General features: G+C 40.5%; 1 protein-coding gene across 8 annotated transcripts; it reads left to right on the forward strand.

Moving 5' to 3' along the window:
- Nucleotides 1-3,950: 3,950 nt before the first annotated feature.
- On the forward strand, nt 3,951-40,371 carry BTBD3 (BTB domain containing 3). Of its 8 annotated transcripts, XM_025399079.1 has the most exons (6): nt 28,612-28,643; nt 29,881-29,886; nt 32,092-32,359; nt 32,849-32,939; nt 33,479-33,597; nt 36,398-40,371. In XM_025399079.1, exons 3-6 carry the CDS (start codon nt 32,217-32,219, stop codon nt 37,428-37,430), a joined length of 1,386 nt encoding a protein of 461 aa, XP_025254864.1. In that variant the 5' UTR covers nt 28,612-28,643; nt 29,881-29,886; nt 32,092-32,216; the 3' UTR covers nt 37,431-40,371. The 8 variants fall into 8 exon arrangements, with proteins under 8 accessions (XP_025254863.1, XP_025254866.1, XP_025254861.1 ...); XM_025399078.1 differs by lacking the exons at nt 28,612-28,643; nt 29,881-29,886 and adding an exon at nt 3,951-4,182; XM_025399076.1 differs by lacking the exons at nt 28,612-28,643; nt 29,881-29,886 and adding an exon at nt 4,056-4,182 and having other exon boundaries at nt 31,536-32,359.
- The last annotated feature ends 31,718 nt before the right edge of the window (nt 40,372-72,089 follow it).

Below are 72,089 nucleotides of genomic sequence, written 5' to 3' on the forward strand. Positions count from 1 at the left end.
CCCAGTCCCGTGAACACCACCTGATTGCTACTTTATTTACTGTCCCTAGTGTAAGAAACTCTACTCCTGCTTTTAGAGTTAAGCAACCTTGATGTTATCACACAAATTAGAGATTGTGACACACATAGCATTCTTTCTTGTTTTGGAGAGCTGCCTTTCATTGTCTTGCTGGAATATGTATACCTTTTCCCTATAGTAGATAAACCTTGGGTCTGGGGAGTAACAGGTGCAGAGATCTACTTGTTTTGTGGCTACCCAAGGCCATGCTTCTGTCTCTAAGTCCCCTAATAAATTCATCAACACCAACAAACTAAATTTGTCTGCCTTCTCTTTGGCTTCTTGGCTCCTTTAGCATTTGGGGGTCACTTTGCTTATATGACTCTTTCATGGAACATCAGATGAGAATTATCATCCATGGCTTGAGACCATTTCTTTCAATTTCTAAAACATTTTATTTTGTAGTACAGGGCTTCCTTTAGTTCCAGATACATTTATTTTCCAAGTCACTGTGACAAAACTTGTAAAATTAATATAGTCACAAATTCTCATAATAAAATACCTTTCTCATTATTTAAAATATACTAAAATGTGTATTTTCCCCAAATCATTTGTTTTTGTCACTCCTGGAGTTTGTTTGTACTTATGCATGGTGGAGTATTTCGTTGTCAGCCAAAAGGAAAAAGGAGTCACCTTGTGACAACGCTGGTCATGGGACAAACATGATCGTCATCTTTGTCCCCCTGGTTAATGGTTTCCAACTCAATCATTCATCACCCTTTCATAAATCTAAGCCCCACCTTTTGTTATTTTCATGTTAGTTTTTATGTATTTTGCTCATAAATCTTCATTAAGTCAGAAAAATTACCTGCATTTTTTGTTTTTCACTCTAAAGTTAAATCTGCCTTAAATGAAACAGCCAAGACAAATAATGAGGAAGAAAAGGATAAACTGTTACATTTGAATGGATTGTGCTTCTCCTGCTTCACCCTCTGAATGTGAACTCAGAAGTAAAAGAGTCAGTGGAATGAGAATGTTGACTTGATATTTACCAACTTTGCTCAAAACATATTTACAAGATGCTCATGCATTTCATTGGCTTTCACCATAAGAAAATATGCAAAGCTGGGAACCACTGTGGAGACATGATTAGGAAAGTGAGCCCTCAGCATTAAACTACCTGAGCAAGGTACAATTGGCCCAACCATTTATGTTCCCCTGAAGGCACTTGTCACATTCTGCCTTAAATTATAGTTACAGTTATGCATTTTTCTATGCTATTTGATAAATTCTCTGAGGGCAGGATGCTGCCTAGTACATAGAAACTGGTAATATTTGTAGAATAAATGGAATATTTTAAGCACTTTTGCATGCTCCCCAGAACAATCAGCTCATCCAGAAGCCTATTCACCAAACACATTGATTGAGTGCTCTAGCATGCACCTACTCTGTGACATTGGGAATTATTTCAAAAGTAAGCTCCTTCCAGGTTTCTCCTTCCCAGTAGCAAGCAGAGTGAATTCAACTGGAACTCAAATTGGAGTAAACTGTTTAGATATGACTTCATATTGCTGCTTTGCATGTTTGGTGTTGGAGAGTACAGCTAGAGTCTATCTTTAGTTAATGGTTCTTAAGGAATTTATGCAAGTAATTGTAATATTTATCACATTTTTAGTGTATCAGAGCTAGGGACACCAAAATTTTCTTTTACCTCTTAAATCTGTTTTTTACATATTTATTACCCAGTGAACTGAGAAAAGGCTTTCAAAGTGCTAATATCTATCCTATCTCTTTGTTTTTTCCCTTCAGTGTTCATTCACAAGTAATAGTAGCTGTCATTTACTCAGGTTCTGCTATGAACTGGGTGCTTCACGCACTTGTGTTTAATTTTTGCAGCCTCACAAATTAAAGATTATAATGCTTGTTTTTCAGATGAGAATTAATTTACATAATTTTCACAACCTTTCAAGGTGTATTAGCCAGAGTTCTCCAGAGAAACAGAGGCAACAGGATGGATATGTATCTGTGTATCTATTTTAAATATATGTCAATTTAAAAAATTCACCAAATTGAGTTTCAAAAATCTGATTGGCTTTTATTAGCAATTCATGAACTGGGCAGCATCCAGTCTACAAACTAGAAAGAAACTGATGAGCTAAACAGAGTGGGTGAGTTTTATCAGCAGAAAAAAGAAGAGGAAAGCAGAAAAAAAGAGCAAATAGATGGTTGGTCATTTCAAGGTTACTTTTCTTCTACAGATGTAAGCAACATCTTGTTGGTCTAATTGGATTTCACTGTTATCTCTCTTCTGATTTCTCACAAGGTCAGATCTTGCAAAGAACGCAAGTTTTGGTTTGGTTATGTGACACTAGTATGAGTGACTCCATTTTGGACCTGCTGTCTGTTTTTTTGTTTCGTTTTGTTTTGTTTATGCAGTTTAAGAGTGAGAAAAAGAGAAAGAGAAAGGTATTGGCTTGTATGATTGTGGCTTATTTTAAGGTATTGGCTTACATGATTGTGGAGGCTTGGCAACCCCAAAATCTGCAGAGTAGGTAGGCGGGCTGCAGGCTCAGGCAAAAGGTGCAAGTCAATGGCTGTTTGCTGCCAGTCTTCCTTCTTGCTTAGGGGAAGTCAGCATGTTTCTACTAAGGTCTTCAGCTGATTGGATGAAAATCATACACATTATTAAGAGTAATCAGCTTTACTCAAAGTCTACTGATTTCATTGTAAATCTCATCTAAAAAATACCTTTACTGAAACATCTAGACTGTTTGTCCAAATATCTGGATACCATGACCTAGCCAAGTTGACACATAAAACTTACCATTATACAAGGTAAATATCATGATCTCGTGTTACAGATGAACACAGGAAGGCTCACAGATAATAACTAATTTGGACAATATAGTTTATTATGAGGTATTTGGACTTTATCAAAGGGGTTTTTGTTTTCCAAAGCCTAGGTGTCTTTCACTATATATGTTGTCTCTCAAATTAATGATTTTCCAACTGAGCAGAAATATGTTCTCCCAGGGCCAAACTCATGCTAAAAGAAGCATCTACTGGTCCTAACAGTATTGTATAGGTCTAATTTATCCACTGATACACATTTTGCCAAGGATGATGATCTAATCTAATGAAGTAGGCGCCTGTCATGATAAACATCTCAGCAGTGACATAAGTAAGGGCATCATTCTGTCCTTCACAGTCTCTGGAAACTTTTCGACCCTTTCCATGCCTGATACCAACCCTTGAACTTAGGACTCTACTACTTCTTACCTAGAACATACACTACAGCATTTCATATCTCTAGCCTTCACTTTATATTCCTAAATTTTGCATTTAATCAAGCCACCACCAGGCTCCCCTTCTCCCCTTCTTCTGTGCCTCTCAATTATCCACGGAATAAGGGTGAAGTCGTGCTAAGCATTAAAGATTATTTCCAGATGAGCTGAAACTACCTTTCCGGCCGCCGTTTTCATCTTTCACTAAGAACAATACACTCAGATTAAACTTGTCCCCGACAGGGTGCATGGATTCATATGCTGTTTAAGTTTTCATGATTAACCCAACCAGCAGCTACTCTCCTTCCCCAGATCACTGAAGAGTGTAGTCGTTAGGTATTACGAGACCTCTATTTATGCACCCTCCTTCTCTGTTAGAGAGAGGGCTGGCATCAGCGCCTGAAAAGGAGCCCCAAAGCCAAATGTATTCGGCCCCCTATTACCGGAGGATGCGCTGTATCCCGCACATCCGCTCTGCCAATGCAAGTGTTCAATAAATGCTTAATATATTCATTGATGAATGCCCCAGAGAGAAAAAATGCAGTTTGTGGCACAAGGACGAAGTCGCCTCTCAGAGATGGGGGAGTGCTGGCTCTCCTCCACCCACCCCGCCTCCTCCAGGCCAGGGTTCCCGCCCACCCCTCACTCCTACTTTAGAAAAGGGCAGACATTGCGCATGCCCCGTATCCAGGGCCGCCTCCGGGAGCACCGCCCATGTTGCCCCGCTCCCTCCCGGTGCTCGGGCACGCGCGCTCGCTCCCGCAGAGCGTGCCCTGCGTGCGGGTGCCCGCCAAGCCCGCTGGGCGCTAGATCTCCGAGTGCCCCGGCCGGGGCCTGAGGAGCGGGCACAGGGCAAGGCGGCGGACGGCTGCGTCGCCCGAGGCGAGGAGGAGCGCGGGCGGTGAGTGAGGGCGCCGCGGGCGAGCGGGCCGGCGCCTCCGCGCGTGCGCAGCGCGGGACCGCCCGGGCAGGGGCGCGCGCCCGGCGGCCGGCCGGAGGGGCCAAGCGAAGCGAGGAGAAGCTGGGCAGGGGGGCGCAGGTTGGCCTCGGACCCAGGGGTCCGGTGGATCCCATATCCGCCCCCCGGGCTCCAGAGTCGCTCGGCGCGCGGGTTGGCTTCCCGAGGGGTTCCCAGTGGGGTGCGTCGGGCCCGTGCGGTGGTCCTGGTGCCCGGGGCGGAGGGGCAGGGCCGCCTCAGCCGAGGGATCCCGGGAGGGGCGCACGAGCCCTCCTGGCAATGCGGACGCCCGCGGGGTGCGCGACCCCGGAGGTGGCGGAGGTCCAAGCAGGGGGCGCGGTCGGGAAGCCTTGGCGCCTTGCAGGTGGCGGGGGCCGCGCCCCTCTCCCGGGGAGGCGCGCGGTGGGAAGCGGAGCAAACTTCCCCTAAGTAACTTTCCTGAGGCGCTGCCGGCGGGGCGCGGTGAGCAGGGTCCGGGGGGGACTCCGGGGACCGACGCTCCGGGTTTGCGCGGCCTCAGGCGCCGCGGCAACCCAGCGAGTGGCGGCGGGCGATGGCGGGGGCGGCTTCCTCCTGAGGCTGGAACTCGTCCTCCGAGTTCTGAGTGGCATTCGTGGCCCGTTTGCTCTTAAAATAGACGTATAAGTTTGGTGTTCGGGAAGAAGGATGTTTGCTCTCTTGGGAAGAGAAGGCTTCTACCTCCTGGCGTTTTCAAAGAAAGTATTGTTCCGGCCTGCTGGGGATCCCTATTTATCAAGCAGCCCATTGTCCTGTGTGTGCCTGCTGAAAGCGAGCTAATTCTATTATTAGGCCTCAAAAGACCAAGGGAGATCACGGTGCTTTTTCTTTTTTAAACATTCCCCGCCACCTCGCCAAATCCTGTAATACGGCTTCCCCAAACTTGGCTGCACAGAGGAGTCGCTGGAGAGTTTTAAAACTCTTCATGCCTAATCGCACACCATACCAATTAACACAGTGTGTTTTTTAAAGATCCCCAGGTGATCGCGCAGCCGAGTTTGGAAATACTGGTTTAATGTAAGAAAGTCAAGAGTTTAGTTTCACATAGTAAGTAGCATGCGGTTTGTAATTGGTGAGATGAAACTCAAATTCATTTTCCTAGACAGGAACTCACAAAGGGGGGTTTGTTTCCCACCAGGGAGGGCGGGAAGTGTCTCTAATGGTTTAAACTTTATGAACTATAATGTGACTCTAGCACTCAAAACAATTGTTCTAAGTGCTGTTTTGAATTTCTGTTGGGGTTACTAAGCCCGCTTTCACTGACCCCATGCCCAGCCAAAGGCTTTCCCCTTCTTTTAATCCTACCTCAGTCCTCCACTCAACCCTCCGCCAGATCCCCTGTTTTAACTTTAACCTCGGGGAGGATCTTCTTCCCCCGTAGGTTACTGGCTTTACAGGGTTACTGCGGGTTCCCATAGCAACGAGTCCTCCAGGGGAAGTGGGCGGGTCCTCTTACCCTTGGGTTTCTGAATAGGACTCTTCCTTTTCAGAAGATTTTTGAATCACCCTTTTTCATTTCTTGGCCTCAGCGCAGGTAAGGGTGAGCTTATACAGTTCCAAGATTTTCTTTCTAAGATACTTACAGATTAGTTATTAATGCCGTTTTATGGGATGATAACTACTAGCAGCTATGTTCTTTCTTGATTTTTCATTCTTTTCCAATCCTTGCATTGATAACTTGTTTAACGGACTTCCAAAATGAAGTGGAAACAATGTTTTCTTTTCTTCTTTTTTTTTTTTTAGCACGTTTTCTTGGAGGTGCATATGCCTAAGAATTGTATGCACTATTTCTCTAAAGTCCTAAGTTACACCTTATATTTAAAAATTAAAAAAGTGAAATATAACTCCACATCTGTGCGCAAAACTTTTGATAATCTGTGGCAAAAATGCTATTACTAGCTTTTAAAGTGTTTTGTTCCTAGAAAGTACTCTGCCTGATAATCTGTGGCAAAAATGTTATTATTAGCTTTTAAATTGTTTTGTTCCTAGAAAGTACTCTGCCAACATTCTTTACAAAATATTAAAACTGCTTGTAATATTATACTTTAACAAAGGAAAGGCACAATTAGGCTACACATTCTCCTACTTACCTGCTGAAACACATGCATCCAAAGATCAATTTGAAAAAATGTTCATTTTTTTTTAACGCTCAAAATAGGTCTTCTATAGACATCTAATTCTCTTTTGCCTTGCAAGGAACTGTTAAAACTCTTCTGAATAAAATAGTACAGAAATGGGTCATTTACACATTTGTTTTTAATTGTTTTTTTAAAAAATCTTTTAAACTTTGCTCTGTAAGTTACCAGAATTTAGTTAATTCCAAAATGCCTTTAGGATTCCAATGATTTTTGAGTTTGTGTTGGGAGTTGAAATGGTTTTCTCTTACTAAAATCTATTTTATGTGCTGTTTAAATTTCTATTAACTGGGCTATCAAGCAAATTCTGTAAGGTGAATTTTTCCCGTTTACTATGAGAAAGGAATAATGGTGGAAACCCCTCTCGTGTGATGGACCTTGTAGTTCCAGCAGTGATGCTGGGCTGCTAAAATAGTGATCTCTCACCTAATCTTCCCTTCTTTCATCACACATTTAAAAATTACGTTTAAGCCTTTTCAATTTAGTATCTCTTTCAACATAGTTGTCCAGTCTCAAATTCCTTGAAGGTGTGCATTAATATACATTTATCGACATGTCCTTTGTTTATTCAAATTAAGCAAATACAGTTGAGAATTTCTGTTGTTGCTTTGTTTCCTTTAAAAAATTAAATAAAAAAGTATTTCTTGTTGGGAGACATTTTGGGAATCACTGAAAAAAATAAAGTAAAAATCACCATCACACCATCCAGAAACAAACAACTGGTAATTAGATGATGTGCTTCCATTTTACCCTTTTTGTTTGTCTGCACAGACAGACTTTTAAACAAAATTGGCTTTTAATTTTATCTGTAGTTTTAAATATTCCTCTCTTATTTAGTATGAAGTAAATATTAGAGATGTTTCCTTTTTGCATAAACTCTTTGAAAATAAGGTTTTAATGATGAGTACATGCAAGTTTATTGAACTAGTTTTCTGTTGTTTTACATATTATTTTTATTTGTAGTGGCTGAGAATACAGTATTAAACCCTCTGGTTGCAAGTCCTACCATGGCCACTTCCTAAGTAACCTTAATTACCTCTTTAATCGCATTTCCTTGGAATAAGGGTCATGGTACCTGCACCATAGAGTTTTGGTGAGATGGAATGAACTAAGTAGAGGAAGGCCAGCAGGGTTGACCAAAGGATGTAGGCTCAGTAAGTAAGAGTGGACACACAGGTGGAGCTGAGAAAAATGCCCTTGTCTGAAAGTTTAAGTATTTCAGACTTACTCAGGTTACATTTATAGCAGTAGAAATCCTGGGGCAGAGGTGAACTCTGTTATGACTCTTGTGGCTTGTTGCCAAATTGCTTATGCTGTAACATTCCCTTACAGAGTATATGGTCTACCTGTAGTGTGTCAACACTCCAGTGTTCATCATCTTTCCTGATTTTTCTATAAAAATATGATATTTTAATTTTTTTTGGTAACTATTGAAATTGATAATCTTTTTTTTTTTTTCTTTTGTTTTTCTTTTGGGAGCTCTCTCTTCTGGTATTTTGCCTACTTTACTTTTAAGTGGTGATTTTTAAAAAATGACATACCTGCTTTATATAAAAAAGATTGCACCTTTATCGTATTTTTAGTGTTTTTTTTTTTTCTTCAAAGGCCATTATTTAATTCACTTTTTGGCATTTTTCAAACAATAAAATACTTTTATTTCTATATAAACAGGTCTCTACTTTGTCATTTATGATTTTTTTCCTTGTATTTGTTCATGCTTGGAAAGCCCAGAAAGACCCTGCAAACGGCCCCAGTGAAAAATTCAGGAGAAGCAATAAGCAGTCAAAAGTGGCTGCCACTGGGGAGGAAGACTAAGGCGATGAGGAAGACCACTCATTTTACAATAGGGCTTTTAGACTTTAAAACTAATTAAATTTAATAATCTTTATCTGAAAGGTGAGATAAATGAAGCAACATTTTGGAAATATAGTAGATCTTTTTACATTTAATTCTATAATTGTATGTGGATATGAAGCACTGCCATACCACTGCCTCCTCCTGCTTTTCCCTAGTTAGTGAGTTATACCAGCACTGTTTGTTAATTAGTTCCTCCTTTCTTCTTTGCTTTGTGGTCTTTATTGTTTTTTAAGATCTTGACTAACTGGGGTCTGTTTCGGTTTTAGGTCTGCTCATTTGTGTGTTGATCTCTAGTCTTAATGCCACATCTTTTTAATCATAGATTTAGAATACTTAGAAATATCTGGCAGAGCAAGTCACACTGTCCTTTTAACATTACAATTATATGCACCTGTCCTTTCAGATAAGGATTATTGTATTTAATACATGCACGGCTTTAAAAGTCTAAGAGGCTTATTGTAAAGTAAATGGTCTTTCATCTGCCTCTTCTTCCCCATCCCTTACTCTCCCTCCCCAGTGACAGCCAATTTGGACTGTTCACTGTTTCTCCTGAGTTTTTCACTGGGGCCGTTTGTAGGGTCTTATTGGGCTGATCAGAGAGTGGTCTTCCAGTAAAGTTTTGCACTGAGGAAAGAGTGTAGGTTCCACTGTTCATGGAGGAGTCTGGCTGGGGTTTCACCATTCTCTGTGTAGTCACTTTGGAAAAGGTTCACCATGCAGACTTACCTATTTACCTACTCTTCCAAGAACAAATCTCTAGTCTTGCTGGGTTCTGGGGTTGTCTGCCAGTGGTCTACAGTGAGGAGGTGGGGAAGGCATCTTGGAATTTTAGAGCTTCTCATACAGCTTTTACTAATCTTATTTTAACCTGTCGCCCTTTTACCCTCAGTCTTTTGAGTAGACTGGAGTGAGTTCTTCCCGGCTTTTCTCACTGTTAGTATAGCATTCCTTCTCTCAAGTTGGCTGAGACAGTTGCCACTTGTCCATCTACTTTCTACTTTCATGATTTCTAGTTTCTATTTCAGTTCTTTAAGTCCTTGGGTCTCTATGTCTTCTAGAAAGATCCCTTACTGTCACTTAAGTGGAGTTTAGGGGAAGGGTGTAATTGGATATGTGTGTTACATTTGCCATCTTAATCTGGAAGGCTTGGAAGATGAATCCTTAGAACTAAAAAAATACCGGATCATGTTGCATTTTGTTTGGTTGGCAAGGACTGCCATCTGTAATCAGTATTTCTTTTAAGGGTCATGAAAGATTATTCAGACCTTTTATCTCTCAGCAGAGTTGTTTTCTTCATCTGAGTCCTAATGTTTCCTGTTAGAGTTCTTAGGTATCTGTTTTTGTTACTTTGTGATGGGCTTTTCAGATTGGCTGTTGGTAGACTAAGATGGTGGTTGATTTTGGTGTATTTATTTTATAGCTGGCACTTATGCTAAAAGCTTTGCAGTTTATTTTTGTATGTTCCCAAGTTATATAATCAGTAGCAGATAATGACACTTTTATCTACTTTTAATAGTTAAAACTTTTATTTTGGTTCGGTGGCAGTTTGCATTAGATTTAGCTTTCTGTAACGTTATAACAAGTTTCTGGAACATTATGGAATAGTAATGGTGGTAATATACAAACTTGTTGTTGTTCTTTATTTTAGTAGGAGAAAGAATAGTAGAATATTGGCTTTTTGGTTTATCATAGTTCTTCATCAGGACAAAGAAAATCTGTCCTTTCATTTCCAAGTTGCCTAGAGGTAATTTTATGTTTTTAAGACATGGGAATTGAATATTAGCAAGTGATCATTAGCATCTGCAGTTTATCAACTGGTATTTCTAAAAAGTCTACTGATTTGAGTCCCAAATATTAAATTGGATCAAAATTTTTCTTATGGATGGTTCTTTAGAAAAACAAGTTGAATGCCTGGGAAGAATGAAGTATAACATATTCAATGCATGAGCATATTGTCTTGGTTGTGGTGGTATAGGAGATAGTCACTAGGGAATTTTCACAAGCAAATATTCCAAGTTATATCTGACACTCAAGTCACATCTTTACCTGTTGGCAGTATTTGATGTAATTTGTTATTCCTTCTGTTTTAATATTCTCTCTTCATTTGTTTCTTGAGGACACCACACTGTGTTGCCTTTCCTTCTATACTGCTGTCCTTCTGGTTTCTTTTCAGTTGTTTTTAAATTTGTGCTGGTTTTGTCTTTTTACCTGCCTATGAATTTAGAATGTGCCAAGGCCCAGTTCTTGCCAGCTTGTTGGCACAAATAGTCACAGGGCTTTAATAAAATACTGTGCAGCTACTTAAAACTCCTAAATGAATATTTCCACCTCAGACACCTCCAACTACTTTTTTGACTTCTTAACATGAATATGTGAAAGGTACTTCAACCTAAATATGGCCAGAACAAAATTTCTGATCTTTCTCTGCAAACCTACTCCACCTGTAGCCTGCCCCATTTTATTAGGTTGGTGCAAAAGTAATTGTGTTTTTTTGCCGTTAATGGCAAATTACTTTTGCACCAACCTAATGGGTGTTAGCTCCATTTTTTTCAGGTTATTTAAGCAAAAACAAAACAAAACAAAACGTGGAATCCTCCTGACTCTTCTCTTTCTCTCCAACTCTATTTCCAGGTTGTCAGCAAATCCTGTTCTGTCTTCAAAATGTCTCCAGAATCAGTTTAACTACTTTTCCCATCCGTACTATCAGCGTCTTTATCCAAGTCCCCAGCATTTCTTTCCTGGATTATTGCTGTGGCCTCCTAACAGATCACTGGTCTCCTTTTCCTTCCCTGGCTTCTCTTTAATTTTCTATCAGCTTAACATTAGAGTGATCTTTTAAAAACACAAGTCACATTATGCTTAAAACCCTCCAGTGGCTTCCATGTCACTCAGGATAAAGTCCAGTTTTCTTATAATGATTCATAAAACCTTACATGATCTGGGCCGGGCATGGTGGTTCACGCCTGTAATCCCAGCACTTTGGTAGGTCGGAGTGGGCAGATTGCTTGAGGTCAGGAGTTCAAGACTAGCCCAGCCAACATGGTGAAACCCCATGTCTACTAAAAATACAAAAATTAGCCGGACGTGATGGCATACACCTGTAATTCCAGCTACTCGGGAGGCTGAGGCAGGAGAATCTCTCGAACCTGGGACGTGGAGGTTGCAGTGAGCCGAGATCGTGCCATTGCACTCCAGCCTGGGGGACAGAGTGAGACTCTGTCTCAAAACAAATAAGGAAATAAAAATTAAAAATAACGCGCTACATGATCTGATTCTCACTAACTGACCTCTTCTCCCACTTGTCTCCCACTCAGCGCTTTCCATTCCAGCTGTCCTTACTTCCTTACTAATCCTTGAACGTGGCAGGTACATTTTCATTTTAGGTCTTTGCACTGGATTTTTTCCTCTGCCTATAATATTTTATCCTACCCCCCAGCTCCCAGATATATTCATGGTCAACTCCCTCATCTCTTTCAGGTCTTCACTAAAATAGCATTTTGTCTGTGCGATTACTCTAGTTATAATTGCAATCTGCATCCCGTATGTCTCTTGCAGTGCTCTGCATTTTATTTTTCTATCGCATCTATTACCTTCTAAGTTACTATGTATTTATTTACTTATTTATTTTGTGAATTGCCTCTCTTTCCTACCTCTGCTAGACTATAACTTCCTTGAGGGTGAGTATGTTTATTAATGTGTCCCAAGTGCCTAGCACATAGAAGATGCTCAGTAAATATTTTTTGAATAAATGAATATAGGCCGGGCGCGGTGGCTCAAGCCTGTAATCCCAGCACTTTGGGAGGCCGAGACGGGCGGATCACGAGGTCAGGAGATCGAGACCATCCTGGCTAACACGGTGAAACCCCATCTCTACTAAAAATACAAAAAAAAACTTAGCCGGGCGTGGCGGCGGGCGCGGCGGCGGGCGCCTGTAGTCCCAGCTACTCGGGAGGCTGAGGCAGGAGAATGGCGTGAACCCGGGAGGCGGAGCTTGCAGTGAGCTGAGATCCGGCCACTGCACTCCAGCCTGGGTGACAGAGCGAGACTCCGTCTCAAAAAAAAAAAAGAATATAGTCTATCTTCTCCATTTTTTTTCAGTGAATTTCCCATAAAGCAACATATGCATAGTGTTTTAGCATTTGTAGATCTAACGTTGACTTATCCCACCAGCAAGGGAGAAGTTCAAGAACATTTATAATTCATAATGGAGATAATAATACAGAGAGTGTTTATGAGAATTAAATAGGTTGCTCTCTGTGAAGTACTAAACTGTACTAATGGATAGGTCCAGGTCACTTAACTGACAAAAAAGCCTAACCAAGTGCCCCGATTCACATCTGAATTATGTGAATTGTATTCTAGAATCTTCTGTGTTTATATTTCAGTTTTTAATCAAGAGTAGGCATGGCATCACCTGGGAGGTTTTCAAAACATACCTGGTTCCCTGGTAAATATCAGTGATATACTGTTACTATATTTTGTTTTTTAACCAGTCTGCAGTATTTTGTCCCTTAGTGTGGGCAGTAACCATTTGCTCTCCCCTTTTTAATGCCTTCTTGCTGTTTGGGACATCTTTCATGACCCCTTCTAGCCTTTTTACCTATGAGGTTCTTGCTGAAATCACTTCTAAGGTGATTTTGAAATCCTCAGAGCCACCTAGATGCATATAATTTAACCTTTTACTAAATCCACAAAATCGAAGGATCTTAGTCCTTTACCTTCAGTTTTCCAGACAAGAGAATGTTGTAGTCATCCCTACAGCAATCCTTATATCAGTCATTTTATTATTTTTAAAATACTTGATTTTTATATTTTTCATATGAATTATATTAAATAATTATTATGCCCCCTGTAGTCCTCACACAAATCTGAGAAGTGGATGAGCAGTGTGTTTGATCTCTTGGACACTTCTCGTTATTTTCCATGGCTCCTGTGTGTCAGACCCTTGAAGTATTTGCATTCTTTTCTTTTCTTTTTTTTCTAATTATATTTTATTTTAACTTCCAGGATACATGTGCAGGACATGAAGGTTTGTTACATAGGTAAATGTGTGCTGTGGTGGTTTGCTGCACTTACCAAGCAGTCATTTTCAAGTTTTGCTTACTGTGTTTCTAGGCTCCTTTTGTGTCCTTCAAATCCAGGAATATCTCAAAACCAGACTCCCTTTCCTTCTCTTTCTTAATAGAGCAAGAAATATTTGTAGATTTTTACTGTGCAAGCAAGTGGTGTGATTTGCAAGAAAAGAAGATGATTATTTTAGAGATTGTTTATGCAACTGAAGAATACACAATGAACAAAAACCATGATGTATGTTGTCTTTAGAAATGGATAAGCCCAATAGCTGTTACCTATACACAAAAATGTGAAAATTTTCTTCAACTCTACTGTCAAAATAATTCAAGATATACCTAGCTCCTTGTGTATATTTGATCTCTCCTTAATTTTTCTATGATGCTAGATAAGTAAGAACATTCCCCATATTTAATTAGGTGTAAACATTTTAGCAGTGATTACCATGCACATTAGAAATAAAATTTCACAAGTTCCATTGCTTTTAATGCATCTATCCTACCTGATGAATTTGCCTTGCCTTTGTAACTCTGACTAGATCTACTTTTTGTTGTCGTGAAGACTCATTCTTTTGAAAATAGTACTGTCACAAATTCATTTTATACTGAACCCTAAGTATTCAGTACTGCTGGCCAAAGCTGAATGGAAAGCATTGAGCTATGTATCTTTCTGATGATAAATCACATTGCCCTCAGTGTAGGCCATTAATGGACAGCCCAGTTAGAAAACACATCTTGCTTAAAGTTCTACACCTGCTTTGGAGACTCTTGTAAGTATTTGTTGCCTTTGTGAGAGTTTTTGCCTTTTAATGCCAGCTAATTTCTTCTACTTACCTAGTTTTTTTGAAAGCAGCGGTCTTGCCTACCCATCACCAGCAAACATACCTACTCTATAGTAAGGGACTGATTTTGGCCCTCTGCTATTATTTTGTACTTTAGGTCTCTGTGGATAGAGAAGGACTTCTAATGTAGACTGTCACCTATTTTCAGACCTTTGTTCATGGAGAATGTAGCAAAAAGTCAAATATAATAAAGTCCATCTACTTTTTATTTATTTTTATTTATTTTTTTGAGACGGAGTGTCACTCTGTCACCCATGCTGGAGTGCGGTGGCGCCAACTCGGCTTACTGCAAGGTCCGCCTCCCGGGTTCACACCATTCTCCTGCGTCAGCCTCCCGAGTAGCTGGGACTACAGGCGCCTGCCACCATGCCCAGCTAATTTTGTTTTTGTATTTTTAGTAGAGACGGGGTTTCACCATGTTAGCCAAGATGGTCTCAGTCTCCTGACCTGGTGATCCGCCTGCCACAGCCTCGCAAAGTGCTGGGATTACAGGCTTGAGCCACCGCACTAGGCCAAAGTCCATCTACATTTAATGTGTTGTTGGAGAATGATCTGTATTCCTAGAAAACCCGGAAATTGGTAAAATTCTTAATTGAGGTTATATCAGGTGACTTTTCCCAAAATAAATCTTATTTTCAATGGAAAAAAATGGTGAGAAGCTACCCAGAAGTCCCTCCTTCTGTTCAGAATGCAGGTTCAGGCTACAGGGAGCTGTTGGTAGCATTCTCTTGCATAGCCCCTCCCCGCTCCACCACTTAGACACCAGTGTTGGTGGAGGTGCATTCCAGAGTGCTCTGGCTCTTCCTGTGGTTTTTTCACCGTCTTTTGTGGCCTTGGGAGACAGGATGAATAAGTGCTTGAAGCTGGAGCTCATCTATTGGAGGGTGGGCTGTTACTGAAAGTGGTCGGCAGTGGAGGGAGCATGCACATGTGCAGTCACTTGTGCAGTCACTTTTGATCCCTGTGCAGCCGCAGTCAGTCTCTCATGGCGAACTTCCTCACCCCTCCCCAAGATGATTTCAGCACCTATTTAATAAATGCTGTATAATTTCTTTATTTAAATTAGTAGATTGTGTAGTTAATTTAATACCATTCAACAAGTATTTCTGTGGGATCAGTGGGGATCAGCTCACGCGTACTTGAATTTTTTTTTTTTTTTTTTTTTTTTGAGTCAGAGTCTTGCTCTGTCCCCCAGCTGGAGTGCAGTGGTAGGATCTCAGCTCACTGCAAGCTCCGCCTCCCGAGTTTACTTAACGCCATTCTCCTGCCTCAGCCTCCCAAGTAGCTGGGACTACAGGCTTCCGCCACTACGCCCGGCTAATTTTTTGTGTTTTTAGTAGAGACGGATTTCACTGTGTTAGCCAGGATGGTCTCGATGTCCTAACCTCATGATCCGCCCACCTCGGCCTCCCAAAGTGCTGGGTTTACAAGCGTGAGCCACCGCGCCCGGCCGCGTACTTGAAATTTATTACTTTGTTAGCTATTTTCTCTTATCAGTGATCTCCCCAAAATGTCAGAATGAGTTCTGAACTCTTAGCTAGCGAATATCTCCTAGCAAATACTCAAAATCGTCACCAGGCAGTGACGGATTTGACTAGGTGGGTGTGGGTTAGGGATGTCAATATATAATGGTGTTTGGGTTGGCTTATAGGAAAATGAGATGCTCAAGATAAGGACAACCTATATTTATTTTGATTTTACGGTGTTTCTATAGTATTATATAGTTATTGAGTGTAAAGTAGTTGTGAGGATCAGAATCCTACTAAAATGTACAACCTCTTAAAATTTTTTTAAGAGTTAAGATGGGAAAGTGTTTGGAGACTAGCTCTAGTAAAAGACTTGAACAACTTGAGCATAAAGAGGCACTGATGCCCCCCCGACCACCACCTCCCACCCGCACAGTTGAAAATCCATGTGTAACTTTTGACTCACAAATGCTTAACTGCTAATAGCTTACTGTTGACCAGAAGTTTTATTGAGAACATAAACAGTCAACACATATTTTATATGTCATATATATTATATACTACATTCTTACAATAAACTAGGGAAAATGTTATGAAAATCATAAGGAAGTGAAAATACATTTATAGAACTGTACTGTATTCATCAATATTGTGAGTTTACATCATCTGTTTACAAGATGAGTCATCTCTCTGAAATGGTGAGTGACCACAGCTACAGACCTCAATCTACCATACATATCAAGCAATTCAACTTTTTTCTTGTAATGTATTTTCTATGCTTCTTGGAAGCACTTCCAGCATCACTAGTGGCACTTTGTATGGGTCTCGTGGTGTTATTCGTGGTTTACTGTATTGCACTAAACATGATGAGAAATACGCAAGAACCACCAGAGATCACATTTTACTGCCATAAACAATATATTGGGGAGTGAAAGTGCTCATGCTGAGATGATTAGCGTCATACGGCATTTTAGGCAGATACTGGCGACACTTGAGTTCACCACAGGAGTAACAGGAGATGGCTGTGAAATTATTACAGTAGAATAGTATGTACTACAGTTAATTTTATGCCTTTGTGATTTAATGCTGCCTTTTTACATTTGTTTACATTTCTCTGGACTGGGAATGGCACTATATACCGTCAGTATGTGTGTGCATAAATTTTGATAACTCTGATAGCTGTGTGTATGTTTTGTGGTAGTAAATGATAAAACAGATTAATAGCTACATGTTTTATCCATTAACAAAATACAAAACTTAAAAAAAAAGTTTTGATATATCTAGGCTGTGCAGTTCATCGGTTTTTTTTTTGAATTGTTACACAAATCTCCCAACTAATTTTCCAATATAGTTATTGAAAAAAATCTAAATATAAGTGGACCAGAGCAGTTTAAACCCATAGCATTCAAGGGTTCCCTGTATTTTTAAATGAAATGTTATTGCTGGTAGATTAAGTATTTCTTTTGGACTTTTACAAAGTCCTAACCTAAACTTTATTTGCAACAAATCATTTTCTTCTACTTAGTATGTAGGAATATTTTGATATTGTATAGTGTCAAATGCCATACACTGTAGATATAATATTAAAATGGCCCTGTAGGAAGAGGCAGTTTCTGCCTGATATGTCTCTCTTTAAATGAAAGAAAAAAGTTAACAAATTATCTTAAACATTGGCAGCCATACTTGCTTTAGGAGAACACCAAAGATCGCTACCCCCGATTCTCCTAAGGAAATACGATGTAGGAGAAAGCAAATTTTCGGAGAAAGATGTTTGTTTTCTTGCTGGTTTATGTGAAGTTTGTAGGTGTACTTGTCTACCTCAAAGCTCATTTACAATTTTTTTCTTAATGTCCTCAAAGAGGATGTCAATTAATACGATCTTGCACCCTGTATTCTGTGAGTTTTCTGAGGTTGGGGTATTAACGAGATGCCAACCAGTGCCATTGAACAGATGGAACAGTAGCTCTTTGACTGCTTTTAATTTTTTTTTTTTCCTCCGAGACAGAGTTTCGCTCTTATTGCCCAGGCTGGAGTGCAATGGCACGATCTCGGCTTACTGTAGCCTCCACCTCCTGGGTTCAAGTGATTCTCCTGCTTCAGCATCCTGAGTAGCTGGGATTACAGGCGCCAGCCACCACGCCCAGCTAATTTTCTGTATTTTTAGTAGAGACAGTGTTTCGTCATATTGGCCAGGCTGGTCTTGAACTCCTGACCTCGGGTGATCTGCCTGCCTTGGCCTCCCAAAATGCTGGGATTACAAGCGTGAGCCACCGCTCTTAATTTTTGTGGCAGAGATTGGTTCTTGTATCCTTCATTCTGTCTGTAATGTGCAAAAATATATTTTGGAGTGAATGGTTGAGAATTGTGCTCTGAGAATTAGTTACTGTTTTCTAGGAGAATAAAAGGGAAAAAGCAGGTATGTGTAAAAACTTGGCCCTGATCTTGTATATAGTTCATTAAGAATTTTTTTTTTTTGTTAATAGCTCTATGAGTCCGTTCTAACACTGCTGTAAAGCAGCTACCTGAGACTGTTTAATTTATAAAGAAAAGAGGTTTAATTGGCTCACGGTTCTGCAGGTTCTACAGGAAGCATGGCTGGAGAGGCCTCAGGAAACTTACAATCATGGCAGAAGGTAAAGGGGAAGCAAGCACATCTTCATGTGGTGGCCAGAGAGAACAAGCAAAGGGGCAAGTGCTACACACTTTTAAACAACTGAATTTCATGAGAACTCCCTATCAAGCGGGAAATCCACCTCTATGATCCAGTCACCTCCCTCCAGGTCCCTCCCCCAACACTGGGGATTACAATTCAACATGAAATGTGGGTGGGAATACAAATTCAAACCATATCAAAAGCCTCTAGAGGCTTACTATTATGCTTACGATAAAACTAGACTTCTTATGAAGCTGGGCATCAGCAGTTCTCATACTTTTTGGTCTTGGGATCCTTTTACACTCTTAATTATTTTCGAAAGCCCAGAAAACTTGTTTATAGGGGTCATATCTATTAATATTTAGTCGAAATTAAAGAAAAAAATTAAGTGTTTATTTAAAAATAAATGTTTTCATTGAAGCATATGAAGAAAATCTGGCCTCATACAGATGTATAGCTGGAAAAGAATATTTTAATAGCATTTTCAGATGATTGTGGATATTTGATACCTCACCAAAGCTTCATAAATAGTAGTTTCTTAAATTGCCATGTAGAATCTAAAACCATATCAGTGAATGTTTTGTACACTTGTTGTACTTTAAATCCATTGGTCAGTCTTGTACTTTGGATCTTTTACCAATGCATGATTTTATATTGTAATTGCATTCTTATTAGAAAAGGTTGGTTCACTGAGTTATGCAAATCTTTCAAGTGTTGACACATTTCATTATACAGTATCAAAAATCATGTTCATTTAATATCACTACTCTTATCAGAACAGTCTTTTGAGTATCGGGAAGCTGTCAGGCTCGTGGTGGTGTAATCAAGGTTTCCAAATTCTAATTTTTGCTTGAAGCCTTGAATTTTATTATCAGCGATAAATACTGTCAGTTTTCCTTGCAGTGACAGGCTCACTTCATTCATTTTTGAGAAAATGTCTGCCAAATACCTTAGTCTGAATAAGCATACTTTGCTTCTTCTGTCAAGTAACAATGGTATTTCAAGAAGAAAGCTGCTGGTTTGACTTGTAACACAAATAGTTGTACACATGTTTTTTCTCAAGGAAACCATTCTATTTCAATTTCCCCAGAAATGCTTTGTGCACACTTCCCAATTTCATGATGTAGAATATTTAAAAAGTGTGTACTCAACAGCTGAAGTTTAATAAAATCAATAATTTTTACTGTTGCATCTCCCAGAGATTCCCCATGAAACAATACGTTGATTATTGCAAAGGGGAATGCACAGTAGCTATTTTGCCTTTACCCAGGCCATGTTACCACTATGCCTAAATCCCCCATCATTCAGGTGTGGGTGAGGAGGACTTTACTGCTCCTTTGGCACTGTTCATTTTTGCTCAAGAGTCACTGGGGGACCTTCAGATGGCTTAGAAACCAACAGCATCAATAGTAAGAAAAGTTACAGAGCCAACTATGGGGCAATTTCTATGTTTTGTAGTTCCTGGAGAAGCTCTTGCCTTTTCTGTTAGGAGCAAATGATCCCTATGGCAGTCTTTGTTCTGCATCACCACTAGCAGATGTTGCTGGGAGGTTGCAGAGGGATTTGGTCACTTGTTCTGCTTAGATATTTTCTTGACCAGTGCAAGTCAGAACTGCTTAAAAGGCTTCATACTTTTAATTCATATACACATCAAACGACAGGCACACATGGAATGAATTTTCCTCACCCTGCGTTCTAAGAAATATACTTTTATAGCCAGTGAATTCGTTATTGAAAAATTCAAGCAGATTTATTTATTTATTTATTTAGGCCAACATGAGTTTAAAAGAGTTTGTTTACATTTTCAACACTCTTAATGGTTTTTAAAATCATTGCTGGTGGTAAAGGTTCCATAAACACACTGGCCCAGCAAGAGACTTTCCAGCTTTGGCCAAAAATAAGTTATTCCACTACTGATAGCATAATTTCCATTTATTTTTACTCCTTTTTTTTTTGAGACGGAGTCTCGTTCTGTAGCACAGGATGGAGTGCAATGGCGTGGTCTGTGCTCACTGCAACCTCTGCCTCCCAGGCTCAAGCTATTCTCCTGTCTCAGCCTCCCAAGTAGCTGGGATTACAGGCACGTGCCACCATGCCTGGCTAATTCTTGTATTTGTAGTACAGATGGGGTTTCACCACGTTGTCCAGGCTGGTCTCGAATGCCTGACCTCAGGTGATCCTCCTGGCTCGGCCTCCCAAAGTGCAAGGATTACAGGCGTGAGCCACCACACCTGGCCTGTTACTTCAGTGTTGTAAGGGAATGTATAGATGGAAGTTGAGAATTCTTTATTTTTTTGTAAAAAAGTCAAGCACCTGATTACTTGTCCGATTCCTCTTGGTGAAGTGAGACACAGAGACTAACACATGTAAGCAGTATACTTTTCTGCTTGTGCTTTTGCTCTGCAGTAATCTGAAATGAGACATTGCCCATCTTAGAATTGTGGTTTATTTGCAGGGGAGGCATGCATTTTCCTACTGTCCTGTACACACGAGCCCATTTTATTACTTTGTTTGAAGATTGGGTATGTCTAATGTAGTGGAAATTCATCGATTCAATGTTAAGTACAGATGAAACACATTTCAGGACCACATTAGAAAGTCTTTTTAATTATCCTTTTTTTTTTTTTTTTTGATTATTCATATGACTGCTTTTCTCTTTTCACGTGAATTGCTGAGAATTTATCATCCTTTCCAGTTCATTAAATCATTAAAATGCTTTACTAGCACTATAAATAAATATGCCAGGCCATGAATTGAGGCTGGTTGATAAAGGCAGCTTTGTCCTGTTAATAGTTCTTGTTCCTGGTTAACCCACACTTCCCTGTGAATATCTATATTACATTAAATTTTAGACTTTTAATGTTGTAAAGCCTTACTCTAAGCATGTAGGGACTTGCTTTAAGTTGAGCTTTGGTGTTTACTGTTGGATTAGCTGTGAGATTAATGTAGTATTATAATACTGCATTTGTGCGTAGACATGTTCAGGAGAGCCCTAGGACACATTTAATAGGTATTCAGGTTCTTTGCCACTCTACCTAGTCTAAGCTTGCATTTCAGTCAACTAGAAACACCGTACACCTTAGTTTCAGACCGTTTTGATCTAGGACCAGTTGCACTCCACAAGTGCGATCTAGAGTTCTCATTGGACTTGGAAGGATTGGGCTTTAACCTCCTTTTGTATAAACATTGAAAGCCAGGTGTGTGAGCATGGCACTGTTGCAAATATGGAGATGCAGTCCTCAGAGTAAGCACACTTTAATCAGGCAACATAAGGCAAGATAGAATGTGAGAAAGTACTGCAGTTGGGCATGATGAGTCTGGAAGCATCAGGAAACTTTCCTTGCTGAGGTATCTTTTGGACTGCATCTTGAAGAATGGGTGGGTAGGCTTTTGATAAGTAGGGTCGTACAGAAGAAAGCGCAGTGAGGATGGCAGGAAGCAGTGGACCATTTGTAGTGTGGGAATAGTCTGGTTTGCAGGGTGGGTGAATGAAGAGGATGAGTCAAAAGATCTAATTGTGAATTGAGCCAGGCCCTGGAGCTCTAAAATGAATTGCAAACCATGCTTCCTCTCACTGGTAAAGTTGAGGTGGAATTTCTTCCCTTCCTCTGGGGCAGATGCTTGCTTTCACTCCTGTGGCATGTAAGAAGAGACCTTCCTCAGTTTAGATGCTAGCCCCTTAGGGAAGAGCGTTACAGAGTACAGTTAAGATTTGACCACATGCCTCTTTTTGTCTCATTTATGATGCTATATTTTAAATTTTACAAGAGGGTGTTACTTCAATCAAATACTGACATCACCCAGGTCTCTTAGTAGACCTGGAACTACGCAGACCTCTACTACGGAACTCTTAGTAGAAATCATGGCATTTCCACAGATGACAAGTAAAATCCTTATGCAGAGAGACCTGACTCAGATGTAAATTGTGATCACTATTTTCAGAGATTGTCCTTCCTTGGTCTGGTTCTAGTCATCATCACCATGGATCTAGTATGAGTTCATATCTCTGTTAACTGTGGTGGAGTGGTTGCTTGTCTATGTATTATTTTTTTTAAAAATTAAGGTACTGACAGTTGAGTTGCCACTCTTTGAAGATGTATTTTGGCTTTAATGTTTTTAATCTGTTTATTATGGTTAAAGTTCATATGTATTATAAATGCTGTCCTCCCTACTGTTATGTGGTGCAGAGATTGAAGAAACTCAAATTTAAGAACACGTTTTCATGAATAGTCCCCACTTTAAGGGAGGCTTATTTTAGCATTATTTCATGAGCAGTTAGTTTATTTTACTCTAAATCTCTGGGCAGTTCAAGTACTGACCTACTTATATAGTAGCTCTTAATTAAAAAAATAATTATTTGTATTTTAGAGAATATTATTAGAGAATTGAATTATTTTGACATACTCTGTTTTCTTAGTTCTAATACATGTGATCAAGCTAGGTATAGAACTGCAATTTTTATTCTGATTATAATAGCATGAGAGGTTGAAGCAACAAAGAAGTACTTTATCAGTGTCAGATTATTATTTCCTGCAGCAAATGGTGGTAGTCTGTGAATGTTACTTGGTGTTGTTATATTTAAAATTATACTAACATTTAAAGTACACTGTGCCTTTCTATTGTGTGCTTCACAACAGTTGATGGGGATTGTATACTTTTAAGCTAATTAAAAGCATAAAACGGCCAGGCGTGGTGGCTCACGCCTGTAATTCCAGCACTTTGGGAGGCCTAGGCAGGTAGATCACACGAGGTCAGGAGTTTCGAAACCAGCCTGACCAACATGGTGAAACCCCATCTCTACTAAAAATAGAAACTTAGCCAGGCATGGTGGCACATGCCTGTAATCTCAGCTATTTGGGAAGTTGAGGCAGGAGAATTGCTTGAACCCGGGAGGCGGAGGTTCCAGTGAGCCGAGATTGTGCCATTGTACTCCAGCCTGGGAAACGAGAGTGAAACCCTCCTCAAAAAAAAAAAAAGTAGCATAAAACATATCTTTTAATTTGGTTCTAGAAGAGCTTTTACTTTGAGTTTTTGCCAGAAACTGGTTTCTATAATAACGCTGTGTAATGGCCTTCTAATTCTACTTGAATTTTTTGTTAGGGAATATTATTGTTACTTATTTTAGAAATGTATGTGCCTTTTTTTCATTTTTATTTGGTGATAGCTACTCGAGAGAAGGTATGTTAGAAATTGAGTGTGAAGCTGCGTTGTAACTTCATGGATGTTTATGTTTTCCCACAGCAAGATTTCTCAGATTTCACTCAGCATAGCAGACCTCTTAGTGTTAGATCTTGTATTGTTTGCCCAAAATAACTAGATTTCATTCTGATCATATATATTGTAAAACAAAGGAAGGCATTTCATTAAATAGAATTAATTGAGACCTTGTGGATATGTGTATAGTGATTGTCAAAATGTGAAATTGTGACTGGTCTTTTCTATGTGGTTTTGCCAAAAAAAAAAAAAAAAAGTTTTTTCTGGCCTTGCCTTTCCCAACCTGTCCTGTTCATTTTACAGTGAGCACAATTTAAAATCTAAGATAATTGATATCATTCAGGTGTTTTGGTGTTGATGGTTAGGAGGCAGTAAATTGTAAGGACAGGAGACTTCATAAGCACTGAGTGACTAAAGGTATAGAACTTACACTTAGAACCACACTAATAATCAGGACTGACGTAGAGTATCTGGTTGTCTGGATTCTTTCTTCCCATGCCATGTGTTCCTTGGAAAAGGTGTTTTTCCCAAATAGAACAAGATACTCCGGTAACCAAATGAGAGAAGCTTTGGACTTTGATGATCTGATTGAGGAGATGTTCTTGGTGACTATCTTTCGAATATCAGAGAAAAAAAAAGCTATTACTAGCCAAAGTATAACATATCTTTGGAAACACTTTTCTTTTTCTTTGACCAAAACATATTATTTTCTTCTTCTGTTTTTTAAAGCCAACAAATGACCTGGAGAAAGCCACAGCAATGGTTGGGTGAGGTTGTTCCATTCCAGCATTCCCAGTAGGATTGAAGTCTTCTATTGGAACAGCCCCATTCAAGCCTTTTTGAAAGGGACCTGCTGAGCCTTGATTTTACTTTTCTTTGGGTAGACTATTTTCAAGTACCTAGTAGAGAGTCATATATATATAGGGATCATTTTATTATGATAATGTTTCTCTCTCTTAAGCTAACATGTTAATATGGATTCTATTTGTTTGAAAGTAAGCAATGTCTTCTAAGGAGTCATTTAGCTCTAGATTTAACCTATGTATAAAGTAGTTTTAAGTTAATAAATTTTGAATTGATTGGTAAAATATCTTTAGCAAGTATTACCCAGAGAGTTACAGGCTTATACTGATCAGTTTTATGTACATTTTATGTACAGTTTTACGTACAATTGTGTGGCATGAGAAAATATTAGAAATGCATTATATTAATGCTGGAACTCTTACCCGTCCTGGCAATGCAAATTCTCATTTTGAGATTTCCATCTAGATATTCTACCATATCAATGGTTGTCATAGTAGCAGTCTCAATTGAGAATTGTGATTATATACTTTATCAAATAACTACTTGATGAAAGCTCAATTATTCTAATGTAGTTCAGCCAGAATTCTGAGCCATCATCTTGCCTGGTTAAAGAAATAATTAAGCAATCTAAAAAAAAGATTTCTTTCTTTCTGTTGAATTGTACAGATTTTACCGTATTTCACTGACTGGAGGGTGCCATCAGGTGTAAGACATGCCATTACTTTATGTACCACTAAGAAAGGAAAAAAAAAGCCTAATAGTTATACTCATTAGATGACATCAATTAAAAAACACAAGCCAGTTTTAGAGATGTTAAAGTGGCAAGGGTAGGAGAGGCGCAAGGAATGTACAATCCATAAAATACGGCACATATATACATATAGAGTTTTAGTTGGCTATTGGTCATAATCATATTAAAATGTAAAGAAAATTAAGCAAATCGCTATTTCTGCCAAATATTGTACAGATTTTTTAAATCCTAGAAACCTATAATTGGAAAAGATAGGCGATCGTGTAGTCAATACTTACGCCTGAGGAAAGGCACCATGAGATCATCTAGAGCAGAGCTGTCTAATCTTTTGGCTTCCCTGGGCCACGCTGCAAGAATTGTCTTGAGCCACACATAAAATATGGTAACACTGATGATAGCCCATGAACTAAAAAAATCGCAGAAAAAAAAATTCTCATAATGTTTTAAGAAAGGTTACGAATTTGTTTGGGGCGCATTCAAAGCCATTCTAGGCCTCTTGCGGGGCTGTGGGTTGGACAAGCTTGTTGCAGAGTATGTAAAATTTAGCAATTGATTGCCTTTTTATTGAAGTACCTTCAACTTTACAAAAGAAAGTATAATATTCCTTTAAATAGCCATCTTCAGAGTATCTCCTGGTAAACTTTATATACCCCTTTTCAAGATCACTAAATGTATGGAAGAGAATAATTTGGGATTTAGATGAGTTGTTTAGTATTCCAAACGAGGTGCACACTGAGGCATAGTGTGTATGTAAGAGCTAGAATCGTCAAATGTCATGGTAAGTGCCATATGGAATTTTAAAAAGAATCATCGTTCCCTGCCTTCTAAGAATTACCACATTCTACCTTTGGGCATTCCCCCCCACCCCCTGCCCACCCCAAATCTAAAGTACAATTCAAGGTTAACTGGAGCTCTATGTGGTGAAAAGGTGACTTAATGAAACTGACCATGAACCTTATCCTTGTGGACAGCACTGAAGTATGCCTTGACCAAATACTTGGCCTTAGTTATCACCCTTAGTGCTGGAATTCAAACTGGGTCATTGTCGAGAGAGGCCAAATTGAATTGCTAGTGAGATATGGCTGGGTGGCTAGATGGACTACTTGCAGGAGGCTGTCTCAGGAGGTGGGTACAGCAGTGCATCAGCCAACAGGTGGCCTCATGGAGGTTTGAAATCCACAGTGGGCACCCAGCCTGAAGTGTGGGTTCAAGTGCAGGTTTGGAAATAATACTGTGGGATTTGGACATTGGGTGTGGACCCGATCACAGTGCACAGCACAGATCTTGATTATTATTGAACCTTCTCTGCAAAATCAGATTCACAGCAAAATGGGACCTGGTTGGCCCACAGGTGGGGCTAGAGGAAACCTGCAGATAGGATGAAATGTCAGTAGCTGTAGTGTCTGAATGAGTACAAGGATGAGGAGCTAGATTAATCTTTGAGTTTTTTTGTTTTAGATGATTGCATCACAAACGTTTCCTCCTTTGGGTACAATTGCTGCTAATGGTGAGAGCTTACCTTTGTAAAGTGTTTTTGACTAAAGTGCTTTCACAAAACATATAATCTTGCCTTCACAATAAACCTGAGGGAGAAGCTGGGTCTAATTACCCCATTTGACAGATGAGGAAAATGAGGCTCACAGATACTAACCTTAAGGTCACTTGTTATTGGCTCTTGCTTTTTTCACTATGCTATGCTGCCAGCACTTGACTCCATATTTGTTTCCAAATTTAGAAAGCATATATAGTCTGTTTTCCAGCAGCTGCTGCTGACTTTGGGGACTGCCAACATTTTGTTGCTTATCTTTTTACCTCCCAAATCAAAAGCATAATTTTTGCTCAGTATTGAAGGGACAAACAAGCAAAAACAAAACACTATTCCCTCATAACTTACCAGGTTAAACTACTCTCTTCTGTGAGGTTATGTTACTCACTTTTGGAAGTGGTAGGTATTTCTTCAGTCTACCTTACCTTGTTTAAACCTCTGTTAACCTCACTGCTATTACTTTTTAGGTGCCTTGTAGTAAACCATGTACAAGTCCAGACAAGGAGTCCAGAGTTAGAGCAAGTTAAACAAGAGTTGCCAGCATTATTAGTTGTTGACATAGAAGTTGGTGTTAACCGTGAATAGCTGGTTTCTAACTTTATTTTACCTGGAGAGCCTCTTCTGTTTTCGAGCAGCATCCTCACTGCGGTTCCTTCCTTCCATCTCATTCCACAAGTATCCTTTCCGCATTCTTACCTGTAGTGTGCCCCTACAGGGGTGCAGACTACATATGTTCATGGTGTTCATCTTTGTAAACTTTAAAAGAAAGGTTTTTATTTTAAAGTAGTTTTGAAATATAACAATCAAGCATTCTGTAAGTATGTGAGGTAATTACTATGGGTGAATATTAGAGTGAATGAAGCAAACGACATGACAAGCCAGGAGATCCGCCTTGTAATCCAGGTGTTGCCCCACTTCTTTACTGTGGAATTTTCACAAACCCCTTAAACTTCTGACACCCAGTTGCCATACCTGTGAGAAAAGAGTTGCATTAAATGATTTCTGGAATCCCTTTGTTTCAAACCTCATTCAAGTCTGCAAACTGAATATGTAAGATTGTATTAAATAAAGGTAGGATTGCTGACAAACCTTCCAGTGGTGAAAAGGATGATCTAAGTGAGCTTAAATTCTCTTGATAATTTTGTTGTGATTGAGAATTGAATGGAAATAAGTTAATAGTGATTCAGCTTTCTGGCAATTATAAAATCAACTGAAACCCACTATTATTAGCTAACCTTTTAAGTTTGGTTTCTAATCTTGCTCACCACTGTATGCCCAACACCTAATACATGGCTTGGTCAGTATGTTTTATTTTGGGAATACTTTCATACAAATTTGATGGGCTTCTTGGCCTATATTTACCTCATTAGGGCAGACAGCTCTAAAATTCAGGAGGTCTAGAAACAAGTGATAAAATGCCAACTGGAAAGAAATTTTAGGAGTAAAATGTGGCAGTAGGCATCAGGCTGCTATCCTTTTTTACCCGTCAACCCAGTGGGTGATGTTTCTGGGTTACAGACTCAACCGATGGAGTTTTAACTATTTATATTAAATCAAGGAGGAAAAGAAGCCATAATTTGTATTTAATGTAGTAGACAATAGAAATGAAAGAATAAAGTGATACCAAAATTTTGTATATTCAAATAAGTCTTAAAGTTTTATAACATTTTAACCCTAACATTTTATTGTATTCTGGGTTGCAATTACTCAGGGCTGATGAAAGCCGTCACTTCTCTTTCTAGAAAAATAAATGCACACATACTGCCAATTTCACATGAAGTTTGAAGAGTTTCATGAACTTGTCATCATCTGGTGGTCCCTAGTCCAAATTCTTGATAGAAAAGAACCTAGTGTGTTAAACCTTAAATGCCCTTACAAATAACCTAGACCAGCGTTTATTAAACTGTGGTCATGAGATCAGTTGAATGGATTATGACCAACATTAAAAAGAAAAGAAGAAAGAAGAAAATAGGAAATATCAGATTGTATATCATAACACGCTAAGAGTAGGTTTTGCTTTTTGAACCACCTCTTTCCATTTGTGTGCCTGTATGTGTGTTTATGTTTAGTACTAAGTCAGAAGATAAAATGCATTTCTGACTGTGGATTGAGTGTAAAGTTCGAAAAACATTCATTCTGGGTGAATCTCTTCCATCTTATAGCTGAGGAAAACTGAGGTCCTTAAAGGCTAAATGATTTGTTCAAATACTCCCCTTTCTGTATTTTAAGTGGCCCAGCCAGGACTGAACTAGATTGATTGCTGATTTTACCATGCTACATTGCTAATTTGTTGAAATAGAATTGTGAAGTAGACCATTTTAAAATACTAAGTGATTTGTCTGCTTCATAGTTGACATTTTTTAATTCCTTATTTTTCCGCCTGAAATCATCACTGTCATTATCTTTTAAAATAATTGGGGCCTGTGCTTCCTTTCCAGAAAATATCTTGGTCCCTCTCAGTTGGCTGTCTGCACACCTCAATCCTGGAATTTGACATTTGGGGCCTAATCAGAAGAATTTTAGAACAAGATGTGAGGGGTTGTTAAGGTTTTAATGTCCAAACCAAATTAAATTATTTTGAATTATTGTCAATTCACTTAATAGTTGAATGCAACATATGGCACCAGATGTTGGTACTGGATCATTGGGAAGACATCTAGTAGTCGGCAGGTATCTATGTGAGGTTTTTTTCAACCTTGAATACCATATGAAATGCAGATTCTGATCCAGAGTCTGGCTGAGATTCTGGGTTACTAACAGGCTCCCTGTAGATGCTGCTGCTGATCCTTCAACTGCATTTTCAGTAGCAAGAAACTGTATTACCTGCCTTATTTACCGTGGTAAGAAAAAGTAGCTGTCAGATAATTTTTCTCTCTTGATTTTAAACAGCCATGCTCATCAGTCCTTACATACATTGGAGTAATAATGCCCCTCTTTGTAGCACTGTTGTAGATGATTCACATTTAGCACTACTTCATTTAACTAGTATTGTCAGAATTTTCTACAAAACTTACTTTTCTAAATAACTGAAATCTTTAATTTTAGAAAACTTGTTCTATAATATTGCATAATTCTCTTTCTCATAAAGTTACGTGCACTTTACTGTTTTTTCTTTAACTTAGTGGTGTAAGAGCCATGTGTTTTGGAGACTTCTTGGTGATGGATATTGAGCTATATGCAAAATAAGTAAAGATCACAAACCCTTCTAAGTTCTTGTATCTGTGTTTTGTGTTTTTTCTCTCTTGTCTGCATCCAGCTACCAATTAATAGTATGTCTGCCTCAAAGCAGCTGGTTTCCCTTTCCATTCTAATTGATTACTTCTGACCTGAAAAGCCAGATACTAGATTTGTTAGAAATATTTATGAGATTAATCCCAGTCAGAAAGGCCTACCTGGCATGGGGGCTTTCCTGTGAGGAAGCGGTCAGGAAGTTCAGTAGCACTTGAGCAGGAGAGAAATCCTTTAGTATTAACCCTATTCTGAATAATTAGGTCAAGAGGAGCTTACTTGTTCGTAACTTTCTCTATGTGCTTTTTAAGCTGGTTTCTAGATCCCTCTCTAACATTGTGTGTTAAGGTGCGTGTGAAGATGATTTGGAGGTGTCTGTATGTATGTGTGTGTTCTGGTATTGAGAATATGATAAACATAATAAGCAGTGCTTCAGGATCCATCTGCTAAAGGCCGTGGTTCTCTTACAGAGGCTTTGCAAATGGTGTTAAGAATAATAACAACAATAAAGAGGATATTTCTTGGTTCAATTTAGTGTTCTAGGGATTTAAAGACTGATTTCTGGTAATTGACTTTAGCAGATTATTAATTATAACAATAACAATCATAACTCTTGTTTGCTGAGCCCTCACTGTGTCAGGCAGTCATTCAGACAAATGTTACAACAAGGAGGGCTGTGGTCATGAAGGGTGCATTTGCCTGGGGGGTAGCAAATGGCTGCTTTGAACAAATGAGAGTGATCCAAATAGATAGGGGTGAGATTAAATATTTCCATTAGTCCCTCTTTACAATAAATAAGCATATGTAGAACCTATAGCAGGTGTTTTTTTGGTTTTTTTACTCACCAATGGTAGAAATTGTTGGAGGATTCACACCCATAAAAATCAAATAGTAGCTTATATTCGTATTCAAAGCAGAGAGAACCTGTTTGCATTTTAATTAGGTGGAATCCGAACATTTATCATTTTGAATAGCCTTGTTATTGGTTCTGTGTTAGAAGTTGTGGATTATATTCTTTAAAATTAAGACAAGACTAAATGTAGCCTTAACAGTTAAGTTGAATTTTGAGATCCTGAACAGGGCCCCATCTGAAATATTTTTAGTGAATTACAGACTTTAAACATTGATCAACAGATTTGTTTTTATTTGAATCTAATTTTTGCTTCTAAAATTTATCTTATGCTTCAGTGTGCTTCCGTGTACTGGTATAATCTTAATCTAATTAACAGTATTTTGTGACCTGAGACTACTGTCAAAGTCCATTATAGAAGCTAGAAAACATTGGGAGGTAAACTGAACACATGGCCTCAGTTCTCTTATTTAGCACTAGACTATGACTTACACTCAAAAGAGGCTAAGAAAAAGAAGAATAACATCCTTAGCCTTTAAAGTGTAATAAATGTGTTTTGCTATTAATAACACTTTTCAGTTTATAGACTGGAGGATTTTGTTTTAAGTATTTGAAACTAAATGCTGCCGGGAAAAAGATTTTAGTAGAAATATAGAGTAGATATCTGTCCCTACCCTTTGTGAATTGATCCTGCTTAACTGGGAACATAATGTATGTCTACTGAAGAGAAATCTGTGGGCATAAACTCCTTCCTTCCTGTTGTCAAATATATTTCATATGTTATTTATCTTATTTAAAAATACAGTAGAGGAGAAAATGCAACTGCTGTTCCTTTAATATCAGAACTATGCATGTTACAATAGGTGTCACTGTTTTGCTTGGTCCAATCATGATTGGTGACTTCAGCTATTGGCTCGGAGCACTGGCTGTCTGACTCCATCTGCAGGGCTGTAATACCTACTCTCCTCCGATCCATTCACCACACAACTTCAGCCGGCTGAACAGACTCACGCAGCTCCAGCCCATCTTGCTAACCTAATTCAGAAAACAAGTGCTACAGCTCTGTGCCTGTCATCTTTGCAGTGTAGCATTTTCAGGTGATCTAGGAAACAGTTATTTTTATGAGCAAATAAGAGAAACAGGAATCATGATGGGGATATATTTAACAGACCCAGTACTGGATAAAACTTAAAGCCAGTTTCTATTCAACATAGTGAAAAGGTCACCTTGCCTGGCTGAGAAAAGCAGCAAAATATCAGCTTTGTTGGTTTCAGTTAACCTCTTAGCTCGGGCTAATCTCTTTTCCTTGATGCTCAAACCAATTTGGGATATCTAACTCTAAAGAGAGACACACTGTACTCATGGTAGATGACAAGGAAAAGAACATGAAATGTCTCACCTTCTTCTTGATGCTTCCAGAGACGGTAAAGAACAGGTCCAAGAAAAGCTCGAAGAAAGCAAATACCAGCAGCAGCAGTAGCAACAGCAGCAAGTTGCCGCCGGTTTGTTATGAAATAATTACCTTGAAGACTAAAAAGAAGAAGATGGCTGCTGATATATTCCCCCGTAAAAAGCCAGCCAACTCCAGCAGCACCAGCGTCCAGCAGTACCACCAGCAGAATCTCAGTAACAACAACCTTATCCCGGCCCCAAACTGGCAGGGTCTTTATCCCACCATTAGAGAGAGGTAAGTGTCGGGCTAGTCTATTTACTTTAAAAGTTTTCCTGTGTTGAAGTTTCTGCTTTTGCAAAACCTGTAATGTATTTTAACACAAATCTGTGTTTCCTCTTTTCCCAGAAGCTTTTTATTGGTAATGGAAAATTGCCTTGTATCTTTTCCAAAACAGTACAGCTGTTTTCCTCTTAGATAAAAATGTTTTTGCAAGCTGCAACATTTAAGTGACAGGGTTGTCTGTGGGCCATAGAAAATAAGAACCTTTTATTTGTCCTTAGTTTTATTAAAAGTTTGTATAACTTTTATTTTAAACTTTAGTTACTTCCCGTGTGTTTGCAGTGATTATGAACAGTTGTTTAGTTAGAACCTTTATTTGTTGTTTTGCCTTGAAGTTACTGAACTGTTGCTTAGCTTGCAAGTCTTTTGTGGGTTTTGTATATTGGGGAAGGGGGTATTAAAAATGCAGGCTGCTGTGAATTAATGAGTTGCCTCTGTTTATAGAAATGCGGTGATGTTCAATAATGATTTGATGGCAGATGTACATTTTGTGGTTGGGCCACCAGGTGGGACTCAACGGTTGCCAGGACACAAAGTAAGCAACAGCTGCATGACCGGTTTAGTCCTGACGTTTACAAAGAGGGACCCTCTCCATAAGCCTGTAACTTGGTGTGGGCAGCTTGCCGATGTCAGGCAGTGCATGTTTTACTCGATTAGGAAGAGAGCGCACCCTCTCCAGAGGGCTTTGCCACGCTTAATTTTTTCTTTGTTTCCTTCTATACTGCTTTATATCTCACACATCCCCTCTTAACCCTCCAGTCATGGGAAGTTGTTGTGACAAGTCAGAAAAGTCGTATGTTTACCCTTCTCCTAGAAATCAGTTATGTAAGCTTTTATTGTATGTATTTTGTAATGAGGAGACGTGTGCGTTAATCTCTTAAAGCTTTGAAATAATTAGCAGCATGGTCTTATGCTTCCATGGCAAGCTACCCTGTGTACCTTGGCTTTTTCAAAGCAGTGGGTTTAGGTACGCTATGTTTACTAAACCTGATTGCCTAGGGTTGTTTTTCTGCATTGATTTGCTGGAAATGCCTTCAATTTAGTGTATGAAATAAGATTTCCCTTTCTACACAGTATGTTTTAGCTGTTGGGAGCTCTGTGTTCCATGCGATGTTTTACGGAGAACTTGCAGAGGACAAAGATGAAATCCGTATACCAGATGTCGAACCTGCTGCTTTTCTTGCTATGCTGAAGTAAGCATCATTCGTGTTTTTGGAAAGAGTTTGTTTATGCTGTATTTGTACTCTGCTGGTTTCACAGTTAAATTTAAGTTCTGCATAACAGAAAAGAAGACTGATGAAGAAAGAGGGTGCTGCTTACCTTATAAATGTTTTTTGGAAAAAAACACTTATCTTTCTGTGGAAAGCATATGGAATTATGCAGCATTTATAATCGCACCTTGACATAGAATTTGGGAGCAAGTGGCATGTGTAGTGTTGATTTTTAACAACTTATAATTAAAGACAAATAACTTTCTGGTATTAGCATTATCTAATAGAAGATGTTCTCTCTGAAAGCATTGTGTGTGAAAAAGTCTTTGAAGAAGTAAATGTTCTTGCTTCACAATTTCAGAAATTAAGTACCTTATTTAAATACCACCAGTTGGGAGATTTCTGAGTATTCTAAGAGTTATTGTCTCCCAAGAGCAAATGAAAAACTTACTATCTGTTGAAATAATCTGATCTTTGTGTATACATACATATACATACTAATATAAAATCAGACACTCTCAAGGTTAAAAAGTATTTGCATTTGATATTAGAGGGGAAACCTTAGAAAGATATGGATAGTCTCGTACAGTTTCATGTGGATTTATACAGAAAAACTTTCATTTGTAATATAGAAATATGAAACTGTAAGATACGTTATGTATTTATAAAAAAGATAGCTTTCTGTCTGGTGGATCTTCTGCAGGCTCCAGTTTATGTTAACCACGTTATAGAATCAGCTTCTTTATCATATACGGTACTAGACAATGTGGTTGTCCACCAAGTGATCAAAATCTAATTATTATTCTAAATAGTATTTATATGATTTTTCCTAATCTTTATTCTAGCACAGCAAAGTATATCACTTTAAGGTTATCGTTATCTGTTGCTCTAGGGATTTCAGTTCATTGGAATAAGTAAAATGTTTGTTGAGAAAAGTATTCAGTGGGTCAACAAGTTGGACAATACTCCTACTTATAGTTAAAATGTTGCCGTACATTACTGTCTTCTGAAAAATAAGTACTATAGTTAGTTCTAGAACCTAAAAGTATTTAATTCCTTATTCATATTACAGTATTGAAATCTAATTGTCACTGACAAGAACTTTCACAGTGGGAGATAGGGAAATTAAAGGCAAGTGAGCATGTGAAGTACCAAAATGTAAACTAATCTGCTACTTTTAACCTTTATAATCTTTTGGAGATGTATGTACAGAAACCAATTTTACCTGCAAGGATCCCCACTGCATGAAGTCAGCTTTATATTTTTTACAGCGTTTTCTGTTGCTGAGGAGATTGCTAGCACTAGTTCAGCATTTTGTCTTCTCTGCAGTCAAGTAGGATGTTGTATCATTCCTGATGTATACATAATTAGGAAACATGAACAAGAATGGCAGAGAATTACATCTCACCTAAGTTATTTGATTAATCATTTGACAAGTATCTTTTCCCACAGATGCATTGCCTACAGTATATGTTGATACAGCTTATAAAATTATACATGCAGTCCACAAAATGTAAGATCAGAAATGAGTCAGGTGCCATTTGCTCTAATGCTGTAGTTGTGAAAGTGGTGGCCTGCTTCATCGAGTATGAGTAGCCAGTATTCCTGGGGTTGTCAGAAAAAGAGAACAGCTGCTCCCCCTTGACAGTTCCAGGGTAAGAGCTCGAAAGTGCTGACCGTGCTCTAGGATCCTCCCCAGGGTCCTGGCTCGCGGTCAGAGCATCACTGAGTCGCAGGTGTCTTATCAAGTGGCCTTGCCATCAGTAGGTGACTTAGCCTATCATAGAAGAGAAAGGTTCCTGTGAGCAAAAAGGCAGGTTTCATTTGTGATCGTGGACATTTTTCTCATTGCCATCCTTGTGTTTTTTTACTTTCTTATAGAAGCTATTGCTAATTTCTTAAGTTATACGTGTTTCGCTAAGGTGAAATACAATAACTAAACGAAAACTCAAGATAAAGTAGCTGTAGACCTCAGTTAGAAGAGAAGCAGATGATGACTACCTTTACATGCCTCTTTGGGAGACTGCTGCTGTCTCCCAAAAAGTATATCCCATGAAGTGTTTTATCTCCTGAAATAAGGACAGAAGCACACAATTAATACATATTTAAGCTTTCCTACTTTGTCTTTAAATATATCTGGAAATAATGTAATCTTTAATTCTGAAGGTAGAAGGAATGTGTGGAGAAGGAAGAGTTTTGAGTTTAAAAAACAAAAACAACTAAAAAGTCTATTGCTTTCTATGTAAAGTTAACTGGAAGACAATATTGCAGTCCATACTTGATAATCCTTTGAACTTGGAACTATTTGGAAAATATTTAATCTCAGGTTTTATTTTGTGTTTAGGAAAACTCCAAAAGCATGAAGATGCAATAATTGCTCTTAAAATATAATGAGACTATTCTTGATTAAATACAATATAGTATATATAATAGAATTTTGCTATTTTTTTTTGTAATGTTGACTATTCAATATGCAGTTCTTTTTCAGTTTCAATAGCTTCTGTTTTGTTGAGATGACACTGAGTGCAGCTTAGAAAATAGAGGCTAGAATGGTAGCACAAAGTTAATATCTTTAATTACTTTACAAACTTTACTACTGGGTTGAAATATTAATGATGTATTAGTATGTTTCAGATGTTCCTTTACTCTCCAAATATATTTGTAATAACTGTCACGTAAGATGATGTTCTCAGAACAAACTTGAAAGTGGTTGTATCTTTTCAAATGAGTGGTTGTACTCATTTTGTGAAAATTCCACTTACATGTTATGTGCTTTTTACAGATATATCTATTGTGATGAAATTGACTTGGCTGCCGACACAGTGCTGGCCACACTTTATGCTGCCAAAAAGTACATTGTCCCTCACCTTGCCAGAGCCTGTGTTAATTTCCTGGAGACCAGCCTGAGTGCCAAGAATGCCTGTGTGCTCCTTTCTCAGAGCTGCCTGTTCGAGGAGCCAGACCTGACCCAGCGTTGCTGGGAGGTGATTGATGCCCAGGCTGAGTTAGCTCTCAAGTCTGAGGGATTCTGCGATATCGACTTCCAGACACTAGAAAGTATTCTCCGTAGGGAAACTCTGAATGCCAAAGAAATTGTGGTTTTTGAGGCAGCTCTCAACTGGGCTGAAGTAGAATGCCAACGACAAGATCTAGCGTTGAGCATTGAAAATAAACGCAAGGTCCTAGGAAAGGCACTTTACTTGATCCGCATACCCACAATGGCCCTCGATGATTTTGCAAATGGTGCTGCACAGTCCGGAGTATTAACTCTCAATGAGACCAACGACATCTTCCTCTGGTATACTGCAGCCAAAAAGCCTGAGCTGCAGTTTGTGAGTAAAGCCCGCAAGGGCCTTGTCCCCCAGCGCTGTCACCGATTCCAGTCATGTGCCTATCGAAGCAACCAATGGCGCTATCGGGGTCGCTGTGACAGCATCCAGTTTGCAGTTGATAAAAGAGTGTTCATTGCTGGCTTTGGGCTGTATGGCTCCAGCTGTGGTTCTGCAGAATACAGTGCGAAGATTGAACTTAAGCGGCAGGGCGTTGTCCTGGGGCAGAACTTGAGCAAGTACTTCTCAGATGGGTCCAGCAATACCTTTCCGGTGTGGTTTGAATACCCAGTGCAGATTGAGCCAGACACCTTCTACACAGCCAGTGTGATACTGGATGGCAATGAACTCAGCTACTTTGGACAAGAAGGCATGACAGAAGTTCAGTGTGGCAAAGTGACTGTCCAGTTTCAGTGCTCCTCAGATAGCACCAATGGCACTGGGGTACAGGGAGGGCAGATCCCCGAACTTATATTCTATGCTTGAAAACTCACTTCCTGAAGCAGCGTGAGCTCCAAAGTGCACATCTGGTTCCAACTTGCTTGATGCTTAGCTCATCTGCAAATATGTGATCAGTGCCGGTAATTTGTAATGAATGAAGCAGTAGGCAGATTCTAATTTCTTTTAACCTTTTAATTATGTACAGGCAAAAATGCAGCATTCTGCTTTTAACTATATGCTTAAAAGAGCTAACGTTCTTATTAAGGCTTTGTGGTTTTTAGAGTTGCGTCTATGAACCTGGGGAGATTATGTGCTTTCCCAAGCGTTCCACCATCCTCTCAGTTTTGTCCCTCTGAAGATAATTTTGGATCACCTTGAATTTCCTTTTGGATGCTATTTGATGAACAGAAATAAAGTGATAACAAGAGTTATTTTTAAAAAGAACTCCTCTTACCCCCCAAAACAGATAAACCTCAGTGTACAATTTTGAAAGAAGTTTTGCCTTGTAATGAGTAATAATTTAGAAAGTAGACAGTGGTCATGTTTGGCTCTTGTTTTATTCCTTTTACATTTGCTGCTTCTGGGATTTAAAAAAATTCTAAATTCATAAGATTGTTGGGTATTAAACACTTCAGAGTATCAATGTAAAATTGGAAAATAAGGAATTGGGGGCATTTGTTTAGGCCGTGACTTCTACAAGCAGATTTATTTTCTTTTAGTTTAGAAGACAAAAGATTTCCATACGGATACTTCTTTTAGAAGTAAATTTTTAAATTTTATTGTCAGTAGAAAAAAGTTAAAGTCCTACTTATTTAAACTAAGACAGTTTAAAAAGGAAGCCTAAAAAAGACTCAGACTACAAATAATTGATGGCACATAAGAATATGCAGTTCGAAAAAGCCAAACTCTTCTCTCCACTTAGCTTTTGATCCCCACTGTTTGCTTATTTGTATAAGTCATACTGTGTAGAATTTCTATTTTCTTTCTCCCCATTAAAAGAGGACCAAACAATTCTTTATACAAATGGAGTAGCAACTAGTTTTGTAGCACTACATTTAATGTAATGAGATACCTTTGTTCATTTTTTAAAATTTGAAATATTACTTTACCTGATCCACTTTGATTATATACTATATTATTTGTTAATTTTAATTTTGTCCTGTTCCTAGACTGCTAGAATCTGGCCCCTGGCCATCTTAAAGTGCCAACATATGCCTGCAGGGTTTATAAAAAATGGTCTGGAGTGACACATTTGATTATACCTAATATTCACTGCATCAGCATCCACATCTAGCTCTCTTACTTGTCCACAGATAATGTAAACAAAGCAGGGAAAAGCTTATTAAAAAATTCTCCTTCGCTGCTGGCTTGTGCTGGTTTAGTGCCTGTGTCCCTGGCAGTGTCCAGTGTGTTCGCTTCCAGTTGAAGTATCCATGTGTTTCTGGGCAGCTTTCCTGCTCAGTGTGATCCTGAGATGGCTTCCCCCCCGCCACCCAGAGTGTGGTCCTTGGCCGCCTCCTGCTCCTGCTCTGCAAGCCTGACACTGGCTTGTCTGGAGCCAGGAGTTAGTCCTGGGGTGTGTGTGTGCCTGCGCACCCATGCGCATGCAAAGTGTGTTTGCCAGCTCAGGAACTGTCTCCTCTCTACCTGGCTAGTAAGAGGTAAGACAGTAATGGTCCTCCTGCTGGCCCCAGCAAGGCCCATAAGTGACTGCCCTTACTTATTCACTGTGCCTCTGGGCCACTTTTTCCCCTGTAGATGTGGGCTTTTTGCCTTCAGCTGACTTCCCTGAGGGAGGAGAACACTGGATTATTGGAAATGTTTTAATCACTCTTGCCATTACCTACATCTATTAGCATTGATTATGAAAAGCTGTTACTGATGATTATAAATGAGTATTTCCAGGACAACTTTCTAAAATTATAATTATTTCTTATTAGGGAGCTGACAGGTAGTTTGGCAAAGCATTGATGTACAAAGGTACATTTTCAATTAAAAAGCATACTTCTACAAAAGATTTGGTTTTTAAATTATGGTTAAACATTTCAGCAACTCATAGCTACCATGCAAGTTGGTAGACCTTACAAGAAGGCACTTGTTTTTAAGCCAGAGGAGAAGAAACTTTAATTGCATCCTATCAGATTGTTGAGGTGGGTGTGATAGTCTTCGAGTGCAGAGCGTTCATTCACTAACACTCACTGTCAGTGCCCATGTTAGCTCGCTGCCTCCATGTGACTAGCGAGCTGCTGGTGAAAGTCGTGTGAAGTCCTGTACGCTGTGTATAATGTAATTTTATGTTAATTGTTAATTACTTTAAAAAAGAAAATCTACCATCTGATTGGCTGGTACCGAGAGCTGTGGGTAAAATTTGAAAATTGTATTTAGAGTAAGAAGTTTTACATTTTAAACCCTATTCTCCTTTATGCATTTTCAATGAAATGGAATGAAGGCTAATGTGCTTGCTTTATTTTCTTTTGTAATCTTGGATTTTGTAGCTTTTAAAACTAGAAACCATTATTCTAACAAAGCAGGCAACTCTACTCTATAAACACAACTTTATTAAGCAGAATACACTGTAGATGCTTTTCCCCAATGTATCTGGCTGACAGTCCTTGTCGTTGTTCATCCTGGGGATAAAGGGGAACTAGGCTAGCAGTTCTAATGTGACATTCTTTAAGCATATCTTAAAATAGTATTTAAGTAAATGGTCTAATTTCTACATAATTATTGCACTGAACTGTCTTTTTTGTTTATTAAGGTGTTTAAATAAGCTCAGCTAATTCAAGACACTGTAGCCACTTGTGCATCAGCGTGCTTGAATTTAGTAGCTTACAGCATTATTTATGAAGGAAAAAATACATAAATATGAAGTACCTCATGTTGAATGTTATTGTACTGTATTTTTAATGTAACAGTGCAGATCTTGTTAGACACATGAATGTGTATAATCATGTTAAATGCAAATAAAATAAAACTAGTTCATAGATTTGTTTTCCTTAGTGTTTTTGTCACACCCTTGAAATAGTCAAAAATTTATTCTGGCACTTTTGATGCCACTACATTTTGCAGAGATGGTTTCGCAGAGGCATTTGTTAGCTAAGTGTTCAGATATCTTTGATCCCTAAAGAAGTAAAAATTTGAGGCAAAAGGATAGCAGAACAATGAATATGTTAATGACTTGCATTGTTCAAAGCCTGACTGTTAATGAGGAGTGAATGGATGCATTTATATTTCTGTTATGGAATTCCTGGTTGGCCAGTATTCTGAAGCTATAGTTGCTCAAGTGTCTAGATCTTCCTGTACTAAGCAGGGTGTTGATACTGAATGACATCTGGCTTCTGATATGACCAATGCTGCTTTTTCCTTTGTTACGGTAGCTTAAGTCTAGGAATTTAAAAAAAAATGGCATGTAAGAATTTTGAGTATAGTTTTTACATACTCAACTAGTTTCCATTATATTTCTTTATATCAAGTATTTATATACGCACACATCCACATACTCATACATAATTACACACATACACTTTTTTTCCCCTGCAGTTTCTGATGCTTTTCTACTGCAGTTTAGTGTGAAACCCTGTATATTTGCTTAACCACTTCATCTACTCAGGGTTCAGTTTCCATAGCCTGTCTGCCCAGAGGAGTTTTGTAATTACTCCAAAGAACAAAGACACTGGAACTCTCCACTCTCATCAGTTCAATCACAGTTATAACCTGAGTTACAAAGATCTTTAATCTCTGAAAGCCTTAGCCATTATCTCTTCTTTGTTGCCACTTAATCCATATATGTTTATTTTCATTATGCCAAGACAATTGGGAACAATCCTCCTTCATTGTTGGGACTTGGGATCTACATGTCAAGGACACTGTCTTCCCAGTTGACTCTATAACTTGCCTGTGAAAGCCAAGGGCTTACACTTGGAAGAAAACAGGAAGGAGAAAAGCATTCCTGAGGAACTAAATGGTATAAAATGTGGAGGCCAAAACAAGCAAGTTGCCCTGAAAACCTGTAGTTAAGTGTTTATTAGAGCAGGGTTTTGAGTGCCTTTGAGGTGCTTCAGTGAAGATGAACACACTTTGTGGATTCCTCATTAGTACATCTCAACATTTTTACGGAACCATTTACATTTATTGACCAACTATTCCCTTTGCTCTACGCTTCACTTACCCTCTTCTTTTCAGAATATGTGTTCTAAAAAACTAATACCAGGGAAAATTTCCAAAAATAGCTTCTTCATTTATTTCCATAACCAACATAAACACTGGTGAAAAGTTTCTCAACTAAGAAATTGCCAGGGAGGTGAGATGGAAATACCTGTGAAGAAGTGAAGACTGTGGCCGTCCCTGCCACACTTCAAGCAGTGTAAGGCACTGGCAGCTACGGATTGGTCTCCGGAGAATGCACACTTTCCGAACTTGGGCATCTCCCCCTGATGCCTCTTAAACGTTTTTTGAGATGTGAAGGGCAGTAGGGAAGGTGTAATTCCTATGTTTGCCGACCCGAACTATCCTCATGATCATTGTTTACATGCCCATCTACTTCAGTGTCCGGTGGACAGCAGTTTTGCTAGCAGATGCTGCTGTTATATGCTCTGCCATCCAAAAAGTCCCTAACCTCAAGACAGGTAGTGAAACAAAACAACCCACTCTTTGTCAAACCTGTACTTTACATACATCTGCGTGTAGGACATAATAAAAGTTACCTAGCAGACTACTAGCCCTTAAACAATACTCTTAAGATCTCCCTTTAAGCTGTTGGTAGTAACCAGAGTGGGCATGTGTTCAAAGTTACTATAAGGATGATGTCCTTTTTTACCTCATGTGACAACAGTACGGAAAGTTACTTCAAATTAAGACATTTTTGTTTTTATGACTGGTGGGCAGTTTTATATTTAGTAAACTCTCTTTGATTTCAATGGTTTTAGAGTAAAATTACACCTGAAAGAAATTACAGATAAGTCATACTAGTGGCCTCCATGTTAGCTTTGACGTGGAGTACTGCAGCAAATCTGTGAGCAGCCTGGAGTATGAAGACTCTTTTGTGAGAAACTAGGAAAGTCTATAAAATATTTTGATATGTAGCAGCCTTTATTGTGGCTATACAATATGAAGTTTCTTTCCTAAACTATGTTCAAAAAGTCAAAAGAAAGATAGTGACTATTTAGGGAAACACAAATAATCTTTCGAAGCTTGAAGCAGAGGGTACATTCTGCTATACTGTAGAGTATGTAAAAATGTGCTTTTGAAAGACATTCTAGTTGTCTTTGGGAATTTTCATTTTTGTGCTTGTCTGAAACAATACTAAACTTTAAATTATTTTAGCACCCCTTATAATTGTGTTGATACAGTGCACTGAATGTTAACTCAAAATTAAAGGCTGTCATAGATCTTCAGCCTTCAAGAAAAACTCCAAGAACATTTGGAGGCATTAATGGAATAAAGAATATTTTTTTAATTTTGTTGCATAATTTAGCTCCCCAGAAGAGATAGAAGGTTTAATGAATCATTCAAGGGATCAACCCACCGTTCATTCATTCACCAATCATTTATTGATCCTTTGCTTCATCCCAGGCAGTCACAGAGGTGCCGGAGAGTCAGCGACCAGTAAGAGGTGATGCGGCATGCCTTGGGGTAGAACAGGAAGTTTCCCAGAGGAAATGACGCTTGAGCCGGGTTATAAAGGATGCATTAGAATGATCTTCGTGAAGACTGGTGATGCAAATTGTCATGAGAGGGAAGGAGGGGGATGAAGGGAATTTTGGAAGAGGAAATATCAGTGGGGACAGAATGGCAGACAGCTTAATACAGTTCAGTAAAGGGAACCTGTGGAAGAATGAGGCCACCTACTGTGTGCCAGGTTTGGAGTAGGATGATCAACTGGGCAGAGGCGTGAAGTAAGCACTTTGTGGATTCAGCTAAATTATCTGGCTTTTATCCACAAAATAAATCAGTGGCATAGAGATTCGCGTATATAGAAAACAACAGTTTGGTGTTTTAGAAACAGCTTTGGGAAGGGTATACCAGATCAGGCTGGAGGAAAGGAGCAGTTCGGGCTGAGAGATCCATGCCAATGCCAGTGAAGGCCAGAGGGGCTGGGGATGGAGAGAAGGATGGAGGTCCTAGAAGTGTGGAGGGGAGATCCCCAGGGTGCAGTGGGGTTTTCAATATCCAGTCAGAAAAGGGCTTGCTGAAGAGGGACACAACCTCTTGCCTTCCATTTATCCTATGGAGAGGGAAGGCAAACAGTTTTTTCTCTACCATCCTCTGTAGGGAGTGGTATGTAGATATCCACCCTTGATTGTGTCTTTACAATCTTTTAGGAAGAAGGTAAAACAAGAGTCCACAGGGTAGAGGTTAGTAGCTCAGACCCTAGAGCCAGACCACGGCCTGGTTTTGACCATGGCTCTAACCGCAGGTGACCTCGGAGAAGTTACTTCACCTCTCTGAGCCTCATTCCCTCAAGAATGACAGCAGTAACAATAGTGCTTTCTCAAAATGGTCATCATGACTATGAAATACATTATTTCTAAAGCACTTACAATAGTACCTGGCAAACAGGAAGTGCCACATAAGTGTTCATTAAGTGAAACAAAATGTTAAAAGCCACAGATTAAACCCATACACTTGCCTCATTTGCATTTATGAGAACCAGTTTACTTATAGTTTATACATTTAACAATTTGGATCAATGCAGACAATTAAAAAGTGATTTTGTTGCTTTTTAAAATTGCTATGGTCAATAGGAAGAATATAAAGCTACAGAGAGCTGGGTTATTGAGGAATCTCATACTCTAACCAAACTTCTTATAAATATTTCAATTTTGTCATGTTAATGAGATAGGAATGATTTATTCTGATTAGATGGATTCTAGCACATCAGACAGCTTCTCTGCTAGAGAATTGTGTAGGATTTCTCAGAAAATTACTTTGTAAAAGCTGAACGTGTGTGTGCATAACAAGTTTTTGAGACATTTTCCAAGAAGAGTCTATTTTGCAGGAAAAAAGTATTAATATTAATATCACCTTTACTAGTTATGCTAGAGTCAAAATAAGGTCTTTTTGTGGCCTACAGTCTTATGCAATTTTAGATACAGCCCCTTCTCCAAATATTTTGAGATTGAAATCAGTTTTAGCATTGACATTATTATGTGTTGAGGGCAGGTTTGACCTTTATTTTAAGTAATGTGAATGTTACAGGGAATATTTGAATAACTAATTGCTTTTATTCAAGTAAACACAGGTGTGACCGAAGCACTCACAACTTTATTTGGGTGTACCCATGATTGTTGGCACTTCATCTCTGTCTTCCTCACGAATGTCCCCATCTGCAGTCTCAGTTCATGAGCCAGCACCTGGACCTCCTTTCCCTAGGGCTCTATGATCCCAGAAGCTAATTCTCTGTCCCCTTTTCAGGACCAGATTCTCCTCTATTTCGCAAAGTAAACCTGTAAGAGCATCCTCCAACCTTTCCCCAGAGATTCTCATTTAGGAGGTCTTGGGCGCAGCCAGTCCCGTTTGTTTATATGAAGCTGCTGACGGGTAGTCAGGTTTCTGCTAATGCGCGTGAAAGATTGAGAACCCCGATGTAGACAAATCCTGGTACCTTTCTTTGTCGCCACATGGACTTCCAGCTTCAGCATGTGATTCTTGCTGGGGACCCTGGCACCACATACTTTGGGAAATCAGTCTGGTGCTTATACCCTGAACCCATGACCCTGGAGCCAACTCCAACAAAACCACCATCTGCATCTGGGAAAAACAGACTGGATCATGCTGGAGGCCAGAGGAGCAGTTAGGGCAGTGAGAGCCATGCCAATGAAGTCCACAGGGGTCAGGGAATGGGGAGAAGGATGAAGATCCTAGAAGTGTGAAGATGAGATACCCAGGGTGCAGTGGGGCTATCAAAGGCCCAGTCTCTGACTCTTAACTTTTTGATCCTGATCTCTGCTAGATGACCTGGCTCCTGCCTGTTCATCACTCTATACCCTCATCCTTCCGTTTGCTTCTCAGAAGCCCAGAGATCCCGTCTGATCAGCAGTGTGCTAATTCCAACTCATGCACTTGACATGCCACCTACTTAATGGTCTGATCACCATGAACTGGTCTTATTGCCTGCCCATGCTTGGGACTGTCTCGGTAACCATTGCACTTCTTCCAGATAGGTGCTGGCTTGCAGTGCATCCTCTCCCAGCCTCCAAAGCCAAGCTGACTTATCTGCCCACTAGGCTCCACAGGGCCCCTGTCCAGCCGGTTCTTTAGCCCCAATCTCTGTCTTTTCCCTTCTTGCCTCTGACCTACCACCCAGAATGTCGAAATTAAAATACGTTTGTGTCAGCTTTCTGTTGCCCACATAATACAAAACAAACACAACACCTCAATCGCATATTGCAATGCAGTTATGCTTCCACAGGTTGTCTAGGCAGCTTTGCAGGTCTTGACTGGGCTTACTCACACGTGTGATGGTTGACTGCCTTCTGCTAGGGCAGGTTTAGTCTGATTGTCTCTCATCCTCCAGCGAGCTAGCCCAAGCACATCTTCATGGCTGTGGTGGAGGCACAAAAATATCACATGAAACAGGAAGAAACACATATGGCCTCTTGAGGCTTCGGCTCAAAACTCGTTAATTGTCACTTCTGCTGCATTCTATTGGCCAAAGCAAGTCACAAGGCCTCCCAGGTGCATGGGGTAGAGAATTAGACTTCTTTACTGAAAAGGGCTGCAAGTCACACAGACAGGGCTGTGAGTACAAAGAGGGATGGCATATTTAGCCATATATACAGTCAAGCAGCCACAACTTTAACCTAGGCTTGGAGAAGCCTACAGATACTCACTCTGCTCCTTTTCAACCTGGACCCTAGACTTAACGCCACTTGAAGTTATCCACAGGGAATCTACTTGCAGAAAAAGCATTAGTGAACTGAAGATTTTACTGAAGGTTTTATAGAGGCGAGGAGGAGAACTCTCCCTCATACTCAGCATAAACTGTCCAAATATCCATGTGGCAGTTCTCCTCCCATGTAACTAGTTGATTCTGCTGATAAGAGTTGCTTCTCAGGCCCCAACCCTCCAGCCACAGCTGTAGCTTTTCACTGGACTGTGTCTCACCCCCAAGCTCTGACTCCTGAAGCTGGAACTTGCATTTGGAGTTAGTAAACTCCTCATTAGATATAATTTTTATCCTGTCACTTATGAGCTTACTTCCATTCTCATATACTGCACTGCTCGCATCGCTGCACAATTTAACCCAGGAAACCTGGCCCTAGTAAAGCAAAAAAAGGTTGTGGAGGTGAAGAGGAAGGATCTTTTCTCCTCTGTGTTTTATTACTGTTCAAAGCAACACCCCAAAGGAAACCTTAGATGGTCCATGCTTCTTCTGGGTACAGGAATATGGGGCAAGACTGTGTGCTTTGAGAAAACAGCCCAGCCAACCCTAGGAGTCAGAGAGAACTGCAGAAGGAGGCTTGGCTGGAAGAGGGAGGAAGGATGGGGCTCAGATTAGTGAGAAGCCTCACACGGCTTTTTACTTAGAGCTTCTCTCCCATTTCTTCTCTTCAGGGTTCCTTGGCATGGGCCCAACTCTCAGTGTTCAACCTGGGAAAGCTCAGCACATGGGGAAAGTCTAGATAGGGCTAGTTCACGAGCCACTGGTCTGGGCACATCACCCTTAACTCCTAAGCAGTGTTTGACAAGGAGTTCCTTAATCTTCTCTGCATTTTCTGACCATATCACCAAGGGCTCCTCAACAGGATAGGTTTCTTATGTGACTTTCCTACACTAGTGTGTCTTGTTTCCCTTTGACAGTTTCCACATGCATTTGCACGTCAGCTCCTTGCTCTGTGGTCTTGGGGGAGGTACAACAGTGCCATTGATCTTGTTTGTGTTCCTTTCCTTTCTGAAGCACCCTCCTCTGCCAGTGGCCCTGGAGGGAAGCCCTGGCTGCTTTCTCACTATCCTTCTTCCACAGAACCAAAAGTTTTAACTTCTGGAGTGTCTCAGATCCTGCATTCCTTACTGTCCTAGACAGTTCAGCCTATGATGACAAAACAACTAGGTAGTTGATAAACAACAGAAATTGATTTCTTACAGTTCTGGGGCTTGGAATTTCAAGGTCAAAGTGCCAGCAGATTCAGTGTCTGCTGAGAGTCCACTCTTTAGTTCACAGGTGGCATCTTCCTGATGTATCCTCACAGGATGAAAGGGACTAAGGGTCTCTCAGGCTTTTTTCTAAGGGTACTAATCCATTCATGAGGGCTTCACCCTCCTGACCTAACTACCTCCTGCTACCTGAAGACCCCACCTCATAATACCATCACATTGGAGGTTAGCATTTCAACATACGAGTTTTGAAAGCACAGAGACATTCAGGCTATAGCACTTACTGAGGAATCATATTTACTTATTAAACAGCCAAAAAGTCAACTACAGAGTTGCTAAATCACTCCATTCCTTCCCCAAATTTGAGATTTTATTGGCCACATAGGTTTACCAGAAATCGAGAGAGGGCAGCTCAAGAAATTTAACTTGTTTGGGCTTTGAACACTTATTTTATCTATCTTAAGTGAAGATATATTTAACACTTATCTTAAAGATGTATTAAAACAGAGCAATTGTGATATAGTAGAAATATTTTCAAGTTCACCAATGAGTGGTTTTACCTCCTATAAAAATGTCGTGACTGTAGGTACAGCTTGCGTTGGTGGTAGCATTCAATGTGAATGGGAGTCACATGCCATGGTGGCTTCTCACAGACTGGCTCCATCACTCACCCGAATCAGAAAACTAGGGCTGCAGTTGAGGATACTTCTCTTCCCAGCTGCGGAATGTTAAAGCTTCTCACCCGCTTTTTGTTACCCTCTCCTGCTACATTCAGGAGGAACCCATCTTCCCATAAAGACAAACACCCCAAGAAAGCATAACCAAGCAGAGGTAGTTACATCTATTTCTGATATGGTCCAATGTATACACATAATATATGTGCAAGAAAGCTCTACTTGGTATTTTTTGGATGTTTGTGGTGGGTTTTCTTGTCATTCTTTAATGCCTCATTTACGGAGACAGAGTCTAGGTAGTAAGTGGACTGAACTTTTTCCTGTAGTTGCAAAGAAACACCCACCATGTCAGTTAAGCAGTTATTAGATCAGTAAAACCACATCTTCCATATATGCAAGTCACATTGGCCTCTGACTCAAGAAAAGTCCAGAAAGGAGCATGGATGTGGCCTAACTATAAACAGGATAGCACAGGTGTCTTAAGTTTATTTTGTTTTGCTACAACAGAGTATGGTAGGGTGGGTGACTTATAAAGAAAATAGGTTTATTTAGCTCATGATTCTGGAAAGTCCAAGAGCATGGCACTGGCATCTGCTCAGTTTCTGAAGAGAACCATATGCTGCATCAAGACATGGCAGAGAAGCAGAAAGACTAGCAGGTGTGTGCAAAGAGGGACCACACATGAGGAAGAAACTTGCTTTACAACAACCTGCTCTTGCAGTAATTAATCCATTCCCGAGAGAGCAGGGACTCACTCATTCTCACAAGATGGCATTAATCTATTGGTGAAGGATCTGTCCCTGTGACCACAAAATTACCCATTAAGCCTCACCTTCTAATGCTGCTGCACTGGCAATTAAACTTCAACATGAGTGTTGGTGGGAGCAAACCATATCCAAACAATAGCCGCAGGCAAAATAAATCATGAAAGGACTGGGGGTGGAAAAGGGAGTGAGCACAGAGAGAGAGGAGAGAGAGAGAGAGAGAGAGCAAGAGCCAGATCATTTCCTCTGAGATGCAAAGCTGTTGGAAGAGGGATGAAGGAAAGGAGTCAGCTTCTTTTGGGTGAAGTGGGGGGATGTCACACAGTGACAAGCTGCCAGGGGTAGGGAGGTGTCTCTGTTAGACCTTGGTGGCCTACTGCCCAAACTCTATAAGGAGCCTTTGTGGATTTGCCAAGCCTTGGCTGGAGTCCCGTGAATGATCTTTGTAGATCTTTTCCTTGGGGGTTTTTCAGCTGCTGGGCCTCCAACTAGGGCCTGGAGTGCAGGTCAGATCCACCAGTCATTCAGGATAAAGAGAAGAGGTGAGAAACCAGGCCCCTCCTGACTCCGTCCACGGAGCACTGCCCTCAGGTCTTGCAGCAGCTGAAAAGATGTGTGGACTTTGTTGCTCACCAGAAAGTGCCTGGTCTTGCTCACAGCAGCTTGAGAAATACCCGGAGTCCAGAAGATGGTGTCAGTTTCTTTCCTGTCCACTTTGCTGTTCTCTCAGGCTGGGTAAAGCCAGCCTCACATGGGGAGCTAGAGGTCCTCTTGGATACCCTCACCCCTCCTTTCTACCCTTCCTGCCTCAGGGGCCTCACCGGTGCTGCTCACTGACCTCCCGTTATATAGCCTTTGGACTTGGGCAGCCTGTTCCACTTCCTGCCCCATCTTCATCCCCACATTCCTCAGCAAAGATTGAAGGTGAAAGAACATTTATCTTGCAGAATGGCATTCACATCTCAAGCTAAAAGACCACTTCACAACAGGTGGGAGGGTAAGGAGGGACCAGGCTGGTGGACGAGTCAGAGGGGGCCATGTTGTCACAGTGATGGAGTTGGGTGGGAAGAAACAGCTTAATGTCACCAGACACATGACAAGTGGCTTCTTACAGCCTAAATAAATAAAATGAGCCAGGTGTTGGGCTTTGCCATGTGACTGTCATTTGCACAGGAGCCATGCGGTTTACCCAAACCCCTGCTAAGTCACCCTGGTTAGAAAAACAAATTATCGTGTGCGGTCAGAATGCAGTCTTTCATAGGTCATTATCAGAACGGGTCTCTTGTCAATAGCATGTCTGATTGGGAGCAGCTCTCTGAGTCATTTAGCTTTTCTTGTCAGGGGAAGCTTTTTAACTGCTTCCTGCTGTCCTGTCATTTTGTGCTAACCCCAAATGGCTTTGTTAAATTGATGTCACCTTTCCAATTTCTTCCCAGAAGCATTTTCCTTTCTGGTTAACAATGGAAGCATTTATGCAATAATCAGGGGAGAAGAGTAGCCAAACATGAATGCTGTGAAAACCCATACGTGGAATGAATGCACTTATTTATCTGTAGATGTTCACTGGGGAGCAGGTCCCCATCATTCTGGTTGACACAAACAGGAAAGATGAAACTCATTCAGATAGCTAAAGAAAAAAAAAAAGAAATAAAAGTAACCCCAAACCAAGAAAAAACCCCATTGCCTTCAGTCAAAAAGAGGATATTCTACTTCAGACTATTGTGGAATGATCACCAAACAAAAAATTGAAGGAAATGTTGGTGATTGTTGAAATGGGTGAGGGGTACATTGTTTCATTTTACAATCTGTGTTTCTTTATCTTTGGAAATTTTCATAAGAAAAAATATTTTAAATTGTGGTAGGGATTGAATCAAAGAATTCATACATGGCATGCAATTCCTGAGCAGAGACAATGTTTCCCCTAAGTTTAATTTGCATCGCTAACAGGACCCACTCCAATAACTTATAGCTGAAAATACGTTGAAAGTAAACCTGGCTTGTTACAGACACTTCTGTGAACAAAGGGGTCTCTGTGATCAACCAAGCTCCAGCATCTTATAACATAGACTAATGTTTTTACAAACACTGGACTCCTGAATTTTAAAACTTAAATAATACATCCCATTAAATGCAGAGATGGAGATTTATGCATAGCTGCTTACTTGAGGACTCCTACTTCATAAAATCCCTAATTAAATAGAAAAGCATTCTCGATCTTTGTTAATCATATCTGGGAGAGGTCTGGAAGTTTAGATCATGATTTCATTAGAGCATTCTCACAGTTCCCTTGGTGGCAACATAATCTAATTTTTGCAAATTTTAATTGCCAATGCAGCATGGGTTTCCATGGATTGGAACTGAGGCTCAGATATCCTGGCTTCTGGAGGTAGTAACACTGTTCCACCTCAGACCCTTCACCTAACTATGCCCAACTCTAACAGTTGGAGAACCAAGAACAATTGAACAAATGTCTACCTACATATTATATGTCAAAATATTAAAAGTTATAAATTAAGCTAACAGACTGCTAAATAAAAATATGTTCTAGCATCCCAATCAAGCTGAAAAACTGCTAAATAAAATATGTTCTAGTATTCTACCTTGACAAATATGACTTTGTAGCAACCTGGGAAGCCAGGTTCAAGTTTTGAATTCTCAGCCGCTCTAAATTCTGCACCAAGGAATATGGTGAGTGATGAGAGGTGGTTCCTGAGTCCTGGGCCCCTGCTCATAGCTTGCTCCCTTTCTCTTACCACCCCTGACTTTATCTCAAAGCACAAGGGGTGCTTATGTATGGTCTCCCCAGGTCACACATTCAACTCAGTCCCTCCCAATCCAACACCAAAGAACTGACCTTGGGAACTAGGGGTGTACACAATGGCTGCATGGCCTGTGTTTTTGAGGAAGGGAGCTCAAGATCACAAGGACAGAGAATGCCAGGCTCTGTATAACTGCATAATGGAGAGGTTGAAGCATAAGTTCTAGGTAGGCATGTCCCCTTGACTAATTTGCGATTTGCGAGGGGCTTGGATGATCCATGGAAAAGAACTTTATTGCTTCCTCTTTTATCACACTCCCTAAATGTTGGAGTGTCCCTGTGGGCTTGGTATTGAGCCCTGTAATCTTTCCTCTTGTACTTTCTCCCTAAGTGATCTCATCTAGTTCCATGGTTTTATATCCCTCATTCATTCATTCATTCAACAAATATACATCTTTCTAGGTACTAGGGTGTGACAGTTAATCTTATGTGTCAACTTGACTGGGCTAAGGGATGTCCAGATAGCTGTTTCTGGATGTGTGCCCGTGAGCATTGTTTCTGGGTGTGCCCGTGAGGGTGTTTCCAGAAGAGATTAGCATTTGAATCAGTAGATTGAGTGAAGATCTGCTCTCACCAATAAGGATGGGCATCATCCAATCTATTGAGGGCCTGAATAGAACACAAAGGCAGAGGAATGATGAATTCTCCTTCCCTCTTCTCGATCTGGTACCTTTGACTTCTCTTGCCCTCAGACATTCGAGTTCCTGGTTGTCAGGCCTTTGAACTCTGGGACTTATACTAGTGGCTCTCCTGGTTCTCAGGCATTCAGATTCAGACAGAATTATACCACCAGTGTTCTGGCATTCCAGCTTGCAAACAGCTGGCATGGAACTTCTCAGCCTCCACAATCATGTGAGCCAGTGCCCATAAGAAATCTCTTTTAAAATTATTTTTATTTTTTAAGAGATGAAGTCTCACCCTGTCTCCCAAGCTGGAGTGCAGTGGCAGCATCATAGCTCACTGTAGCCTCAAAACTCCTGGACTCAAGTCATCCTCCCCACTCAGTCTCCCAAGTAGCTGGCGTGTACCACGACACCCAGCTATTTAAAAAAATTTTTTTTGTAGAGGCACTGTCTTGCTATGTTGCCCAAGCTGATCTTGAACTCCTGAGCTCATAGGGATCCTCCTGCCTCAGCTTCCCAAAGTGCTGAGATTACTAGCAGGTGTGAGCTACTCTACCGCACTATACATCTCCATTTATATATTTCCCTATATATCCTCTTGGTTCTATTTCTCTAGAGAACTGTGACTAATACATAGGATACAGAAGTCCCTGTGTTACAGAGCTTAATTTCTAGTGAGGGAGATGATGAGTAAGATGCGGTAGCTTTAAGCATGATCCTGAATTCTTTGCTACTCCATCCTGTACAAGATAGAGTCAATGTCTACTCCCTGAACTTGGGTGGCTCGCAGTTCCCAGTGGAAGTGATGCTGTGTGACTTTTAAGGCTAGGTCATCAAAGGCCATGACCTTGGTCACTGGGAACGCTTGCTCTTGGAGGGCTACATAGTCTGATAAGAGATGGGCTACCCTAGTACTTCACGTTGGCATCCTGCTCAACGTTTCCAGCTGAGTCAGACCTTCAGCCAGGGAAGGGGCATGGGAGAGGGGAAGCCATCTTGGAAGTGGATCCTCCAGGTTCAGCTGTTCCAGCCTCAGCCATTCAAGTTACTCCCAGCTGAAGCCCTAGACATCAGGGAACATGGAGGGTCTGTACTCACTGTACCCTGTCCAATACGAATCCCTCAAATCTGTGAGCAGAATAAAATGATTACTGTTCATGCCACTAAGTTTTGGGGCAGGATATGTAATAACTTCTAAATGTATGTCTTCCACCAGGACCTGAGTTCTAGGCATGTATGTTTAGCTGCCTTCTCACAACTCCGTTTGGATCTCTAAGTGGACAATTAAAAATGTCCATTTCCAAAATGAAAATCTTAATTAATACAACTCCTCCCAAACAAAAACCAAAGCAAATAAAGACAACTTGTTCATCTTCCCAATCTTAGTAAAAAATACAACTCCCAGCCTAACTACTTAAGATAGAATCATCTGGATTCTTTTTCCATCACTTCCCATATCTTGTCCATTGGCAAATCCTGATGTTTTGACATTGAAAACATATCTTTAATCTGTCCATTTCTCCACAGCTCCACTGCCCTCATGTGAGCCCTCACTGCAGTTGTCTCTTACCTGAAACAGCCTCCTAACACATTTCCTGGTACTCAAACCTAGCCCACTATAGCAGCCAGGAAGATCTTTCAAAAGCAGAAATCAGGATTTCCAGGTCGGTGTGGTGTGGTGAGTGAAAGCTTCATCACTTTCCACTCCCCTTCCTGGTTCTCTAAACAAATAGTAACAAAGGTTATATATTAAAAGTGAAAAATTGAAAGGACAAACTTGGGATTAAATATAGAATAAACATGTCCAGGAAAAAGGAATGGAATCACTCACACACACACACACACACACACACGCACGCACACACACACACACACACACACAGTGAGGAAGCTGTAAGCTCCAGCCTTGCTATCTTCGGATCTGAATGCAAGCAGCAGGTCCTGGAAAGGTCCATGCTCCGTGAGATATTTCTTTGGAGGAGCTCCCTGCTTGAAACCATAGGCTGAGAGTGGGTTCTCAAACTCATAAAAGGAGAAAGGAAAAACCACCCATCCAACCACAGCTGCCTCTTACTATAGCTCCTGGCAATTGCAGATATGGGGAGATGTGAATAGCGTAGACATAGCCTTGAGAAAAAGAGCTGAGCCAAGCCATCCCCAGCTCTGCACCACTATCTGAGATGTAATTCTGGATTGTTCTGCAGAAACACAGACAGCAGGAGATATGCACAAAAGGAAGGAGGTGTGTGTTGGAGGAGAATCTCCCTTTTAAAATAAGTCTTTAAACAAAAAGTCTCACAAACATGAAATAATTGAACACTAGAAAGAACAATAAAATAAAAAATCAGCATGTAAATGTGCTGTTAGAAGAGCTGTATATCAGTTAGTTATTGCTGTGTAACAAATCACCCCTAAACTAAGTTGTCTTTAGTTACTTTTATGAAAGATTGTAATGAAGATGTTCAGTATTATTAATATCTGTTTATCAAATAGATATATTTACTTGCACCAGAAAGAGAATAAGAATTTATGAACACAAAATTCAGACATATAAAGACATATCTGATAGACCTGAAAGGTGGGGCAGTGGAAGGTAGATTGCAGAAAATGTCATGGGGTCAAGAGGGGGAAAATCATGATAAATAAGGAAGGTTATTGGTCATAATCAGTAGCTGGGCTGGAAGAGGACAGCAGACGTCTTAGATTTATTCTCAGAGCTCCAACTGGTAGAGTTCCCCTGTACCATAGTAAAGAGAGAGAGGTAGACTAAAATAAGGAAATACATTTCACTCAGGAACCAAGCAGCTTTCTCTACACACAAGAATGTATACAGGCACACATGCATACCTACATGTGAAGAGAAAGAGAGATCCTTTCAGCCTGAGAACTGGGCACCAGAGCTCAAGGAGGGGCCTGTGGTTCTGAAAGCATGAGCCAGTGTAAGCCTCTTCAACACAAGGATACCTAGGGCATCTGGGGATGGGAGTTCAGATGGCAGTGGCAGCAACATCAGTGACATCAGAGAGAATAAGTAACAAGGATAGGTTTGCGCAAAGATAGTTGTATAAACCAATGAGGGAAGAGAGGCAACTGTAATAGAGCAGAAGTTAGAAAGAACTGAATGTGAGACAAGATAAGACCAACCCCTGCCAACTCTGGTGCCTGCTAGAGAGATACAGTGCAGATGTGAGCTGAATCCTGCTATTTGGCTGTGGTAGCCAATGAGTCCATGGACTTTAGAACAAACTGTTGAAGTGGCGTCCTCTGGGAGCTGCATGCTGGTAAGGCCTGAGAGATATTCAGATAATGCAAGAGTGTTATCTAGAAGGAAACATACAGCTTTTGAAGTACATCCTTGAAAGTCTAAATTTACAAAATCATCAAGCAGCCCCTACGATGGCCTCCGGTAATCTCCATGTTCTGGTATTCAAACCACTGTGTGATTTCCTGCACACTGAATGAGCTGACCTATGAAACCAATAAAATATTGCACAAATGGTGGTGTGTGACTTAGTGACTAGGTCATAAAAGACATTATAGCTTCTGAGTTGCTCTGTTGGATAACTTGCTCTATGGGAAGCCAGTGGTCATGTTGTGAAGCCACTCAACGCACAAGCCATCCTATAGAGAGATCCAAGGGGTATGGAATGGAGGCCTCTGCTAAGAGCCAGCAAGGACCTGAGGTCTCCTAATGTCAGTCCTGAGAGCAAGCCCCCCCCGGAAGTAGATGCTCAGACCCAGGGATCCTTCTGCTGACTGCAGCTTCAGCTAACATCTTGACTTTGACTTCTTGAGAGACCCCAAAGCAGAACCACCCTGCTAAGATACACCCAGATTTCTGAATGTTTGTTGTTTTCTACGCCCTTATATTTTAGGGCAATTTATTATGCAGCAAGAAATAACTATTACAGATTTTGTTACCAGAAATGAGGTCAGACAAAAGGCCCTTTAAAGATTTGCCTTCTCGCAGATTCTTTAAAGATTTGCCTTCTCTTTAAGGATTTGCCTTCTCACAGATTCTATAGATGCAGTATTCTTGGGAGTTTAAACGCCGCTGGGGTGGGATGATTTCATTCTGCTTCACGTGGCTACAACAAGCTAGCCTGAGCTTGCAAACATCACGGTGACAGGAACCCAGGGAAGAGGGAGAAAACAAGCACTTTTCAAGCCTCTGCTTTTGTCAAATTTGCTTCTGCCTCCTTGGCCAAAGGGAATCGCATGGTCAGGCACAGAGTCGCCTGGTAGCGTGATACTTAAGTGCATGGATATAGGCAGATGTGGTCAACTGGGGCCAGGAATACTATGAATGTACCACAACAGTCTACTCAGATATCCTTAAATAAATGTCAAGTTATAGGAAAATGTTCAAGATACCAAAACCTTTATTCACATTTTCCTGTTTTTCACAGCCGTTTAATATAATCCAGTTTTCCTTAGTTTTTATGGATGAGTCCTTAAATTTGCACATAACATTTGATGTTAAATCTTGTCCAATCTATCTGGTCAATTTTCATGTGAAAATTCCTTGGAGTTGCCTTCTTTTATCAGTTACCAGGGGCTTCCCCTAAACTTTGATATGCTGTCTAGTAATAAAACCTGATTACTTACAAATACTATTTTTAAAATGCTATTACATTGTTTTAGGACTGCAGATCACTTCTCCCAGCACACACATTCTGTAGTGCTTTTTCTCTCAAGATCAGAAGGGAGATTCAAAAAAGGAAATGCAGTATATGAGATGTTTGCTACCAGAAGCATCTCTTCCCCATTGGAAGGTAATGCTGTTTCCTTTCTCTTAATGGTAGCTATTTGCCCTTTGAAGTCCAGCTTCCAATACTGTTTTGTACTGGATGATTTTTTTTTTTTTTTTTTTTTGATGGAGTATCGTTCTGTTGCCAGGCTGAAGTGCAGTGGTACAATCTCGGCTCACAGCAACCTCCGACTCCCTGGTTCAAGCAATTCTCCTGCCTCAGCCTCCTGAGTAACTGGGATTACAGGCATGCGCCACCACGCCCAGCTAATTTTTGTATTTTTAGTAGCAATGGGGTTTCACCATGTTGGCCAGGATGGTCTCAATCTCCTGACCTCGTGATCCCCCCAACTTGGCCTGTCAAAGGGCTGGGATTACAGGTATGAGCCACTGTGCCCGGCCTGGATGATTCTTTTATGCTATTTATACCTGTTAGGTTAGCATGCTTCTAATGCACGCACTTTCTTTTTATTTTTCTTTTTTTTTTTCTAGGATGTTCTCAATCCTGTCTCAGTTACTTTAAAGAAAATTGGAATATAAATGTTAAAAAACATATTGAAACAACATTCGATGGTGTTTCCAAGCAGTTACCAAGTGGTTTCAGTACATTCATTACATTGATATGTATTGCAAGAAGAATCCCTTATTACAGAAAGCGTCCAGGAAAAAAAAAAATATGTGTTAGTTATGGGCCTTAAATGCCTACGCTGGATCCTCATGGGAAAACATGCCCTACTTAGTACAGGAGTCTCTCTTTTTTGAAGGCTTTCTGAGCTTAGAAGGCGTAGGATTTGGTCTCAATATTTTTTATATGGAGTATAAGAAACCGTTAGTACTTAAAACATTGATGCTGGTGGATTTGACCTTGTAGTTTCAAGAATTTTCAAGCAACCTGAAATTTCAGGGTAGTTGGTAGTTTTTACTTTTGTTGAGACAGGACATTTAATCTGAGTGTGCTGTGAAGCTGGCTTTTGGGTTGGAGTCACTTAATCCAGTGTGGCTACTCTGTCATTCTCATATTATCCCATCATCCTTCACCTAGGAACTCTTATGAAGTGATAGTAGTAGTCAGGCCATTTGTCCACAGTGATTGTACCATCCCCAGTTTTCTCCCATCCTCTTCTTAATAATTCTTGATATTCATTCATGTTTCTCCTTCCACTTCCACTTCCCCATTACAGCTCAAGTGGGCATTGCTTGGATTAGGTCCAAGCATTTGGTCTAGAAGTGAGCCGGTGACTTAAAATATTGCAATCAAGGCAGCCTTAAAAGACCTATGCATCGGTTAGATATTGCTATGCAACAAACCACTCAAAAACTCAGTTGCTTTAAACAATATGCATTTGTTACAACTCATGACTCTGTAAGTCAGCTGTGTGATTCTTCTGATCTCAGTTGGGCTTACTTAGATGTCTGTGGTCAGCTGCAGATCAGGAAGTAGCTCTGCTCTCCCAGGCTGGGCTCTCATGTGTTTTGAAGTTGACTGCCTACAGGTTGGCCTGGGTTAGACCGAGTTGAGGTGGTTTATCTCTGCTCCATGTAGTCTCTCATTCCACATCAGGGTAGCTAGGGCTTGTGCTTATGATGAAGGAAAAACTCTAAGACAGAGTGAAAATGTGCAATTCTCTTGAGGCCTAAGCTCAGAACTAGTATGTTGTCACTTCCATCATATTCTATTGGCCAAAGCAAGTTACGAGGGCATCCCAGATTCAAGAAGTGGAAAAATAGACCCTGTTTCATGGTAAGAGGAACCACAAGTTCACATGGCAAAGGACATGGTTTCAGGGAGGGGTGGAGTGTTGGAGCCATTTTTGCAATTAGTCTATCAGAGTCAGAGTGAAATGCATAGATCAAGACTAACTCTGTCTCACTTCTGGATATGAACAAGGAAGTGGATGGAATTCCTCAGAACTGCTGACTGCCTTCTTGATACCAAGAGGGAAGATAGCCTGAAAACAAGGCAAATGTACAGGGAAGGACAGAACAAAATAATCACAGAAGAAAAATGCCACAACCCTCATGACAGCTGGATCAAGCCCTGGACGTTACAGATGCTTAATCTAGTAAATTCTGGTATTATTTATGCCTGTGTGTTTGGAGTTTTCTCCTTGGAACATAGAGACATCTAAATAATATTGCAACTCAAAAGACTACAAATTGAATATGGTGTATATTGCTCAGGTGATGGCTGCACAAAAATCTCACAGGTCACTGTTAAAGAACTTACTCATGTAACCAAACACCACTTGTTCCCCAAAAACCTATGGAAATAAAAAATAAAAAAGAAGAAAAACACATACCATAAAATTTTAAAAAATAAAAAACAGAAATAAATAAGACTGCAATTCAACAAAACAATAGCTTTGCTTCTCCCTTAAAATGGCTCCTCCCCCAAGAAATTTGGCTGCCGGAATGTCAATGAAAGTGAAGAGAATGAACGATATGTAGGAGGCAGTTCTTTTTAAGAAAGTCAAAGTTTCACATAAATTACAGAGTGAAATACCTTATTCAACAGAAGTTCATATCTGTGACTTTAGTCCTATACTTATGGAATATTCAAGAGTCTGAAAGCGTCACTTACAATTTTCAGTTATAATTTACTGTCTGTTATGGGAAAAATTACATGTTTCAGTAGACAGTTCCTCAAACTTTTCTTTTTTTAACTTATGTCTTCTAAAATGCTATCTCAGTTTGTTTTCTCTCTATTCCCACCAGTTAAGGTTTTCGCTGACCTCTGTGTTCTAAGACTTTTATTACAAATGCTACTGGTTTTTGTTGAATACGCTTTCTTAAACTGTAGAGTTCACAGTTCTTCAAGGTTCCAAGAAAACTCTCTGGGGGGCATGGAGCTTACACCCTCCCCATCCAGTCTGAGAATTGTAGCTTCAGTAGTGTTTGAAAATGCGTAGATTCACAAAGGACTTTGGGATACATGTTTTCTAAGCATTGAGGTTCAACACTGTTCATGATTCATTTATACATACACACACACACACACACACACATTTGTTTGTTTGTTTGTTTCTGAGACAGAGTTTTGCTCTCCTTCCCCAGGCTGGAATGCAGTGGCGCGATCTCAGCTCACTGCAACCTCCGCCCCCGGGTTCAAGCAATTCTTCTGCTTCAGCCTCCCAAGCAACTGAGATTACAGGTGCCTACTACCACGCCCAGGTATTTTTTTGCATTTTTAGTAGAGATGGGGTTTCACCAAGTTGGACAGGCTGCTCTCAAACTCCTAACTTCAGGTGATTCGCCTGCCTTAGCCTCCTAAAGTGCTGGAATTACAGGCATGAGCCATGGCGCCGGTCCACGATTCATTTATGTAAATAATAAATGGATTTCTAAAACTTTAGAGTACAATTGGAGCATCAACAGCAGCAATAAAACCAAATGGTACAACTTTGAAGGTAAAGAGTGACAGTTTCTTTTCGCTGTGATAGGAACCAAACCAGGATGGAAACACCAAGAGGATGAGAGATCATACACAATTTCAGGTCCGTCCTAATTCTCAGGAAGGCAAATTGACCGTCCCAAATTTTGCATCAGGTTTGCCATTAGGTCTAGTCTGGAGAAAGTTGTCAATGTTTCAAAGACAAAGGGCTGATACCAACAGGTGTCTGAGAATTTCCACACTAGCTCTATAATTTACATTTTTCTACCTAATCAGGGCAACCATGTGTAGTTGTGTGGTTTGTGCACCACATGAAGCCTGGGAGCACTGTTTCTATAGACTATTATGGTGAATGGCTCCTCCTGGCCTCATGCAGGCATAACATACATACTTATTTGTGGTAGCCATATAATCAAATCCCTACGTCATTTATTAATGGGATTGACATAAGTCCTATCCAATATCAGAAGCTGTGTATCTACTTTCTGTGACTGCTCAGGTCTTTTGGCCTCAGCTTTTCACAATTAAGAAAAAAGTGAACCTAGAGTATCATTACTCCTTAGATGCCCCAGACCTAAAGACCCAATCCCTGTGGTCTTTTTCATCAAAGTTCTCCTGGGGGGCGTGACATTAGAGGGTTGGAAAGTGGGGGGCAGGGCAGTACCCATCTCAAATCAACCAATCAGCTTTCTCTCATGAGCTATTATCAGCCAAATACAAGCCTTCTTCTCCCTCCTGAGAACAGTGTTTCTTTCTGCATCCCAGTAGAGGCTGTTTGCGTAAATATACATCAAGCCCTTTCTACTGTGGATGAATCTGCTCCATTAATATCTGTCACTGCTAATGGAGTTGCTTTGCCCTACTCCTTTCTCACTCTGTCCACTCTGGAGGAAATTTACATTGTCCTCTTAGACAATAATAATAATGGTAAATGCTATAATTTATTGAGCATTTACTCAGTGCCCTGTGTTGTCTATTGTCCAATGTCTTTCTGACAGGGAGGGAGTGCTTTCCCTCCTCCTCCTTTTTAAAAATGAGGAAAGTGAACTTGAAGGCATTAGTTCAGTTAGGTTGGAACTGGCACAGGATTCAGGCTGTGCCCTCTCCAAAACCTTTGCTCTCAGTCATGTACCTGGGAATTTCATGACTCTGTGTTGGATTCAGGCACAGAGGAGAGCCAGGACTGGATGAAGCGGTGTAGGCACTGAGGTACGCTCGTAACATCTTACCTTCAGCATGGTATTCCATAAACGTTGTGTCCGTATTGAAGCCTGTTGTAAGGAGAAATGGCAGAGGGGAAGGCGACTGGTGAAGGTGCTCAGTCTCTCCTTGGTTATCTTCAGTTATTCACTCTAGCCCTAGCCAGCCTCCCATTCAACACAGCCACAGCCCTACAGCTAACACGTCCTACCACCTTAAAACGCAGGTTAGTGGCAGAAGTAGCTTGATTGCATTAAATGCTTACGTTGATTCTGCGCTTGGCCATGCAATTTGCTTTGGCCAATTGTACAGTAAGCAAATGGAATGCAAAGAGGGACTGTAAAAAGCACTTGTACATTTTTACTTCCTCTCTTTAATCTCTGCTACTATTGTGAGAACAAGCCCAGGCTACCCTGCTGAAGACCTCCAAGAAACACGTGGAGCAGAGACAAGTCATCCAGCTGAGGCCATCCTAACTGACCAGTTAGCCCACAGATGGACACATGAGCAAGCTGAGCCGAGCTCAGCCAAGCTAAGCCCAGATCAGCAGAACTGTCCATCCAATCTGTAAACTCATGAAAAATAATAAGAGCAGCTATTAGGCCATAAGGTTTTCAAGTTTTTTACATAGCGATATATAACTGACATAGTGACCATGGTTTGTTACTGGACTGCAGCCATCGAAGTACTCTACCCCAAGTGGCCCTTACATGCATGCTGAGGTCAGCACAGATGCTTTATGAGAACCAGCTGCAGTAGCCTGCACCATAGAACCTTCAAATTTTCCCAAGGGCACCACGTAACCCATGCCTTTACTGGGACTCCTCCTTGCAAAGGCCAGAAGAGCATTTGCTTGTCTGGACCCCTTCTATTGGTTGATGCTCACTGGCCACCTGGCATATAATTAAGCTTGTGCCTTGGAGAAACCAAAGGTCAGCATCTTTGCTGGAGCACTCACTTTTGCTCACAGCCTTTCCTCCACAAATACACCTTCACCTATGGACAAAGCCTCCACAAGGGTGAAAGCCTGTGAAGCTGGCACTTTATTTTTTATTTATTTAGTTTTCTTATTATACTTTATGTTCGAGGGTACATGTGCACAATATGCAGGTTTGTTACATATGTATACATGTGCCATTTTGGTTTGCTGCACTCATTAATTCGTCATTTACATTAGGTATATCTCCTAATGCTATCCCTCCCTCCTCCCCCCACCCCACAACAGGCCCCGGTGTGTGATGTTCCCCGCCCTATGTCCATGTGTTCTTGTTGTTCAATCCCCACCTATGAGTGAGAACATGCGGTGTTTAGTTTTCTGTTCTTGCGATAGTTTGCTGAAGCTGACACTTTAGACTTCAAGCTCCCTGCCTACATCATAGTAGCTAAGGGCCCAACTGCAAAGTGAAAAAGCCATATAAAGCCAAGTCCCATGACCAACACAGATATCTGCAACTTGCTCTGTTCACAAGAATGTGCCATGGCCCATGTTGCAGACACATCCCAAGCTTTTCTGTTTGTTATTGTGACCCATCAACGACACTTCCTCTATGTTCCTTGAGGTTCCTGGACTAGTTCTCTGGTTGATGCAGTTTTTCAGGATGCAGCCAATAAAGAGTATCTCTCATTTCCTCTCAAGTTCTGAAACAACTGAGAAGTAAGACTTAAACACTGCAGACAGAGATGGGTTTCCTAAAATGAAGCTGATATTGGAGGGCATGGCTTATATCTGTGGGAAAGTAGGTTTCTGGTTACAGAGACTCAGACTGAGATTTAATCTCAGACATGGTCGGATGGACTGAGTTAGACCTTCCTACTACAATGGATTGAGCAAATGCTTGCTTCTTGTAAGCAGTTCAGTTCCAACAAAGACAGAGAAGAAGGGGCTGGGTTAGGCAATGCCAGTTCTTGCTCCAAAAATGTTCCCCTTACCTTGGCGAGAAAGGCCCGGAGGGTCACGCTGATGGTCTCCCCTCTCCTTGAGAGAGACATCACAGGGGAAGGATGCTTCTCTCTCCATCGAGGAATTCTGGTAAATAAAGTTGTGGCATTGATTTTTAAAACAATTCAATTTCTAGAAATGTTTTGCTGCATCTTTTAGATTGGAGCATTGAGAAGCTGCCAGGCTGGCCTGTCTCCTAATGTATCTTTAGGAGACCTGACCTTTGCACAAGTCTGACAGAACCCTAGTTATTTTGTTTCCTCTTCTTGGATATAAAGGTACACAAGAATTATCACTTCAGGGGAGATGCAGTTGAAACCTTTTTTACAAGGACAGTGAGCCTTTGCTCTCCTACCATGAATATTCTAGAATTATGGAATAGCCCATCCAGGCTCAGAGCCTGAGTAAACATGAGCTTGATAGTCCCAGATTGTCCCTCAGTGGTTGGTTGGCTGGCTGGCATTGTCTCCAAACTGGGGGCCGTGTGCAAATGAGCCTGAAGCTCACTAAAGGCAAGGCTTCCCATCCCAGATTGTTTTATCTGAGGACCTTTGCATATGATATTCTCTGTTTAAAAATTATTTCCTCTATATTGTTATATGGATGGCTTTCTTGTCACTTACATCTTAGGTCAAAATTGACCTTTTGCGAGTAACCTTCTCTAACTTCCTGGTCACATAAGACTGTGTGGTAGTTTTAAACCATGATAGAGTCCAAGTTCTCACACCTTGAATCTGGGCTAACCTTGAAGACTGTTGACACCAATGAAATGCAGCAGAAATGACACTGCGTAACTCCCGTAACTTATGATGTCCAGCTGTTAAAGGCATAGAGCCCCTGCATTGCTTGTTGGGACTCTTGCTTTTGGAACTCTGAACCAGCATGTATGAAAATAGGCTACCCTGAGGCCGCTATGCTTGAAGGAAGCCCAGACTACATAGCAAGGTCACATGGAGATGTTCCAGTCAGCACTCTCCATGTATGTCCAGTTGCATCACCACCAGATGTGTATGAGAGGCCTTCCGATGGATGATTCCAGCCCCAAGGGGTCAAGCACCCCAGCCTTAGAATCTTCACAGCTGAGACTCTGGATATTGTGATAGGGACAACCTAGTCTCAATGTGCTTTGTCCAAATTTTGGCCGTACACAATCTCTGAGCAAAATAAACTGGTTATTGGATGCCATTTACTTCTGGGGTGATTTGTTGTGATTCAATAGTGATCAGAACTCTTCTTTTTTTATATATTAAATAGTACTACTTATCACTGTCAGAACATTGCATTGTTTATTTGTTGATTTAGTTATTTATAGCCTATCCTTCCTACTTAAATGTGGGTTAGCTCTGCCCTTGCATAGGCTTGTCTGCCTTAGACCTAGAACACTCTTGGCATATAGTAGACAGTCAATAAGTATTTGTTGAATGAATAAATAGACAAATGCCTTTTCCCTTGTAGAACAGAAATAAGTTTTTGGAAGAGTATTTCAGTCCTTTTATTCTTTATCTCTAGGCTCTTGGCAACAAAATTGAGGCTATTTGTATGAAATATAAAGTAGATTGTTCCTTTATAACATTCAGGCACACTATCCTGTCAAACATTCAGTTATTCATTCAAAACGTATGTGCTCAGCACCAAACCCACACCACAAGCCAGGCACTGTAGTTCTCACTAGGGACATTGCAATAGGTAGAACTTAGACTGTCTTCAAGGAGTCCATTGCCTAGGAAGATCATGGACAAATTAAAGGATAGAGGAGCATCTTTGGCAGCCTCAAAGTCAAGCTCCTTATGCGGCAGGAACAATGACTCCTATCTGCATATCACAGTTTTCCCCAGGGCCCTGCTCAGTGCCTGGCACTTAATAGATGCTCAAACAAATATTTGTTGACTCTCAAGTGAATAAAACAGAAATCTTTTTCTGAGCCGGTCAAAAAGCAAAGATGTATATAAAAGAGAAGGGTGGGTAACTGTGCAAAATGGAACCTTAAATATGTAAATAACATTTGGTTCTTGGTCAGCATATTCTGCAATCATAGTGTCATTATGGAAACCAATGTAAAATACCAAGGGCCCCAGCACAAACATACCACTGCCTTTTTAAAGCAAGCCCATTAAAATGACATGAAAAAAAAAAAATAATAATGGCATCTGCCTCAGGTTTCTGCTTGGAGATGAATTCATGTGATCTCAGCATTTTATCTTGGAGGCTCCCCTGAGAAGATGCACTGAGGAAGCAATTTGTATCTCTTTTAACTAAAACAGGGAGCCTGGAAGTCCATGGGTTGTCCACTTCTGCCAAACTCTAATCCAAACATGGTGAAGCATCTCAGATCTGAAGATTTTTTGTACTGTTAACTGCATGCGATTTTTTTTCCCCTTGGTATTTACATCTAAGGCTATGCCAAGCCTCTGATTTTACAGCCAAGTTAGGATTCTGAGAATATTTCTGAGTAGATTGTGCCCAAAATTTAATTAAGATATAGAGAAAATTCGAGCATATCATCAGAAAGAGAGGAGGTGTTGAATTATTATTTGTTGAGTGAATGAATGAGGATAATTAACAAAACTGATTTATACTTTCTATGGTTTTACACATTTTCAACGCAGTCTCATCCAACTCCCCATATTCTGGGAGGAAGGGAGGACAGGCTTTACCAAGATGCTTCTGTAGAGAGAGAAAGTGAATTTTAGGAAAGCTACACATGGAAGAGTCTCCTATGTGCAGCAAGAACGTAGCAGTTTCTGATGTATTGAGTCCTCATGCTTGGTGCTTTTTGCCACATCACACTTTGGTGGCTAATATGGACCTTTCTGACCCCAAAAGCTTCATCGTCAGAGAAGTCAAGGATGGGGCTCAACCAGAACGCAGACAGAAGTCGATAAGGCTGTGGACAGTGTTGCCTGGGGTAAATGTGACTGTGATATCAAAATAGCTAGTGGTGTGTGAACGTCCATAGCTTTTAAGCATTACTTTCTTATGCCATTTAATCCTCAATAATTTGTCCAACAGTTTTTATGCATGCGTCTTACCCCCCTTCTAGGAAGCAGTATTATGTACTGGGAAAACACAGGTGTAAGTAAAACAATTTATAGTTTCTCAGGCTTTGTGAGCCTTAAATTCTTTATTAATAAGTTAGGGATGATCATGCCTATATTGTAAAATTCATGCAATGATCAAATGTTTTACCTTATGTAAAGTAACTTATGCATAGTCTGCCACATAATAAGGCAAACAAACATTAGTAGCCTGCCCTTATTTTTAAGCCAGTGTATGAGATCCTTGAAGGCAGAAAGCTGGCACAGTGCCTTACATGTGAGAGGATTTCATGAATATTTATTGAATGAGTGAATGCATGAATAACCATAGGATGCAATAGCATATTAATCAGGGTAACTCTAGCAGCAGAAATGAATATATTTCAGTGGCTTGTCAAAATAGAATGTTATTGCTTACTCACCTAAGAGTCCAATTTGGGTGTTCCCATCAGCAGAAGGCTGTTCATTGCATATGGATTCATGACCCCAGATTCTGTCCAGCCTTCATAGCTTGGGCCTTGGATTTGTTGTAGATCAGCCCCAATTGCTTCTTAATCTAAGACCTGAAAAAGAAGGGACACTCATCACTTCCACTCACGGTCTGTGGGAGAGACCTGGTCATTTGGCCATACCTGGATGCAAAGACAGCTGGGAGGTGAGATCCCTCATTGGGAAGCTTCCTTTCTACTTCACACTCTGGTAGAGTGACCCAATTGTTACTGCCAAAATAGTTAAAAGAGAAAGAGCTAGAAACTTGAGATGAGTGAACACGAACCAATAATCTAAGTTGAAGGTGCTTCCATAACATGCCTTGACAAGAGACGTTCTTTAATATTTGGCCCACTCAGATACCTGGAGGAAACAAGCAATTAAGATAATGGGTCAAGTGCAGGACAATGGGGATGAAAGGAAACTATGGGTGATTGGCGAGTGCCTAACTTTCTCTTTTATCTTAGGCTTTGGAGTAGAGAGTTGAATTCATAACATCCTTCAGTTTGTATCATGTCATTGTCATAGGTTCAAATTGAACAAGAGCCTCATTTTGCCTCATTTTATTTTAACTATTTTTTTTTTTTTTTTGAGATAGAGTCTTGCTCTGTCTCCTAGGCTGGAGTGCAGTGGCACGATCTCAGCTCACTGCTACCTCCACCTCCCGGGTCAAGCAATTCCCCTGCCTCAGCCTCTCGAGTAGCTGGGATTACAGGTTCCCGCCACCACACCTGGTTAATTTTTGTATTTTTCGTAGAGATGGGGTTTCACCATCTTGGCCAGGCTGGTCTTGAACTCCTGACTTCATGATCTACCCACCTCGGCCTCCCAAAGTGCTGGGATTACAGGCATGAGCCACCATGCCAGGCCTTTATTTTAACTTTTAATTAAAGTATAGTATACCTACAGAAAAAGGTAAAATCTCAAGTGTACAATTCAATGAAGTTTTTACCGACTAAACCCACTCAGTGCAACCAGCAGCCAGATAACAGCATCCCACAAGGTCTTCTTATGATCCCTTCCAGTCAAATCTAGTATTACAAGCTATGCTGGAAGTCTGAAATGGAAAGTAATTTTTTTTCCAATTTTGAATGTATTCTAGTAGCCACCTGAGAGACATTTGCAGACTGGAAATGTCTCTCTTACAGAGATGAGACATTTCATATGTAGAAATGTCTATAGAAATGTAGATGTTTCATATATTTCTTTTACAAAAATAGGACTCTTGTTCAGTCTGGGCCTATGGCAATGAAATGACAAGGGCAGATTACAAAGATTGTAGATACAAATCAGGAAAGAAGAGAACCATTTTGCAATTAGCACATCATGGAGTGAGTACCTCAAGCTACCTGAAAAACAGCAGTCACTTAGGAACATCAGGCAGGAAAAGGAAACCACATAACACTCATCTAATAGCATTTCCATCCCCAAGTATTTATTAGCCACTTGGACCTACTATGTCTACGCTGGATTGGAAAGAAAGCAAAGGAACAAGAAGAGCCCATGGTCTCCACCTTGAACAACTTGCAGCTAAGCACAGCTTCAAAATCAAGACAGATGAAGCCAGGAGAGAATTAATATGTTTGCAGTGATGCCTCTGATCATAACTTCTGGGTGGAGAGAACTGGGGGAGCCTTAGGATAAAAGGGAAAAGAACAGGGCTTTTATAAGTAAGGAGAAATACCAAAATCAGTGAGGTAGAGGGAGGAATGGAAAGCAGGGAGCCATCAGGACCTCCAAGTTCTGTCAGCCATAGATATAGTTAGGCGGCGGGTGGAGTATGGCCTGGTGTCTGGAAGCATTTGGAGGAAAGATATGTCGCTTTCTAAAGAAAGAGGTGAGACCGTGTTTGCTAATAGCTCCAAACCTCCAAAAGATGCCCATGTCCTTCTCCCTGGAACATAAGAATGTTACCTTAAATGGCAAAAGGAACTTTACAGATATGAATAAATTAAGGATCTTGAGATGGGGCAGATTATTCCTAAGAAGGGGAGATTATTTGGGTGGACTCATTGTAATCACAAGCATCTTTGTAAGAGGGAAGTAGGGTTAGAGTAGGAGATATGATAATGCAAGCAGAGGTCAGAGTGATGTGGCCAGGAGCCAAGGAATGTGGGCAGCCTCTAGAAGCTGGAGAAGACAAGGAATGGGTTCTTTAACAAAGCCTTGGGCTTTAGGCTCATTTCAGACTGCAGACCTCCAGAACTGTAATGCCATATATTTATGCCGCTTTCAGCTGTTGTTGGTTGGTCATTTGTTATAGGAGCAACAGGAAATGAATACACTATGCTTTTGCCATCTTGCAAACCCTGCCTTTTATATATCCCTGACATGACAGTAGATGTTCTTGCCTGCCCAGATATATTATTGCCCTGCTTTGGGCCCTGCACAGAAACAATCCCTCTCTGGCCCCCTCCAGCTGTGTTCCTCCACAAGGAGCTGAGGGTCTTTGAGGCCAATGCTACTCCAGTTGGATATGCGTGATAGCTGCAGCAGCGTCACCTAGGAGTTTGTTAGATATGCCAGTTCATGAGCTCCCTTGCAACCCACTGAATCTCAATATCTAGAGTAAGGCCCAGAAATGTGGGTAGTAATAAGCCCTCCAAGAGATTTCCAAGTAGGCCTGAGATTGAGAACCTCTGCTCTCCAGGGTCTGTAGGAGTCTATTTTTAGGGTTTGTCCTACTAAGGGTAAGCCACGTTGGCGTGTGTGCAGCCCAGGGCCCAGGAGTTGGAAATTGCAAGAGAACTGGGGGAGGATCAAGCTCAGTTACATCAGCTGGTATATCTGTACTGATGCAGAGGAGGTCCTAGCCATGCTGGAAGGAGCTGGCAGTGGGAAGAGAAAAGAGGATGGATCAGATTTTTCACTGAATTTTTCTCCCCAGAGGGTCCAGTAAGAACAATGTACTGAAACAGGGAAAAGCGAGTGTGCTTTGAAAAGTGCTGAGTTCTACACATTTGGAGAAATTATCATCTACTTTGGGAGCCCAGATCACTTTTTAAAATATGACCGCAGTAATAAAAATTGTTATGATAATAAAATTATGATAGTTACTACAGTTTTAGGTTTGGTTCCCCAGAAGCAGAGCCTGACATAAAGATTCCTGTTCCAGTGGCTTATGGAGGAACTGTTCTCAGGAGGACCTGGAAGTGGGGAAGCAGGAGAGAAAGGAAGAAGAAATTATGCAACTAAGCAGTTATAGACAGGGCCCCAGCCTCAGCCTGGTCCTGAGGGGAGCTCTGGAGTGTAGGTAACACTTCAGAGTTTGTCTGTCTGGATGCAAGGGTGCTGGGCTTCCTGACTCCCGACCCCATCAGTAACCAGCTGCTTGGGATAACACCTGGCACTTGGACTCCCCGTCTGTGCAGATAAAGTGGCTCTGGGGGCCCAAGGGCAGCCTCTGAAGAAGGTTTCAGGTACAAGCTGTTGGTAGCAAAGCACACGGGAGCCAGAGGATGAATGTGCACAACCAGTACCTTAGGTCCCCAAGGATCTGCATGGGGCACTGACATGTCCACTGTGACTGTCCTGAGCCCTTTTTGGTGACAGGCACTTTTCTCCAGGCTTGCTTGTATTCAATCATCAAACCCTTTACTGGTAAGAACACTTGCCATCCTCATTTTGCAAATGTGAAACCTGAAACATAGAAAGATGAAGTAATTAGACTAGGAATCCACTGGAGGTAGAAGGTAGCCAGACTGGGTCAAACTGAGGCACTGCGGTTCCTCGACCACTGTCCTCAATGGCCCCCTCCTGCCTCTGCTGTCCCATCAGTTCCTGTACCCTCCCTGCCCCAAGCTTCTGGCAGGGGCAATGCTTTTCCAAGGAGTAGCATGAAGGCAGTTCTCCAAGTCCCCTTTATCCAGGAAACCAGAAAAAGACTTGTGAAGAAAAGGGAATTTTCATTAACCAAGGATGAAAATCTCAATCTACGCACTTAATTAGGTCAGATACCCATTTTCCTCTGAGTCTTTTTTAGTTCTTTGAAGTCAGAGGAAGCCCTGAGCATTGGAGATGGGAAAAGAAAAAGTGGAAGGAGAATTGGGAGGAAAGCTCCTATGTATACACACACACACACGAAAAAAAAAAAATCAATCCATCAATCCTTGTTAAGGGTTGAATGCAGATAAAGTTAGCTATCAACCTTATCAACACTGAAAAAAAAAGCTTAAAATAAAAACTAGGGCAATCCCCCCAAGGAAGGAAGCCTTGGCATCAGTCTGGAGACTTCACCTACCTTGTTAAGAGCTGCAGTCCTCGCTCTCTTACTAAAATACTGAACATGTTTGCAGTCAATTCCATGACTCCTTGGTGATTTAGATATTTTAGGTAAAGCAGAAGACTAAAAATATAGATTTGAAATTTTCAAAGGCAATATGAGGGGTAGCCTCCGAGGAACCGGATGCCGTGGGGGAGGCAGCGTTGGAGCGGTGGTCCAGAGGTCTGGCCTCTAATTTCAGCTCTGACATCGGCCTGCATGGTGGCTCCAGAATGGCACTGGCCAGCACACCTGTGAGAGGTGGTGGGAATGTTCTGTGACTGTACTTCCTGGACAGTGGCCACTAGCCCTGTGTGACTAGTAAACACTCAAAATGCATCTATTGTGACTGAGGAACTGAATTTTCACTTTTATTTAATTTCAATTAATTGAGTTTACATTTACATAGACACATGTGGCTGTTGACTACTATGTTGGACAGCTTGGCGCCAGGCGTTAACCCTCCGTGGACTTGATTTTTAAAACTATACCAGAAAAATGAGATAGATATGTGTCTCATCCCTTTGTTGTACAGATGAAAAAACCAAGTATGTCAGTTAAATTTGGCTACACAACACACCACCCTGAGACTGTGGCTCGAAATAATAATCCTGTATTTAGCTTATGATACTGTGAGTTACAAATTTAGGATGAGTATAACTGGA

This window comes from Theropithecus gelada, chromosome 10 (genome assembly GCF_003255815.1).
Source record: "Theropithecus gelada isolate Dixy chromosome 10, Tgel_1.0, whole genome shotgun sequence".
Taxonomy (NCBI): Eukaryota; Metazoa; Chordata; class Mammalia; order Primates; family Cercopithecidae; genus Theropithecus; species Theropithecus gelada.

Bases quoted from the DNA above. Each gene is read 5' to 3' on its own strand.
- BTBD3 (XM_025399076.1), top strand. From the start codon at position 32,034: ATGGTAGATGACAAGGAAAAGAACATGAAATGTCTCACCTTCTTCTTG. The intron at 32,940-33,478 runs GTAAGCAACAGC...CTTTCTACACAG, and splicing joins AACGGTTGCCAGGACACAAA to TATGTTTTAGCTGTTGGGAG. The intron at 33,598-36,397 runs GTAAGCATCATT...TGCTTTTTACAG, and splicing joins GCTTTTCTTGCTATGCTGAA to ATATATCTATTGTGATGAAA.